Consider the following 72,089-nt stretch of genomic DNA (forward strand, 5'->3'; position numbering starts at 1 on the left):
TTCCATTTGTAAAACATAGCTTCAGCGATTCTGTGAAAAATAAATTGTAGCAGGCGGGGGAATGGAAATGTCTTGGTATAGTCTGCATTGCCCTGACCAGAGCTCCCATGTTCAAGAGAACTGGGTGGTGTTCTGTGCAGGGCAGCCCTGTTTGTGTCAGGATAGGTGCCTGACACACAAGCCGCATGACTACAGACTGACTGGCAGCCAATGATAAGGCTGAGATAAGGGGTCTTGCAACTGGACTGTGATCCTCTGAAATGCGGATGAAAGTAAGAGAAGAGAATTAATTACTAGTCAGTAGTGTGAGGACAGACCAAAGAGGTAGAGAAAAAAATGGAGATCTAAGAGGAAAGAAATAAGAGGACAGCTTCTAGAGGGGCCTTGGTTCCTAATAACTACTCATATATCCATATAAACACTTTTGCTTTCACCCTTTTAATGGAGGTGGTCTCTGGGTCTTTCTTACATGCAAAATTGTCTAATGAACACATTAATGTTCTCAAGATTTGATTCTTCTCATTTCCATCAGTCAGAAATGACAAAGATCTGTTCTGGTAACAAATAAACTCCTCAAATCTCAGTTGCCTAAAACAACCAGTGTTGACTTCTCATTCGGTTTAAATATCCATCATGAGGTGAATGCGACTCTTTTCTGCATCATCCTCCCTCTAAGACCAAGAATTACAGAGCATATATTCTCTGGAACATTGTTGATTGCCATGGCAAAGAGCAAAAAGAGTTCTGGAAGGTCTTGCATCAGCAATTAAGTGCTATGCTCACAATTCATGACAGAATGTGTCAGGAGGCTCATCCCAACTACAAGGAAGCCAGGAAATGCAATCCTACTTGTATCTGAGAAAGAACAGAAAGTATTTGATACACTCACCACCATTCACTCACCCATAACCATGGCTTTAACTGCTGCCTATACACCAATATCCAAATTTCTAACAGATGTCCCATTGTCACTTTTTATCCATATTTTCAACTACCTGCTGGAATGCCACAATTGGATTATATCATAGCTATTTCAAATCTCAAGTTATAAGACAGAATCCTTTATCTTTCCCAGAAACTTTCTCTGTTCTTTCTCTTGGTCAGTGGTCCCATAATTGAGCCATTGTACCAAATAAGAAACCAAGGGCACCTGGGTGGCTCAGTGGGTTAAGCCTCTGCCTTCAGCTCAGGTCATGATCTCAGGGTCCTGGGATCAAGCCCGGAATCAGGTTCTCTGCTCAGCAGGGAGCCCAGTTCACTTCCTCTCTCTCTGCCTGCTTCTCTGCCTACTTGTGATCTCTGTCAAATAAATAAAATCTTAAAAAAAAAAAAAAGAAACCCAGTTATTATCTTTGACTCTTCCTTCTCTTCCAACATTCAGTTAGTTGCCCAGCTTATAGCTGTTCCCCTTTAATTCATTCTCATCCTACTAACCTCATGACCATTACCTACTTCAGCCCTTCATAGATTCTTACCCAAACAATTGTGTTGGCCCCATCTGGTGTTTTTGCCTTAGTATCTTTTCTTATAAACTGTGATAAGTTATTCATTCCTCAAACATTTATAAAGTGCTTATACCGTCTTAGTGCTTAAGTAATGAGCCCACCTTGAAGAAATTCAGTCTAAAGACAGAGACAGTGATGTAGACTAAAAATTTCAACACAGTGGACAAACGTAATAATAATTATGTAGCAAACAGTGGAAAAATAGAAAAGAAACATCAAATTGATGTTTGATGCTGGTGGGAAGGTAGTTTCGAAAGTTTCTAGAAAGGAAGTAAAACTTTAGCTAAATGAGGATGCATTACGAGCTGCTCCTCCACGTGGGCCACAGCAGTTGGAAAAGATGAAGGAAGAAGCATGTGTCTGACATCACTGAGGTACTTTTCCTGACTCAGCCAAACCAAGGTGGATTAAGAGGAATGGCATGAAGCAGCAGGAACCTGATCAGTAAGGACCCAAAGTGTCCTGGTCAGTTATTGTGCAGGCAAGTGGTAGAAGGTCATCCATTGAAATAAGAAACTCAAAAGGAAGAGCAGGTCTTGTGGGGAAGATACTTTTAATTATAGAAACCTCCACATAGTTGAACACTGATTCCAGGCATACGGACAAGCATCTTACTTTATTACAGCTGACCCTTGAAAAATGAGGGGATCTGATCCCTACACAGTCAAAAATCCCTATATAACTTTTGACTGCCTCCCAAACTGCTGACTGGAAGCCTTACCAATGAAGAGTTGTTGGTTAACACACTTTGTATATGTATTACGCAGTATATACTGATAATAAAATAAGCTACAGAAAAGAGGTTATTAAGCACATCTTAAGGTAGAGAAAACTCATTTACAGTACTGTAGTATATAGAAAAAAATCTGAGTGTAAGTGGACTCACAGTTCAAACCACTGTTGTTCAAGGATCAGTTGTATTTTATTTAATCTTCACAAGTTTATGTCAAGTTGTTCTTTTATCTTCATATCTTCATATCTTGCGATTTAAACGCAAACCCTGAGATTCAGAGGCTAATGACTTGACCACTCCCACACTAAATGTTTTGCACTGGAGCCCAAGCTGCCATGGAGCAAGCCATGCTAAGTTTAAGGCGCCTACAGGAACTGCACCCGCATGTGTCCACAGGCTGGACAAAGGAAGGACGGGCTTGGGGGTCATCAGAACAAGGGAAATATGGTGGGATCAAAGTTATGGGTGTGGATGAGATGGTCTAACCAACCCTAAAAAAGAAGGAAAGAGGACCCGGGTTACAGTAAACTCAGAAAGAGGAAAGGTGGATAAGAAACCAGCAAGAGAGTCCGAGAAGCCTTTTGACAGCCTTTCCATGAATCTATTTGAGAAGTCCCTAGTCCAAGTGTCTAGCACTTGGTAAAGGACCTCTGGGTCAGAAAGGGCATTCTGTCAAGGGTGGGCCTTTCTACCTAATTACTCCATCTCGAGAAGGATCTCCAGAAGGATACCCGCATGGGGACTGGGGAGGTAACAATTAGCAAATTCTCCTCAAAGCAAATGAAGAACTCTTCTTCCTCCAGTGTCGCCTAAAGAGCTGTGGATGTGAGCGTCCCACAAGCTGTTCGCTTGAATCTGAGGTTACTGCAGAAACGACCAATGGGCAAGGATCCAAGCAGCCTGGCGGACTGGGACTGGGTCCGAGGATCGCGCGGCGGGAGAGCGCGCGCCCTGACACGCAGGCAAGCGCGCGCCCGCCAGGAAAGGTCGGGAGCGCGCCTGGTCCCAGCCCCTCACCGCACTCTCTACTTCTTCGCTGACACCTCTTTCCCTCTCCCGTACCTGCGTCCCCTCGGATCCTTCTCTCCTCCCACCAACTCCCCTCAGCAGCCCCAGCGCGAGACCGCCCCCGCGGCCGCCACCGGCCCCCTTCTCACCATCCCCGCCGCTTGCCCGACTGTGCGTCGGGGGGGCGGGGCCAGAATGCCGCTCACGCTAGGCCCCGCCCCCGCGCCGAGGCCCCCACCCTCTCTGGCCGAAAAGGGGCGGGCCCGGCCGGTGCTGGGTCCAGAGTTTTCTCACTCTCGGTCGGACCCGTCCCTCCGCCTCTGAGTCCTCGCCCTTACCCCGGGCCCTCTCCTGCCCCCCGAGCGGACGCAGGGAGTCGAGGCAGGGCGTACCGGGCGCCATGAAGGGCCGCTGCCTGATAGGCGCCGCGGCGGAGGGGCTGGCTGGCTGAGGGCCCGCGCCGGCCGAGGCATGTGGAGTCCTGGCGGGAGCCTGCTCCAGGCACTCCCCCGGCTCCTGCAGCACGCCGCCCTCCAGGGCCGAACCGAGCCGCCGGCCCGCTGGGCCCTGCCGCGGGCAGCGGGCGGGGACGACGCGGCCGATCGCCTCCCCCGCGGAGGCGGGGCGAGCGCGGCGGCGGCGGCGGCTGCTGCCTCGGGCGCCCTGCTCGGCGCCTATCTGGAGCGCCACGGTCCGCCAGCGGCCTCGGAGCTGCCGGCGCCGGGCGGGGCCTTGGCGGGCTGCCCCGGGAGCGGCGGCGGCGGCAGCGTGGTGGTCGGCGTGGCGGAGGTGAGAAACTGGCGCTGCTGCTGCCTCGGCAGCACCTGTTGGTGCCGGAGCCTCGTGCTGGTGTGTGTGCTGGCCGCGCTGTGCTTCGCTTCCCTGGCCCTGGTCCGCCGCTACCTACAGCACCTCCTGCTCTGGGTGGAGAGCCTCGACTCGCTGCTGGGAGTCCTGCTCTTCGTCGTGGGCTTCATCGTGGTTTCGTTCCCCTGCGGTTGGGGCTACATCGTGCTCAACGTGGCCGCCGGCTACCTGTACGGCTTCGTGCTGGGCATGGGACTGATGGTGGTGGGCGTCCTCATCGGCACCTTCATCGCCCATGTGGTCTGCAAGCGGCTGCTCACTGCCTGGGTGGCCGCCAGGATCCAGAGCAGCGAGAAACTGAGCGCCGTTATTCGCGTCGTGGAGGGAGGAAGCGGCCTGAAAGTGGTGGCGCTGGCCAGACTGACCCCCATACCTTTTGGGCTTCAGAATGCAGTGTTCTCGGTGAGTGGTGTCCCGCTGTCCCCCATCCCTTTCCAAGACTGTTTCTAGCGGTCTTGTGACGGCCCTGGGAGGGCGCTCCATCAGATAAATGCCAGCAGAGAAGTGACATTGACAACAGGAGTTAGAATCACTTTGTGTCGCACGCTGAGAAATCTCATACAAATAAAACAAATCTTAAATCGGGGCCTCAGACGTGGTAGAGAAAGAACTACTCTTTTTTGGCATATGAGTGTGACTAAAAATGAAGAGCCCTTTTAACTTCGAGGGGAGATGGATGAAAATGTCCGTTTTAAACATTTGTCATCTTATTTCTGTAGCAGCTTTGGCAACAGTCAGGGAGTGAAGGCTTCACATTCCTAGCTCTCTCGCCTGCAAAAATGCATCCAAGGTTTTAACTCAAGTTTTTAACGACGTGGGGCTGAAGGAAGTGTTTGGGTAAACAGTGGGAGGGGTAGCTTCCGACTCCATATTATAGTCTCCTAAAACTTTAATAGGCCTGTTCTTCACAAAGTAATTTGCTTTAATACAGTGCAAAAGGGGGAAATCCTCCTGTTTATTTTTCTTTGGAGGAACTGCAATTTGAAATCATTAGGTAGGGAATAAAACAAAATAGGACAGATAATCTTTTGCTTAGTAAGCATATATTTTTCTTTATACACACCTTCTACACTCTTTTTTGCCTTGTATTATTTATTTATTTAATTTTCTCTAGCTCGTTGCAACTGATTGAGGAGTAGAAATACTGCTAGTGGAAGAGACCATCTGCCTGGAAGAAGGGAATGAGGTCTTTACAAACTTCTTGTCTTGGACCACATCATTAACCCTATGTGTCCTTGCTTTCCTCTTTTCTAAGGCGAAGGCATTGAACTAGATGACTGAGTTCCCCAGAGTCAATGATTGTAAACTACAAAGGGTTCATACAGCGATTTTCAGGAACTCAGCCCTTCAGCTTGACTTAAATAAAACTGTGATATGGAAGTAAAGAGATGCAGCGCTCAAAACCATAGGTATAGGTATATAAGTATGTACATCTATATATGTATGTACATATACATATATAGGTGTATAAACATTTCATAATAGGTATGTTATGTTAGTGATTCTGATACATTGTATTGTTTTCAAAATATTGTTAGTCTTTAGAAACTTTCTCGTTTTGTTTTGTATTAAGAATAATTCCAACCACTGATTCCTAAAAGGTAAAGATTGGTATTTTAGGAGTGTGGTAATCCTTTTAAAGCCCAAATATCTCCTTATTCATTAGTTTGAATAATTTTTATCACCACGAATTGCTTTCAAACCAATATATAACTCTAACAAGCCGTAACCACCAGGATAAACAATTTGAATAAACTAGCAGTTTATCTAAAAAAAATAATAATAATTCTACCAACTTAACCATTTTTGTGATGAAATTAAGAATTTTTAATTTTTCTCTTTCTTTTAAGTGCCTTTTGCAAGTCTCATGTTGATATTAATCAACAGCAGCAACGACTAGAATGAGGCTTATGGAGGCATGGAAATAGGTAACTGTCTTTTTAGGTAGAGAGAAGTTTTGGTGTTTATGGTGGTTTGGTAGTTTTTTGCCTTAAATTTTTCCGTTTCACAACAACTTATAGTATTAAGTATAAACATGAACTTTGATCCAGCCTTGGGTAAAATAGATCAAGTTTTCTAAGACTTTGGAAGAGAGTTGGGACTAAGGAACCTGAATATTTGCTTTGTTCTCCAGTATAGCTTGTATCCTTGTGCCTTTTCTTGTTCACTTACTGTGTGCTTACTACCCTAAGCTCTTTCCAAATATTATTTCTAATCTTTAAACCAGCTCTGCAGAATGTATTTATGCATATAGTGTAGACTTGTTTAACAGCTTGGAGCATAGGACTAGTGCTCTACTCTCTGCATCGAATCTATTGACCTTGGTCAGGTTGCTTGTCCTCTCTGGTCAGCTCCTTATTTGCAAAATGGGAAGAGAAATGGTTCCTACTTCGTAGGATCATTCAGACAATTTCATAAGATAAATACCTGCAGTAGAGCCTGGCTTAGCAAATATGTGTTCTTTTTGGTCACCATTACCGTTGTTATTACCCAGGGTCACCTGGGTACTAAATAAATGATAAAGTAGAAGTCTGCACTATGGCTTGAGGATAGGGTCTCAACCCATGGCTCTATTTCTTCATTGTATATTTAAAGAAAAAAAATTTTTTTAAATAAACATATAATGTATTTTTATCCCCAGGGGTACAGGTCTGTGAATCGCCAGGTTTTCACACAGTTCGCAGCACTCACTATGGTCCACTGTATATTTAATAGCTGCTGTAGTCCTGGGTATATAGTAAGGACTCATTATATATGTTTAATTAAAAATAAGACAGTTTTGGAGAGCCTGGGTGGCTCATTCAGTTAAGTGTTCAGTTTTTGGGTTTTGGCTCAGGTCCTGATCTCAGGATCCTGGCCCCGAGCTCCATGTCCTGTTCCATACTCAGCAGGGAATCTGCTTGATTCTTGCTCCCTCACCCTCTTCCCCTCCTCTCTCTCTAAAATCAGTGAATAAAATCATGAAAAATAAGTGAGACAGTTTTTAAAAAATGTTTTTAACATATTAAATATGTGAATTAGAAGTTTTACTTTGTGCTTGGAAATAACTTAAGGTAATTATATAGTTGAAACCGCACTTGACAAGAGGCAACTCAAGTTGGTGCTGTGGGGTCAAGAGTAAAGAAAGAAAAAAAAAAAAGGAAAATGGTCTCATTATTAGTTAATTTTACTGAGGAAGAAACAGAGGCTTAGCCTTCCAGGGACTTGTTCGGGGTCACTTACCTAGCAAATGGAAGCTGCGGTTTGACAGCAGGATGGGTGATAATATGTGTCACACTAATACTCGTATTCATAGCTGTAAGTAGAGTGGCTTGTAGAGCCAGTAAACAGAGTCTGTTACATTTTATTTTTTTCTTCTTAACAATCTGCTTATTAGCTCTTTCAACCAAAACAGTTTACTAAATTCACCCAGGGTATGTGGGTGAAAAGAAAGTTTAGTTTCGTCTGATTTTTGTTTTAGTCTGACTTTCTCTTTTCTGCTCTAAAACTTCATTCTACCTCCACCCTTTCTATCCCCATACCCCTCTGACTGCCCACAGCTACTCACTTTCCAGGCATATTTATGTTTTCTTCTTTTCTTCCCATCTTTTAAAAGATCTCCCCGCCACCCCACTTCTATTCCATTAAGGAAATCATTTTCGGGGGCGCCTGGGTGGCTCAGTGGGTTAATCCTCTGTCTTCAGCTCAGGTCATGCTCTCAGGGTCCTGGGATGGAGCCCCGCATTGGGCTCTCTGCTCGGCAGGGGGCCTGCTTCCTCCTCTCTGCCTACTTTCTGCCTACTTGTGATCTCTTGTCTGTCAAATGAATGAATGAAATATTTAAAAAAAAAAAAAAGAAAAAAAAATCATTTTCGTAATGCCCTTGATTAAAGAAGTTTATCTGAGTTACCTTAAAGAGGAAGTGAGGTGTAGTGATCATGAGAGGCATAGGCTTTAGAAATAGTCCTTGATTAGTCCATGCTGAGTTATGAGAGTTAAATAAGCTGGTGTAGGGGCACCTGGGTGGCTCAGTGGGTTAAAGCCTCTGCTTTAGGCTGGGTCATGGGGATCGAGCCCCGCATTGGGCTCTCTGCTCAGCAGGGAGCCTGCTTCCCTTCCTCTCTCTGCCTGCCTCTCTGCCTACTTGTGATATCTCTCTCTCTGTCAAATAAATAAATAAAATCTTAAAAAAACCTGGTGTAGTGAAGACTTCAAGTATTGCCTGGCACATAGTCAATTCTGCCATTGTTAGCAGTCATTATCATTATTAGTGGTGCATGTAGTGGTATTTACATTTTAGAGACAGGAGATGACTGTAAAGGTTAAAATATAGAAGGAAAGGGGCTCTCCTTTGCTTTGTGTCTTTTATTAACCATATTTCTTTGCTTTTTCCATGTGCTCTAAAAAGGGATAGGCAAATGGACACTACCCAATTTTGAAACTGTTGAAATAAGAAAAAAGTCCATACATCTCATAGTATCAATTATTAGATCATAAGAAATATAATTTCCCCCAAGTACATATTTAAATTTTTTCCTTTAAAAAAAATGCACCTGTTTTTTTGGGCTGGGAAGTAGTTAAAGCTCGCTGTTTTTAATGTAATCTTGTACCTGTAGCTGCCTGTGAAGACATCTGCCTATGAAGACATCTGCCGATGAAGACAGATTTACAGACTTACAGTTTGTGCGTTTTTCTCAGTATTGTTCTTATCTGGACACTCGTCTAGGATGAGCATTTCTTACAGCTCCAGTCAGGACAGGTTAAGTTATGCTGTAGTAGAAACCCCTAAATCTCAGTGAGCTGGGAAGTAGAGGTTTGCTTACCTGTTGACACAGATTCAGGTCAGCGTGGTTTGGGGAAGGGGCAGGGAACCTTTGCGTTAGATCCCTTTTACCCTGGGATCCAGGCTGACAGAGCCACCGTCTTTTACTTGGTTACTGGGATGTGGTGAATTTTAAAGCTTTCATCTGGAAATCATCTCACTTTTTACTGGCCTGAACGAGTTACCCGGCCAGTGGTAACTTAAAAAGAGTCACGCAGATGCCTGGAAGGAGCTAGAACTGGGCTGTCTGGTAGCAGTCTTCATGACACTGTCATTTGATTACCTCCTTTCTCTCTCATCCCCCACAAGGAATCATCCACACCCTATGGATCCTGACTCCCGAACACGTCTGTGTGACCCCCTACCATCACTCTGGTTCAGGTGTCTCGGCCAGCCTCCCACCTGGTCTCCTTGCCTCTGAGCCAAGGAGTTCCATTTTTTTCTCTCTCCAGAAAGTTCTTTCTGATATGTAAATCTGATCTTGTTATTCCCCTGCAGGAAACTCTCAAATGGGTTTTCTTTTCCCCTCAGGATAAATTCCAAACCCTCACAGCATAGATACTTCTGTACCCTGCCTCTTGCCATTCCTCAATTACTAAATGCTCTTTGATGTGTTCACTTTAATCCTCAGCATTCTAGGAAACAGACACGATATTTCTGATTCAAACAGCAAATCTTGTCTGTAGCTTTGAAAATTCAGGTTTCCCTTTTTCCTTTCCTTTTTCAGAAACCCCATGGGCTGCAAAACTTAGGCTATGTCTTGCCTGGTACTATAGGAAAAGTTTGCATTAGGACTTCAGCAGTGACTCTAATAAAACAGCCATTAAGCCTAAAGCTGCTAAGCTCTCCTGTATAGCTTACTTACCTTTGTATTTAACAAAATTATCTTTTTGAAAACAAAAGCAGTAAGTACATGGGTACTGTGAGTAGAATGTACACAAAATAGAAATGAGTAAATTTGAAAGTGCAAGGCCTGTCCCTATCACCCTGGCTCTCTTTTCAGTGGAACCATTTTAAAGAATTATGTGTTAGCAAACTATTAATTACTTTAGCTATTTTTATGAGCCCACAATAGGTTAAAAAAAGCAACTGAAAGATTTTCTGTTGGTTTGGGGAGGGGCAGGGAGCTGTGAAACTGATATACTAACTAAATGACAGCAAAATGTGATTAAAGACGAACTTGGAGCTTATTTAAGGAATGAATTTTCCTCAGGTTTGCACTGAGTAATCAAGAGAAAGAAAAGTTTTAGTAGTTTAGTTCACAAACTGAAATTGATTTTACAGTTAAAGTTTTTGACAGGCTGGTGATCATAAGACCACAAGTATGGTAAAGCCTTAGCCTCATGGACTCGTTGGGGGCCTGTAGTTCTGTCTCCGCTCCTGTGTGACTTTGATGAAGTCATTTAATGATCTGCCCCCTCAGTCTTCTTATTTGTAAGGGGAGAGACAAGGTCTCATAGTTTGCTTTTCAGAAGGCAAATGTTCTGAGCAACAATTTAACATCCCCCCCCCCTGTTTTTTAATAGTTTGGTGATTGTATGTTTTATAAAAATGTTTTCTCATCCTAAACTCTTATTCTGTATTATAGCTCTAGACATCGAATCAGACATAGTTGATGGGTCATGGTGCTTATCACTGTGACAGCATACCTGACGGTCCTTCCTTCTCACTCTTAAGTGTCCTGATCCACTGCCACTGGTACGGTTTGGAGAGAATAGCAAGACAGAGATCAGTGTGTGTTTTGAAGGACCTTGGAGTCTTATCTCTGAAGGAGCAGATGTGATGGCCAAGTTAACAAATGTGATGCCACCTCAGCCCACACCCTTAGGCCTCACAGTGCCACTGAGTCCAACTGGCCATGACTTCTTCAAAACTTTACCCTTCTTTATGCACCTTCAGTTATCTCATTAGTTTCTGTGTTTTTCATGCCTCATCTGTGGGCTTACGATTCACAGATCAGTATTTTTAGCCTACTGTATCTTAATAATACATACAGTATGTCTTATTGTCCTTTATCCAGATTTTTAAAAAATTCTTTAAGAGCAAATCGGTTTTATTAAAACTTATTTCAACAGTATTTGTTTAGCAGTGCTCATTGTAAAAATGGAAAAATACAGTTAAGCACAAAGAAAAAACTATCATTAACATTTTAATGTTTATTTTTGTAGTCTTTACATTAATGAATTCTTGTGTTTTCCTTATATAACATTGTGAGTAAATGTTATAAATGATTCTTGTCACGTTTTACTGGCTGTAATGGGCATTTTGGTCATTACAAATGGTATAGAATGACATAAAACGGACACAGTCAACTATGGTTTTTCTGGTTTTTTATCTTTTTCCCTGCTGACAGCTGGGTCTATGTATAGAAGGCATTTGATAAATTCTTGGGGGGGTGAGTAAAAGTAATTAGCCTATAGTTTTTCAACTCTACAAATAAAATCTTTTTAATTTATGTTCCAGAAAGTATATTCAGTGAAGTGTATGTGTGTGTGTGTGTTTTCTGGGGAAAAGGGTTAGTGTGTGTGTGTGTATTAATCAGATTCTCAGATGGATCAGTGACCCCCTAAATATTAACCATCAAAAGCAGTTCCTAATTTAGGTACACTGAACTAATGAAAAGGTCTGTATATAAGAAAATGGCCTCTACTTTGTAGGTAGACTTACTGACCTAACCATCTTTGTCTGTAGAAGCCTATACATCGCAGGCATCTTCGGCTGTTGGAGTGGGTCTCTTCTCTCCGAGCCTCTGCCTTGTCTGCTCTCCCCAGTAGCAAGACTTTTCCTAGTACTTTCACAGTCGCCCCTTAGCCAGAGGGTCTCAACCTTGACATTAGGTTGACCTTAGAGGTTACTGGAAATGCTTTTAGTCTTCATTCAGTATTCACTTAGTAAGTAACTGGTAGTTACCGAATTTGTGCCCACTGGTGTTCTAAATGCTAGAGTTATAACCATGAACAAGGCAAAGTTCATCCCAGATTCTTTAAGGAGCTTACAGTCTAGTGGAAATAACATTCTAGGTATAGTATGGCATAAATTTTGCTGGTAATTTTCATTTCTAAGATTTTTTCCTTCTGGGGGGTGGGTGAAGGTGTTCTCAATATCTGAACAACTGATTACAAGTGGACTTGGCATCCTCACCTGTTTATAAACTGACAATTATTATAAGTCTCAACATTCATAAACAATTTTGTTGTTTATATCGTCAACATCCAATGAGCATGTATTTAGAACGTAATATATAGTAAGCATCATGCTAAAGACAATAAAGAACAAGAGAGGTCCTTTTCTTCACAGAATTTTTAGTCTGGGAAAGAGGTGAAGGGCAAACAGGTGGTGAAATCTTTAGTTACTCTCTAGTGTGAAGGGGATGGGGACGGCCTAGTGTCCTCTCAGACAACCTGAAAGCTGTTCTTAATGCAGACCTGGGAGCTCAGGGAAGCTTTGCTAGAGATGTCCATGACTGAGTAGTCAAAGAAAGTTTAGGACTTTTGCCCAAGGAAGAGGAGTGGGAGGAAGGATATGAGTTTCCTTGCCAGAAGGAACATTGTGCAAAGGCCCAGAAGGAAGAGAGCAAGGAGTGTTCTAAGAACAAGAGAATTTTGATGTGCCTGGAACGTAATGTGACATGAAGCATGAGGAAATCAGAGTTGGGGTCACGAAGCGCATTGCCTGTGGAAGTGAACCTGAACCGTATTCTGATGGCAGAAGTAAGAGTGAAGCAGGATTAGATCTAGATTTTTAAAAGATTTCTCCAGGATTTAGCATAGGTGGTGAGTGCAGGTAGGTCTCCTGTCCGTGTCCAGACTAGAGAGGAGAGACTGGGAACAGAATAGACAGTAGGTAGATTTCTTAGGTATTAGAAAGTGGCATTGAAAGACAGGGCAGATGAGTAGACGTGGGAATGAGGGAAGAATGAGCTGTGTGACTGACTTCTGAGGTGTCTAACTAGGGAAACTGAGATTGGGGACATGGGGAGAGGTATTTTGGGGAGGGAAGGAGAAGGAAGGGCAAATGGGCAGTTAATGTCTTTTCTTATACTGGTTTTGAAATTTTTGTATTTCTGGAAGTGACAACTATAGTTGACCCTCAGAACAATGCAGGGGTTGGGTACTGACCCCCCACCATACCCCTGCTCAGTCAGAAATCTACTCCCCAAAAAACTTTAGCCTAGTGTTGACCAGAAGCCTTACTGATAGCATAAGCAGTCAATACACAAATATTTTGTATGTTATTGTATACAAATAACATTACCTACTGTTTTCTTACAATAAACTAAGCTAGAGAAAAGACAATGCCATTAAGAAAATCATAAGAGAAATACATGTGCAGAGTGTACTGTCCATGTGTAAGTGGAATTGCATAGTTCAAACCCGTGGTGTTCAAGGGTCAGCTCTAGTTGCCATTTGCAACTGTTTCTGAAATATCAATAGTATTTTGAGGATATGTATATACACAGTTTATCAATAAGTAGTAATTAGATGAAAAGATTGAACTGTACTCATTTTCATTTCCTTTTGCCATTCCTTTCTTAAAAATTATTTTGGGGATTCATGATTTTTTTTCTATATAATATTATTAAATATATTTTTAATTGGAATTTACCTTAATTGCAACTTTGTCAATAAAACAGCATTGTTTTTGTATAAGCCAAGAAAATTTAGGAAAGTATAATTTGCTGAAACTAATATTAGATTCATAAAACTGTGGATAAAATCCGAGTTCTTTGTGTGTGTGTGTGTGTGTGTTTTGTTTTTTTTGTTTGTTTGTTTTTTGTTTTTTTAATCTGAGTTCTTTTAAACACAGATAGATCCTCTTTATATTCTTCATTAGGTCTATGTCAAGGTATTCTGTGTAAAAATTACATAGTTTCTTAGTGGATTAAATTAAATCCAGAAAATCCAGTAAAGCCATTATATAAGCAGCTGGAAACTCAGAAAGTGGAGGGGTTGCCTGGTGAGCTGAATTTTGTGCTGTGCAGTAGAGGACAACAGGCCTCGGGTTTCGGGAGCATCTGAGTGATCCGTCTGAAGATAGAAGTTCTCTTACTGTCTGCCCCAAAGATCAGTCAGCTCTAGGTCTTCTGAGTTAAGCATTTTTCCTTTTCTTTTTCTCTTCGTCGTCTTCTTCGTCTTCTTTTGTCGCCCCCCCCCCAGCCCCTTGAATGGGCTCTTTGTTTTCAGGATTTATTTGGTATAAGGTCATGTCCTACATTAACCCATACAAGCCCAGAGAAATGAATTCCATCTCCAAGGAAAGCACAGTACGTCTAGGACTGAGAATGTATATGCCTCTATGGTGCTTCTAGAGTATTAACAGCATGGGAGGATGGCAATCAAGGTAACACCATCCTTGAAACTCTTTCTCGAGTTCTATGATCACAGAGACTGAGCAACAAGACAGCAATGACATCGCAGGCTGAGATTTCTAGGAGTTCTTTGGAGTAGGAAAACAATCTTGAGCCAAGATCCCAGGACGTTGTAGGCAGAAACTCCAATGATAATATTCTGCGCTCACATTCAATGTCTTTGCAGCAAGAAGGACAAGCAGACAGATTTTTAAGAAGTTGATGGGTGAGAACTTATTGGGAAGAGAAGCTTGGATAGGTCTTTTGGGAATAAGTATTCTAAATTTATTACGTTTTTCAAAGAATGGAGCCAGGTACAGTTTCTGAATAGGACCTTAGCATGCAGGAAGTGGTGTATTGGAATAATTTGGAACTGTTTATCTTAATAAAGTTAGTACTAGCTGAAAAATGTGTGTGTATGTGATTGTGTTGCTGTACTGGTTAAATTACTGGACACTCCAGTGTAAGTGTTTAAAACAGTTAGCCAAAATTAGTTTTTTACTTTCTTTTGATACACAGCTTTTCAGAAAGGGTATATGTATAAACAGTAACACTTGCTTTTTCCCTAGGATGAGGTTCTGTCATAAAAGGTTTGGTGATATTTGATTTCTCCTTTGGACAAAGGTCTTGTTAAAGAGTTGAGTCGTAGAGTTATTTCACATTTATGAGATCAGTTCTTAATATCGCCATTTGGATATTCCTGATTTCCATGTGAATGTCAATTTTATGTTTTACTTGGAGAAATTTCATTACATTTAAAGACTATGGACTGAAGCTTTGCATTCTGACATTTTGGAAATGAAATATTTACTTTAAAGATTAACAGCCTCCAAAACCTGTAATGTTTTATTATTAACTGCAGTAATTTTTATAATTCATTTTTTGTCATATGTACTCATTTTATACTTTTGACATATTTATTCTAAAGAGTGGCCCCTTCTATAACTACCCCAAACTGACAGAGGAGCCTTTCTTCCTCTCATTGACCTCATTTCTTGACTAGACTCTCTAGTGCTTTTCTACTAGGTACAGACTTGTTTCCCTTTTCATCCCAGGCCCCTAACAAGTATCACCCTAAGGCCTTGTCCTGTATAGGATTCCCTTGCGTGTGCTCTAAACAATCCAGACCCCATTGCCAACCTCACTGGTACATCCTGTGCCCTATTGTCCCTGTTCAGTCTCTCCCTTCTTAGAACACCTTAGCTTCCTCATCCCACCTGTCTCTGCTTGCCAAACCCGTATTTGGCTTTCAGAGTCCATTTCAAATGCCTCTTTTTCCACATGGTTGCCCTTTGGCCCCTATTCCTGCAGCTAATATTAATCCCTGATTACTCTTTAACACTCTACACGTAGTCCTTCTCAAGAATCCCTTACTGCCTGTTTTTGAGGTAGTTGATGTGTCTTTGTCAGAGTGTAAACCCTTTGAGGTAGGAGTTGTATCTTACCTTCCGTCTCTTGCAGGCACCAACCAGAACATCTTGCATGGGCAGTCTGGAGCCAACAGTTGCTGAGTTAAACTGTTAACCATTCGCAGTAGTATTCTTTCCAAACCAGCAGTGCTGTATCTCGAGTTAATCATCTGTGAGTGGAGATGAATGTAGCTTTACTGAAAATAGGGCTTACATGATTAGATTAGAGTGTAGTTAGAATAACTGTAGGTTACTCTTAAAATACCAGATCTTAACATCAGCCCCCCCAAAAAGTTTAATAAAGTGTCCAATAATTTTCTTGCATACTAGTAAACCTAGATGGGGATATATAGAAAAGTTATTTTCCAAAATTAATAGCACTAGCAACAACAAAACCACAAATGCTTAAAGGTACATGAATAAGAAATGTATTATATAAATAAAACCATCAAACTTAGTAAGAGATGTAAAGATTTTGAGTAATTACAGATACATTCTGGATAAGAATATTGAATATTGTGGGGATTTCAGTTCTATCCAGATTAATTTATAAATTTACCATAGTCCCAATATAAAATGTACTGATTTTTTCTTTTGAGTGACAGAATGATCCTAAAACTTATCTCTAAAAACAAATAGGTATGAATAGTTATGGCAGTTTTATAAGAAGAGTAATGAAAGGATTTGCAGGATAGGGAATTCTTTGTCAGATATTAACTGATAGTCTTTGCAACAATTTGGTTTCAATACAAGATTTAAGATGTCAGTGGAGATTATTAGAGCCCCAGATAGACTCTTTATATATAATTACTTTATTTGTAACAAGTAAACATCGCAAATCATAGGAGAAGTTATTGATTATTCAGTAAGTATTGCTAGGGAAATTGGCTCTTGGAGAAGGGGAGGAATAGGCTATATCCTTACCTTTAATTCCAGAAGGGATAAGTGGTAAATGTTAAAAAGGAAAATAGAATCAGAAAAGAAATACACGTTAAAAAAAAAAAAAGGATCTGGGACACCTGGGTGGCTCAGTCGATCAAGTGGCTCCCTTCAGCTCCAGTTGTGATCCCAGGTCTTAGGTTTGAGTCCCACATCAGGGTTCCTTGCTCAGCAGGGAGCCCTTCTTCCTCTACCTCCACTCTGCCTGTTTGTGCTCTCTCTCTTTGTGACAAATAAATAAAATCTTAAAAAAAAAAACAAACAAACCTAAAAAGACCTAAAGCTAAAGAAAAAAACAAAGGAAAAGAATCAGAGGAAAAGATTGATAATATTTGATTATATAAAAATTTTGAAATGTGTATGTCAAAACATAAAATATAAGGGACATTAGTGGAAAATATTTGGAAAATATTTTAGTGGAATATATTTATACTATACTATAATATTATATTATATATTATATATATTATATTATTATTATTAGAGTAAATAGTGGGAAATATTTGCCAAGTATAATAGACAAAGGTTGCCCTTACTATTTATAGAACTCTTACGAATAAATTAAAAAATTTAACATTCCAATAAAAATGGACAAACATGAACAAGGAAAGCCATAAAGAAATGCAAATAAGAAAATGTATATTTAAAAGTAATATAAAAAATTAAAATGTGTAAGATAAACAATCATGAAATACCAATTTTGCTCCATCAGACTAGGAAAGATTGAAATTTAATACTTAGAGTTGGTAAGAGTATGACGAAACACACATTCATGGATTATGTATTGATAGATACATAAATCAGTGTGAACTTTTTGGAAAAACAGGCTTTACTATTGGATCCAATAATTCTATTCCTAGTGATCTGTCCTAAAATAATGGAGATACATAGTGCATTAGTCATTTCTTCCTGTGTTACACTCCAAAACTTGAGTGACTTTAAAAAATAAAATAAATAAATAAAATAAAAGCAAGCATTTATTAGCTCCCAGTTTCTGTGGAGCATAGCCAGGTGCTTCTGACTTAGGTTTTCTCAAAACCCTGCAATCAAGTGGTGGCCAGGACTATAGACAAGATGTGGATGAGGGATTATCTGCCTCCAGGTTTACTCACATGGCCACAGGTCTTGGCTAGCTGTAGGCTAAGACATTAGTTCCTTGCCACACGGCATTCTCCATCAAGCTACTTTAGGATATGGCCTGTCTGCTGTAGGGAAAGATGGAGTTCTACTCTTTTTGTAACCTGATACTGAAGGTAACATCTCCTCACTTCTGCTAGAGGCTGTTTGCTATTAAGTAAGCACCAGATCCAAACCACATTCTAGGGGAAAAGATCACATAAGGATATGAATAACAGAGGAGGAGTTTTGTTGGAATATTTTAGACACCCGTACACAGGTTAATATACAAAGGTTTTCATCAGTTTTTTAAAAATTTATAATAAAAATATAAATAAATAATCACAGATAGACAAACAATAAGCAATTTAAATATTCTATAGCGGAAGAATGGTTATATTGAGCTAGATCCACACAGTGGTAGTATAATTACATAATGATGATAATGTCTATCCTTTCTGAGTGTCAGTCATGTGCTATTCATTTGCTACACATTGTACAAATATTTCTGATCTCGACAACAACAGTGTAAGGTTGGTTATTACCCTCATTTTACAGATGAAAAAACTGATGCTCGGATGCACAGTAGTTCACTGAATTCTCAGAACTCACATGCCATCATGGGGTTATTTGGCTTCAAAGCCCGGTAACCACACTGCCACTGAAGTATGCTTATGAAGATTTATTAAATAACATAAGGAAGACTTACAAAACTGTTTTTACAAAATGATCTGTGTGTACACATTTTATTTACATTGAAGAAAAAAGATAGTCACAAATATTGTCTTTCAGTGGGAGAATCATAGAATATTAAATTTTTTCTTTACACTCGAATTTCATTCTAAATCTACATTGTGCATGTATTCCCTTTATAATCATTTAAGAAAATTGGAATGCTTTGTAAATGTTTCAGCTCCCTTGGAAAAACTACTAACAAGACTTGTACACACAGTTTTATGTAAAATTGAAATTTTACTTGATAATGAATCAGTTCCTTTAATCTGCTCTTCTAGATTACTGATCTCTCCTTACCCAACTATCTGATGGCATCTTCGGTTGGACTGCTTCCTACCCAGCTTCTGAATTCTTACTTGGGTACCACCCTGCGGACAATGGAAGATGTCATTGCAGAACAGAGTGTTAGTGGATATTTTGTTTTTTGTTTACAGGTGAGTTTAAGGCCAAGGGTTGTCTTTTTTTCTTTTTTTTTTTTTTTTTAATTTCCTTTTTCTATGGCATTACTGATTTAAAACAGATTTCACTGAAAATAATTTAGGAAGATTTTTCCTTTTTATGTCTTTCCTTGTTCTTTTGATTATACTTCGTATTTTGACATTTACATTTTAATTGTGTAGATATATGGAAGTTTATAGAACTGAATTGGTACTTCCTGAAAATTCTCTTTAAAAAGGGAATGACAAAAATAAGGTTCTTTTTGCAGTGATTTTCAAAGTCATCACTCTATTTTGGGTTTTGTGAAGTATTGTTAATACTATGCTTCTGAATATAATTTTAGTGAGATTTGATAGAGTTGGGTTTTTGTCTTATCTTCAGGTTATTAAACTCTCCAATTGGTATTTTTTGAGAGTATTATGCTGGCAATGTAAATTTTTTCCAGTACAATTTTATGTAGAACAAAATAATTTTTAGAAAGTATTGCTTTATAAAAATCATCTGAAGTATTCCATTATAAATTTACAAATTTGATTATTACAAATAAGATTACAAATTAATCTCATTACAAATAAGATTAGCGTAATGAATTGTTATTGCCATGCGAATTGTAATATAGTTTAGGGTACATATGATTACATATAAAAAAATGTTGATAAGAGAGAAAAATCCAGCTGTGTAGACATATTTATTCAATTCCTTTAAGTTGTAACAGGAAGAGTTAAAAAAACTCATTTATTTGGTTGTGCTACATGTCCTTCCTGAGATTTACCAATATATAAAATCACCATAATTTTTGATGGCTTAGTAAGATGCTGATAATAACTTAGAGATCTTTATATGCCATATATTTAAGCTCCTTTAATCCCTACCAAAGGGCTAGAAGGTATGTATTTTTATTATCTCCAGCCTATTGTGTATACATCTCTTCCCAACTTCGTGTTCAGTGACATCAGCAGTGGTAACTTGAAATTGATCGTGGCAAGGGTATTTATACCATGGAAAATGGCAGATGCTCCAAATCAAGATTCCTACCTCTGATCTCTGCGAGCTAGTTTATCAGCACACTAGTGGAGGGCGATTTGTGTAAAGTCATAGCTACAAGGGGTAGAACCATGATATAAACAACCAGAGTTGGCTCTGTGAACTATGCTCAAAACTAGGACCATAGTTTACTGAGCAGATAACACTGAGATAGCCGACATCTTATTGATCCCTTAACTTGTTAGTTTTAATTTATGTTATTAAATATATGATACCATATTAGAAATTTAGTGTATCATTCTCCACTTTTAAGGTACTATATTGTATTAAAAATATTATGATAAATAAAGCCAGAGTTGATTTTCTCTGTGCTTATGTAGTACAAGTTCAGTAAACAGAGTGAGCCCAGGAGTATTTATATTGAACTGTAAATAAAGCTATCAATTAAATGGCTTGCTTTATGAAAAATTTTGTAATATTTTTGATATTCAGGGAATTTTTTTTTTTTTACTTTTTTCTACAAAGTTATATACACACACACAGACATATTCTAAAGAACCCTAGGTTTAGGGTTTTTATTATAGTTGGTTTATTTTTATTGATGTAGTATGTTAATCACATATTAAACTTTTTATACATTATGGTTACGTGATAATGTATGTTTTTAATTACCTTGCGGTACTATAAGATTCTAACATACCCTGCATTCTCAGATTTTTTTAAGTATAAATTTAAGTATATTTTATGTTTTTCTAGTTTCCTGAAAATGAATAATCCATTTGAAATATATTTCTCCCCCCTTATATTATGCTTGAGTCATTAGAATTTATCATTATTAGTAGGTTTCCTAATATTTTCACTATTTGATACTTTATATTTCTGAGCATCTTAGTAAATCATTGAACTATAATTGGTAGAGTTATAATAGAACAAAATAGTTCATGTATTTGTCAGTTGTGCTTCTAAAAATGTAGGATCTTCTTTTTAATCCAGTGATTTCATACCCCTTTTTTGAGCTGACAAATTTAAGTTTAGCATACAAGACAGGAGAAAAGGGCAAATAGTTCTTAACCCAGACATTTATGAAAACAAGAATAACCATCACAACAAAGAAAGTAAAGACATATTTATGCCTCAGTTTTATTTACTGATGTTACTTTATAGCGTAGTATATTTCAGAAAGGATTTAATTCAGCTTGCAGAAGATTTACAGGAGAATAAAACAAGAGGAAAAAGAAGTCATCCTGAAGGGGGAAGTCCGTAGCAAAAAAGGATGAAGCTTAAGTGAAAGTAGAGTGAGTGTGTTCACGAGACTTCTCATATTTGCTAGAAATAAGCCATGAATCTGCGTCTGAACTTTATAGCCACCTAAATAGAACCCAGTGTCTATACAATTAAAACAATACAAAATAGATGTTCAGAGGAAGGCACAACTATTTCTTGTACAAAAATCCAACTTGGATTCTGTGGATTCGCAATTCAGTTACTCTTTTCCATGCCCTGTATTTTTCTGTGTACCCAGTAACCAAAACCCTGGATGAGTCCAAGTTTTGATATGCTTTGCACCTGTTGTTTTCAGGAAGTCATACAGCCAGATTGGTAATATTTAATTCATCGTTGCAAACCTTCTGCTGGTTTCTCAACATTGCCCCGTAGCCCAACTGTTTCCTTTGTCTTCCTACTCCCCCGTTGCCTCAATGTCTATTGCAAACCTATCTCAGCTCCTCACAATTTTGATTCCTAACCCCATGTTCCTCTTCAGTGTCAACAGATTATCTCTTTTGCTTAACAGAAAAATCAGAAGCCTTCAAATGGGAACCCCTCAATTTCCATCTAAGAAATCGACTAAACACTCTGTTCAGCTCACACTCTCAGCTTGTTGTCCAGTGGATAGTGGAAGAGATGCCTTTTGTCTTTGATTCTTTTTTTTAATAGGGAAACTTTCTAAAACAGGTTTTTGTTTCTTTTTTTGTTGTTGTTTGTTTTGTTTTTTGTTTTTACATTTACACCAAGGTGGTGTGTTGGAAAAAGACTCTGTACAAATTGCCAGGCCCTGGGTCTAGAAGGGCCTCTGGGGAAAGTCCCATGTAGAGATGTAGCTAGTTCACCCTCAGTGGGAACCTGAGAAGTTTTTCTGCTAGATCTAAGCCTACTTTCTATGACTGTCATCACCAACTTTGTTGAAATCAGATGCACCTTCCAGTTCTCATCTAGCTCGATTTCTTAGCAACTTAAGATTCTGCTAACCATGCCTTTTTAAAACATTTTTTTCCCTTACCATTTTGATTGTTTTTTTTTTTTTTTTCTGCTTGCCTGGTTCATTTATCAGTATCTCTTCCTCTTTTCACCCCAGAATTGATGTTCCTCATGATTCTAGCCTAAGCTTTCTGGTCTTACTCTGAAAACTTTTCTCCTTAGCAAATCTTATTCCTGAGTTGGCTGCTGTTAGGTTTATTTGTGTAAGGACTCCCTGATACACATCTTGAGCCCAGCCTTCTTTCCATAGCTTTGGACCTATTCCCTGCATTGCTTTGGATCTCTGTTCGGCACCTCAAATTCAACATGTCTGAGGCAGAGTTTAGCATCTCATCCAAGTTAGTTCTAAGGTACTTTCCATGACTTCACATGGTGTCATCACAACACTGATAAGTATCAGACTGAGAGTTTTCAGTGAGTAGATCTTGTTTGTTTGGTTGTTTTTTAAAGAGAGCTCACATAGTTATAGAACCAACACAAGATTTGAAGGCCCACCTTTAAAATACCTAATTTGTTCAGAATTCTATGGCATAATGAATACCCATTTACTAGTGCCTCCCTTTCACAAGTTCCAAATTCCCCTCTCTAATCCACCCCCGGCACGACATGTCTGCCTCTGCCCTTCCCCCACTACCCTCAATGCTTATATTTAGAATATTTTTCCCACAAAACTGCTAAAATTATGCATAGGCTTAATTGAAACAGTATTATATCTTAGGGTCACTGTGGATAGATCAGCCTTTGAAACTTACTGAGACATTAAAGGTCACCTGTTCTAACCTTGTTGCACTGAGACTATTTGCTCCAAACTCTGAAGAACTGATTTACAAATGAAGTTAGAAGATGTGTACCGCCTAGACATTTTAATGAACTGTATATAGAATGTTAAAGCATCTTAACACATAAAGAGGGGCCACAGCTTCCTATTGGAGAGTAGCAGAAGCCCCACATAACAATGTGAAATCACATGACTAGTTGAGTGGCTAAACCAAGACTAGCACCTGACTTTCATGTCAGTGCTTTTTCTAGCATCTCTTTGATGGGCATTTTTTTTCTCAATCACCATGTTTTCCTTTGTTTTGTTTTTCCCTAAGCACAAACAATTTCATGTTCATGGTCTCTTGTTAATTTATTTTGAAGTTTATTGGCATTTCATTTTTTAAGTGGTTCTTGATATTTTACATTTTAGCTGCACCAGATAGTTCATTTGCAAATGGTAGTGCTTCTCTCTAAGCGGACTTAGGAATACCTATAGACATTTATGGTCATGCAAAGATATACTACATTAATTAAATTAAGATTTAGTTGTCAGACCTCTGTTGTAGACTTTTTTTTTTAAATCCTTGAAGGAAGCTTTTCGGTACAGAGACAAGTTTGACTTGTATCAAGTAAACATCATGTTTATGGACTAAAAGGGATGTATGCTTGCCTTGTGTTAACCTGATATCCTGTGTTGATGACTTACAGATTTTAGCCCTCTACTCTCAATAGACGAAGCCAAGGAAAGAATGGATGGCAACTGTGTATAATCTATTTAAAATTCTTATCTGACCATATCTGAGAAACATCCTATTTGAGATATTTCTAAGCTAAATATTTACCGGGTTTATTTCTCCCTTTTTCCCCCATGTAAAATATTGTTAACTGTAATGTTTTATTTTTATTCACAGATTATTATAAGTATAGGCCTCATGTTTTATGTAGTTCATCGAGCTCAAGTGGAATTGAATGCAGCTATTGTAGCTTGTGAAATGGAACTGAAAACCTCTCTGGTTAAAGGCAATCAACCAAATACCAGTGGCTCTTCATTCTACAACAAGAGGACCCTAACGTTTTCTGGAGGTGGAATCAATATTGTATGACTGATGAAATGTATGATTGTCAAGAGCTAGTGTGCTGTCCAAGGTCTAGTGGTCACCTTACCAGTGGGCAGAGACAAGTTCTAATTGTATACGGCACAAACAAAACTGACTAGTTTTTAAATTGCACAATTTTTTTAAAGGAAGAATTGTTTTCTGGATATGTAAGTGTACATGTAGATGCAAATTTGGGCTGCACCTCTTTATCATTTACTATGCCCTCTGTGGCCTATAGGTCTGCACTTTAGTGTTTTTTAATTGTTTTCTTTCTGGGTACTTATGAACAGAGAAATAACCCAAATATTTTTCTGCTTAGTGTCTTTATTTATAAAGTCCATGAAAAGTTGTAAGCATCTTCCCTACTTATAATGATGAGTAAGAGTATGTAATTTTAAATGTATGATATTATTTAGATGTTCTTTATCCTTTTCAGAAAAGATAGTGTTTCTTTGTTTTTTAAGTAGGACCACTTTGCTTCCCTTTTCCTTATGAGTTAAAATATAGACATTAACTTTCAGTTGAATGTATTTTTGCAAGCATCATTGCAGGGCCATTTACACCTGTTCACACAAGCTTAAATCCTACATTGTGGGACTGAAGTGCTCTTAAGATACCTTTTTATTTTCACTGTGGAATATGCAAAGTAAAAGGGAAATTATTGGGCAGTGGCTCAAATTAGAACCCATGCTCTAATTCCATTACATTGGCTTTACTCTCCTCAGATCTTTCATCAAAGGGCTGTCCCATTGCAGTCTTACTAAAAAGTTTTAGTAAAATAAACTTCTTTTTCCTTTTATATTCATCATTAGGCTTTGAGATAAAAGATCTAATCCTTTAAAATGATGGATTTACCATCATTGAAGATGTCACTCAGGTGGCCTTGTTTGATCAAATCGCCTTTTAAAAAAACTAAGCTTTAAAATCATGTTTATCAGTCCACTGAGTTACAAATATATTTGTCCCCATAGTCTTCAGCTTTAAAACTAGAAATACACTGTTAATGCCCAAATTTGTATTATTTACCCTACTATAAAGTGGGTTTATTTTGTTTGTTTTTTGGTACTTGTTTTTCTCTGATAAGACTCAGGAATTCTGAAATGTGAAATTAAGTCTCAATTCTTTCTCTTGTAGCATGAATTGAGTATATTTATTAATAGCACTTAGGAGTATATCATACAATAATTTGGCATATGATTCATATGACATATGTATTATGCATCTATCACCTTATGATTTTTAAAATGGTTTAGTTGTGAACTTGATGACTAATTTTTTTTTACAACCCAGATTATAGATACGAATGCAAATTTTCTGGTTGGTATCTCTTTTTTGGCTATGAAGATTCCACCTTATCAGAGAACTCCCATTTGCCCTTTCATGAGGGTAAAACCTTTGCCCTGATTCACTAAAGTGCAAAAGAATTCTTTGGGAGCAGATTATTCTAGTCCTATGTTAAAGACACATTGCATTTGATTTTAATGCATAAGTTTTTTCCCTTATTGGAGTTATAATCGATTTCCTTACTTTTATCATGTCTGTTTTCTCACCTTTGGATAATAGAAAAGTTCATTTACATGTCTATACCAAGACTTCAGTGCAAATGATCCAAGAAGCAGCTGGGTCTGCAGTACTTAATTGGCCTCCAAATCCTTCTTTCTTTCCTTGGTAGAAAAAAAATACAGTACTAGAATATTCTTATTCTTTTTTTATCCTAATTACTTGTTTTTATTTTTAAAATAATTTTAATTTAATAATCCCAATGAACAATATGCTTGATTTATTCTTTTCTATCTAACTTGACAATATTTTTCTTGTGTTTCTTGTTTTTGATAAGTTTTTGTTAAAGGGATCATTTAAGATCACTACTTTCAGACTTGTGTTACACTTCATGTCTATTGAAGTGCATTTATTTACTTAGCATTTTGTAACTTGAATAATTTCACCAAATGAATAAATACCTTTTAGTAGTTTGTAATGAGTTCTTCCAATTGTTGCATTTTACTTCATACTTAAAATAAATATGTAAAGGTAGAAGAGAAATAATTTTTCTGTATTCTGCCAATCATAATTTTATATAATAAAATCATCCATTTTTACTTAAAATAGTATGGGTTTGCTATTTCTAAAATACTAATCTAAAGCTGCAATTTTCCTTTGCTTCATTATTTCCCAGCCTCCCAAGTAAACAACAATCCATTATATTCATGCTGTTTGATAGCTGAATTTGGTTACTGGATTTTGGATGTGTTCTCTATAAACTGTATGAAGCATTGCCATGCCTTATTCACTCCATCTTTAAGCTTGCATCCCAGATTTATGGCAGCAGCAAATTTAACAAGATCCTTGTATGTTGCCCAAATAATGCCTCCAGTTCTAGAGTGTATATTTTTAAAATAAAATGTTTTGATTTTTCAAACAGCAGTATAAAGTTGCTTTATGAACATTTTAAAAATCATACAACGTACCTAATTTCTCAATATGATGAAAGATTCTGTTTTTAATTCTTTGGGCCTTTCTTTTAGTTTTCCGTACTTTTTTGGTTTATTGTTAATGATTTGTTTACTCTTTGCCAAATTTTATCACGTAAATTATTTTTAAACAGCACATCATTTTAAAAATGTGTACATAATAATTTACTAAGTGCTTTCACGTCCATTTTCATTTGATCATCTGATTTGTGAAATAACTTGAAATCTGTACTCGTTGGTTTATGAAAATAATAGAACCAAATCTCTGTCATTAGAACACGTGTTTTTACTTTGTGTTCAAAAGGGACTGGGTAGATTTGTTCCGAGCCTGCCATAGTCTTGTTTTATGTACTTTATAACCAACTGCAAACCTGTCTAAGATGACTTTCCTTTGGTAGGGTCAAATGTATGACTCCTTAAGACATTTCCCTCCTTGAGAAGTTCAGTTCAGTAGTTACTCTTACTTACCTTGCTGTAACTGAGCTCAATGGTCTCACCACCAGCATGTCCCAGCATTTCTGTGTGTGTTAATGTGCAATGCTGATTTGGACTGTTCTTGGGGAAGGTGCTATGGCTTACTTACGTCCGTATTTGTGGGACTAGCTTGAGAAAGGGGATAGGTATGTGTTAGGATGATACAGGTCAGTCCTTAAATGCATGGTAAATGCACGTTATTCAAATCCAAGTGGTGTTTGCAGAGAAAAAGAAAGGTTCAGGAGGACCTCAGGGACAGTGAGACCGATCTGGGTTGATGACTTTGGTGATAAATTTTGTTTCAGAACAATGGTCAAAATAACAGGATTTGGTGTTTAGGTTGGACATTGCTGATTTCTGTTGTAATCAGCTATTTAGGATATATTTTTTTAAAGGTCATCTCTTTAAGTTTAAAAGCCTTTAAAGAAGGGAGAGGAATCACCCGTTCCACAGGATATTTGAAACTCAGGAGTTCTGGTAACTGTGCATATTGAACATTAACTGTTAATTTATTTCACAACTAAATTATAACTTGGTACTTTGGAATTGCTAAGTGATTGCTGCAAACTATTTTCTATGGTAGCTGAAGATTTAAAATAGATAACTCAAAGGGTGAATCAGTAAAATCTCTTGATATTTGACATCCCAGATCACTTGTGTGCCTGAGAAAATAAAAGGTGATATTTTTATTTTCCTTCTTTCTTCTCTTTCTTTCCCTCAATAATTTGAGGGATATAGAGACGTGTGACATGGGAGGGAGCATAGGAGGAAGGGAAGACATGCTTCTAAGATGGAATGGGGGTGACACCAGATGAGGGTGATCGTGGTTACGGTTATAGCAGAGGCCCTCTGGAGAGATGATTCTGATGTCTAACATTGCCACTTCCCCTTCCATTTTTTTCCCCCCTTATACCGCTAAATCATGAAATGCCACCTATCTGTCAAAAAATCTTGTCATTTGCCCCAGGCTGCAGTAATGTTTACAATGCCTTCATAATAATGAAAGTCTTTCACCAATGTGATTTCCTGTTGATCTCTACCCTTGTTCCATGACTGTTGCTTTGAGGACATACTCTGCTGTCATACACTTTCATCTCAGCACCTAAAATAATGCTTGTCCTTGTTTATTTGTAGCAGTTACCATACTGTCAATGTACATCTTTTTTGGTCAGAATTGCTTGCTGGAACATAACATGGGCCAAAAGGGGGATACCCCATGTTGACAGACTGCTCTAAGTAGAGAGGTGCAGTGGAGTGCCCATTGGATAAGCGTGCCTGGCAGCGCATGTGCTCATTACCCAAGATGGCACAGTACTCTCTGCCATGCTCACCGTCCCTGGTTGAGGGGCCTGTCAGCACCCATTGTGAATACACAGTAGTAGTATCCTGTATTATGAGATCAATATTGAACATTTTTAGGGATAGCATTAAATGTACAGTGGTATTAAAATAGCATATGTGTATATGGTAAATTTGACCATTCTGCTGTGTTTCAACAAAGTTGGTTAACCAAAGAGTAATGACTAACTGATATTACCGTCCTAAAAATGACTAGTGTTCTGTAGGGTAATCTGCTGGGTGAAAGGCTTAAAAATCACAAAATATGCAGAGAAGTGGCATAGAAAAGAAAGAGTAGAATATGCATTATTAAAAGAATAATTTGAAAATTGCAAAATTCTTACAGTAGGTATACAATTAGAGTGGCATTTTTTTTTAATATTTTATTTATTCGCTATAGAGATAGATGGAGAGAGAGAGTGTGAGCAGGGGGAGGAGCAGAGGAAGAGGGACAAGCAGACTCCATGCTGAGCACAGAGCCCCATGCAGGGCTCCATCTGAGGACCCTAAGATCATGACCTGAGCTGAAACCAAGAGTTGGACACTTAACTGACTGCGCCACTCAGGTGCCCCTAGAGTGGTATGTTTTAATGTGTGTTTATCCTAGGATGCCTAAAATTCGTGACCACCATATAGTAGAAGCCGCTAAGGGGTAATTCTTTGATTCTGTCCTTATTAGTTACAAAGCGCTTCTCAGTTGAAATGTTTGGAAGCACAGCCCGTTTCATACTCATTTTCTCTCCCAGCCCTGCACTAAGTTGACCTCAGTAAGGAAGGCAGGGAGCTGAATGGTTTTCCATTAAGTTTTTTCAGTTCATTACACCAGATTTTAAGTTAATTTGGTTTTGTGTCAGTTTTTAACTGGTTTTGTGTCATCACATTTCTACTTTAAATTGACAAAAGAACAGTTTTGCTTGGAATCTACATTCTAGGTAGTTTTCCTAGGAGTGCATTACGCTATTAGATGGACTTGGAACAGATTCTGGAAACATGGAGCCTGAGATTGTCTTTCCTCCACTTGGCCGCTAGGATCTACAGACTGCTGGGCACAGGTGAGGTTTGCTTTCTGTGGGGGTCTTCGCGGAGAAAGCCCTCCATTGGTTTTCTCTGGTTTCCCAGAGAGCAGGGCTTTCTCTTTTGGGAGATAAGACTGGAGAACTGCAGATCGTGGGGAGGTTCTTACTTTGAGATTCCTGAGCCTCTCAGTGGAGGTTTGGGTTTGGTATGGGCCCCACCAAAATATGTCCGCTCTCCCTGGCCTCCAGTGGGCTGAGAGCAGCTGAGTGGCCTGAACGTTTCCTGCTCCTAGAGAAGGAGAAAATTCAGGAAGACCACATACAAAGAAGCTTCCTGCAAACTTCCTCCAAGGAATTCACAGCCTGCCTGCTTCACATTCCATCCTTGGCATTTCTGATGTCTCCTATTAATTGCAGCATTGTTCTTAGTGTCAAACAACTGGAAGCAAAGTGAACGTAGCTTGGAGGGGGATGGCTGCACAAATTTGTGTGGCACATCCACACCCTGGGAGATGAGCAGCCACTTCAGGGAAAGGAAGAACTAGGTGCATGTCCGTGAGTGCTGACACCCACTCTCCTAGGCCAGTCACTGGGCAAGGTGGGGGTGCTTGAGCTTGTCCATTCCTGCCTGATGTGGGAGTCCTCTAACAGGAAACATTACCTTAGGGACACTCCATCAGTTGAACTGAGGTTTTCTCAGGATTGAACTGCAATCTGAGGTTCATCTTTCGTTCTCACAGTTATTAGTCCCAAGTCTTGGTCAAAAGGCCCTCTCTGCAAACGCCTGCTTCTTTACCTTTATTCTTCACAGGCATTTTCCCCAGTGAGTCTCTTGTGTTTAGTTCAACTTGCATCTGTTTCTTGGAGGACCTGAACTGATAAAATCTGCTGTGATGCAATGAGGGGGAAAAATCACTTCTATGATATTTCTGCCAAAAAATACATGATCTGAATCTCTTCATGAGGAAACACCAGACAAATCCAACCGAGGTACCTTGTAAAAACAAATGGCCTCTAGTCCCCAAAACTGTCAAGATATGATTTAAAAAAGACTGAAAACTGTTCCAGGTTGAAGGAGATGAGATAGCTAAATGCATATGTGATCCTGTATTGAATTGTTACAAAGGACATCATTAAGATAAGTGGAAAACTGGTTCTTTTTATTAGATGGTGATCACCATCTTGATGGCACAAGACGAAATGCTCACCGGGGAATTCGGGGATAATGAATGGATCATCACGTTTGAGACTGGGTTCAGAAGATAAAGGTCTTTGCACTATTTCTGCAACTTGCCTATAGATTTGAAATTCTTATCTTTCAAGAAATAAATGTGGAATATGGAGAATGGACTCAGGAGCTAAGAAGGAAAGTCACAAATTGGAAGGCTGTTGAAGATGTCCAGCTAACCATGAGTGGGCCAGCAGGTTTGGTAAGCAAAGAGAGACTCAAGATAGATTTAAATGATCAAATTCACCAAAATTCACCAGACTCACTGATGAATTGGATATGGAGGGTAAGAAAAAGGGTTATTGAAGATAATTTTTTTGTTTCTGGCTTTAGCAACTGAGTGGAGGCTAGCCACTCAGTGTAGCAAGGAAGATGGAGGGGATAATAGGTTTGGGAAGAATTTCAAGAGTTATAATTGAGTAGGGAGTTGGTTATATGGAACTCAACCTTAGAGTAGAAGTCTGGGATAGAGGTGTAAATTTAAGAATTAATAGCATATAGAGCCATTGAAATAGATGGGAACCCCTGCCAGGAAAAAGTAGACATTAAAAGAAGTCCCTCAATTAAACCCTGATGACCTCCACCATTTATGGGTCAGTTAGAAGAGATACAGCTAAGGAGACCAAATTTGATGGAACAATTTACTAATTACTCATCTGTCCCAGACTTTTAAAATGGAATGTAGGCAGGATACTGCTTGCTTACCCAAGAGGAAGCCATGCCACTGTGCTGGATTTGTGAGCTCCTGCCTCAGAAAACATTTCTCCATTGTAATCTTCCCTCGGCTGCAAAGGGCTGAACCATTGCTGCTTCCAGCATCACCCCCTATTGTGATAGTGACTGAAAACAGGATGAACTCTAAATATGCTTTTAAATTTGCACTTGCATTAGGCTGACTCCTCATAAGAACTTTGGGAATTACTTTCTCTCCTGGGGCTCATTAGAAGCTTCCTCAGTTTTACAAACAGGTAACTAGGTGCCTTATTACATATGTAATAGGGGGAAGACTACTCTCATTTTCAATTCACTGTCATTGTTACCATCAAAGGGAATTGTAAATGAGAGCTTTCTTAAATACAATTAGCTTAAGGCTACTTAAGTATTCTTTCAGAAAACATTCTTACTTAAAAATGTTTAACTCTGGTCTGTGTCTGAAAGATATACAACACATCTAGACTGATTTTATTTATTTTATACGTTTGCTGTTATAAAATTTGATAAAGATAGTCCACATTCTTTAGATAAAGATGGGTGGTAATTCTTTTTGGGATGCCCCAGTAACAGGTGAGTAGGAAAAGCAAAAACAAAACTAAGTACGCAGGAAAACAATTCTTCAGGAGTGAAAAAAGTTGGGGAGGTCAGTCATCGCAACATTTCAGTGAGGGGATTTCTGGGAAGATGTCGCAAATATACATATGGACCAAGAAATCTGTTCCAGTGTCCCATAAGATGTGTATTTTGTACGACCCCTACTCCAGATTGTCTCAAGAGGTCTTGAGAAAGCTGATGTTGAAAGACTGAAAGCGTTTTACTTATCTGTCAGTTCAACAGTAAGACTTCTGTCTCAACTCTGCCATTCACTAGGGAAAAGCTTCACCAAATGGAGTTTGGCTCTGCCTTTTCCCCAGGTTCCTGTTCTCTGCCCTCATATTAATAAACAATCGAGCTAGAGTTCTTGGCTTCTAACCCTCCAAAATGTTAATAGTGAAATCAGTGGTAGTGTATTGAATTATTTGAGTGGTTGCAGAGAGCAAAAGGAGAAACCAGCTGAACAGGCTGTCTTCGGTATCACCAGTCAGCACACAATTGCTTTTCTTCTTTTCCCCAGAGTTTACCAAAGACCCTTAATAGGGCTCAGCTGAAGTGTACACATGGAAATAATGTATTTCATGGAGCCTTAGAGATGCCTACTAATGTGCACTATTCTCTTACTTCACCCTTGCTCTCTCAGAGGCGTTTTGTCTTGTTCTCTCTCTTGTTCATCACTGCCTTGCCGGCGCACAGAATAGTGCCCAGCACCTAGGAGATGCATTTGAATATTTGTTGACTTACTGGATAGTAAAATTAGCATAACCTTTTAGACATGAGATATGGCTTGCTTACATTACTGGATCTAACAAATATTCCCAAAATACTGGCTCTAAATCATTTGTCAATTTTTCATACTTTATATGTCCTATAAAACCAGGGGATATAATTTAATACAATTATGCTACACCAGAGGATCTTTGTTTTTTTGGACTACTGCAAACATGTTCCCTTTTCTCAATTTCTCCCACTGGTAGCATCTTATGGAAATATAGGACAGTATCCCAACTGGGGTAGTCACATGGATATAGTCAGGTAGACTAGTCCTATCACAAGGGCTCCTCATTTTGCCCTTTTACAGCAACACGTACTCTCTTGCCCCTACCCTGTTCCCAGCCCTGGCAAGCATTAATCTGGTCTCCAATACTACAACTTTGTCATTGCCAAAATACTAACATAAATATATAGTATGTAATCTCTTGGAACTGGTTTTTTTTCCCTCAGCATAATTCCCCGACGATTAATCCAGATTGCCAATAATTAGAAAGAATTCAGCTTTACTGGTAATTAAGGAAACATAAATGAAGATGATGATGATGATACTGTTCTGTTAAACCAACAAAGCTTAAAAAGCACAAAAAGAAAAACATCCAATGTATGCAAAATTGGAAGAAAATGGATGCTTTCATAAAAACAGTAACAGCTAATATTGATTGCCTATTACGTGCTTTGCAAGATTCTAAGCATTTTACCTATGTCAATTTAAGCACAACTCTGTGAGGTAAGTGGTACTATTATCTCCATTTTATAGATGAGCAAGCCAAGCTTTGAGAGGTTAAAGTAATTTGTCCAGTCATAGAATACGAGTAAATGGCAGGGATAAGACTCAAAGGTTTATTTCCTAGTTTGTTTTTTAATAACAGACATGCATTATTTGTAACATCAAAAATCCATTCGTCCACAATTAAAATGATGCTCCCCTAAGGTAGCAACCAAATATTCTGGCATCATAATTATCTCAGTACTCCCATGTCATCTCCCAACCAATCCAAATTGGTGTTATAGCTACTTAAAATTGTGTGTAAGTTATTTCTATATTATCTATAATTAAAAAAAATTTTCCTTTTGATCATGTCCAAAGCCCTGAAAACATGACTATCAGTATCTAATAAAATTTATAAAGTAAAATATATTATCATCTTACTGTATTTCCTAAGTTCCATGCTATCTGAGGCATCTTACAGTAAAACCAAGTTTATAAAACTTATTTTTTGAAAAGCAGTCATTTATTTTAGATCTATAGATTCAGATTTTTTTAAGTGAGAAAATAAGTCAACTGTCCTGAAGGTATCATCCTCCCAAAAGTGTTTTGAAATGGCAGCGTTTTTTCTGGAACCAGAATCCGTATTAACTACAAATAGTTTCTAAACTATTAAAAGTATTACAATTATCTACATGATTTCTGAGGATGGCAAATGACAGATAGATTATGTTAATGAACTAAATATCTGCCTACATTTGAAATAAAATTGCTATTAAATTTGTTATTTTCCTCCGATAACAGAAATTAGTGAAAGACTACGTTCTTCACTGAGCTTCTGCCGTTATGGTTCATTTGTTTCATTCTAAAAGCGTTATTTTCTTTCCAGTTTTAAAACTTTTAGGTATATATATTTATCAGGGAAGGAAGAAAATTACATACATGAATGACTTAACATTACTCAGTTAAAAAGAAATTCTTAAAAAAAAAAAAAGAAAAATTCCTTATTTTCCTAAACTTAAAAATACTATTTCATGATTATTGTGGCTTGTCTTTAAGTTGTGATTAAAATTATGACAAAACATTTTGTTTCCAGGTAAAAATGTTGCAGATACGAGCTGAATATTACTGTCATCATTAACCATATAACTGGGCAGTTATACTGACAATGCAGCCCATATGAACCCATCAAAAAAAAAAAAAAGCCACTGAAATGTTTGTGACTCAGAGCACATTTGAACAATTCCTATTTAACATGTCATGTGACACACCTCTTCAGAGAGTAACTTATTACTGTTACTCAAAATAATGACAATAAATGTATCCTAGTATTTTGACCCTAGTGCCATTATGAATTAATGTTGAATATCTGTTCATCTTGGATTTTCTTTTTTGTGCTTCTTGGGATTTTGATTATCCCACAGTAGAATCCTTATGTAATTTTGTAAAAAGATTTCTTTGTAGCAAATTCTTCATAGAGAAAATACAGAGGACTCAAAATAATTCTCAACAGATTTCAGATATGGATTATATGTTCTAATTTTACCTAGTGGGAAATAGAGTACTAACTAAATTTGCCCTTCACCCACAGAACATATGAATTGACTAAATGAGATGCTAATTACATGAATAAGGTAGAGACAAAGTCTGAGAATAAATTCCTATTTAAGTACTATATTGACAAGTATCTGTTCATATATTACAGCCCTTTTCAAGATAAGTAAATTTACTTCTCGACTTCATTAAATTCACATTCGAATTTATAAATTTCTCACATTATTATATTGCAAAGCCCAAATTATCTTAGATTCTTAATAAGAAAATAGGGGTATGGCGAAAAGAACTAATTTAAATGATTATTTGCTTTTATGTAGTGAATAGATTCAATTCTGAAATAGGGACCTGTGCTGTAAATCCTATAAATTAAATCCTGTTTGCTCATTGAACTCTAGTCTGTATGTGGAATTATTCTTTGGGAAAATGTATGCCACAATCTAGTTTAGCTCTGATACTGCTCTTTGGAGCAGAGCAGGGACATTTTCATAATAACAATGTAGCCTTTTCTCCAGTGACCCACCCAGCTCCTGGGAAGTTCCTGTACTTTATTCGTGTGACCTGGCTTCCTCCTATTTGGATAGTCCAAGGGTCTGAGTAGAAAATAACGGCTGACAGGTTTTGAGCTCCTACTGTCAGGCATGATTCTAATAAGCACTTTACAGGGATAATGGAAACCTGTGAGGTAGAATTTATTAGCTCTTTTGTAGATGGTGAAACTGACGAACACAGAGCTCTCCCGGGGAAGGGCTTGAGAACATGGTTTGATTCCAGAGCTGTGATCAGGGCCAACAATATACTATATTGCCTTCTTATTTTCTAGACTAGAGCTTCTCAGTCATGGATGGGTTCTAGGTGAGCTCAGGCATGGATCCTCTCAGCCCATGGGCTTGCCAGATGGGAGCAGTAGCCCAACTCACCTGTCTCTTCCCATGGTTGTGAGCAGCTTCATTCACTTAGAAGTGGAGGGTCTCCACCAAGATGATTGTTTTCTTTATATGCCATGGTGTGAAAGTATCTGACAAACACATTGCCCTAGAACAAAGTACACATTTAGAGGTAAATATATGAACTGTGTTTCCTAACTTGCAACTGACTTTAAAATAAATGTTCAGATTCTGTTATCTTTTGACAGGAAATAACATGTATACCTTACATAATTCTACTTTATGTTACTTCTTAATCAACTATTACAAATGAAAAAAGGATTGAGAACAAAAGCTGATCATTTTTCTCATTGATATTTTGTTACAATTCATATTAATTGTTCTTCCCTGTACATTAGGCAACATTGACCCTGACTAGTTACCATGAAGTCTTAACATCATTAGAACTGCCATTATTTAATTATTATTGGTAAATCATTTTTGACTGTTTATTTGGGCTGCCTGCTTCCCAATTAATTGAATTGGCAAATATTTCACCTTGAATTTCAATGTACCACAAAGCACATCAGAGTACATAAGGTTAATAAGGGAGTGCTCTCTGAAGAGGGACATCTGCAGGTTTAAAATATATATATATATGATGGAGGAACTAGGTATACTCTTGAATATCAGCTCTTGTGCAGCACTGAAGTGACTTTGGAGACTTCACATCTTCAGTACCAGAACGAAATAAAGACAAAACAGTTGAGAGTTCCTGGGCATCTTAGAAAGAGCTCAGAATGAACCCACTGGTAACCCAGCTGGCTTCAATAAAAGTGTAGACACAAACACTTGCACTCATATGCGTTCATTGTGTTTAAAGTGATTTGTTCACAATCCATTAATCATGGAAGCTCATCTGGAAGTATGGTTTGTAGACCAGAAACCCGATTTTACCTCAATAGAAGTTTTCAGGTAAAGATAAACATGTTGCAGATAAGTCAAAGAGGGGAAAAAAATAATCTTTTTTTGACTGCAATAAGCCAGAGAATGATGGCCCACTTATAACACATCCAGTCCTGTTTAGTTTCTTGGTGGGGTCCATCTTTGGATCTTGGACCATTTGCATCTGGTCTGGATAACAGATTCCATATGAAATACCAGGGAGGAAAAAGCAAAGGTGACTTTGAAGTTCTAAGCCTCACTAACTCAGTGACAATGGGCCACTGGAAAGTATCACCAAGAAGAGGAGCTGGTTGGGTGTGTATGGGCTGGAGAAGATGATGAATTCTTTGGAGCACGTAGATCTGAAGGAACCAGGAGGAGATTCAAGTGGCAATTTCATGAAAGCAATTGAAAATGTTTGCCTGGGATCATGTGGAAAGATTAGGAGTAGAACTTTTGAGCTGGGAGACATCTACTCATAATCTTAGGGGTGAAAGAGACCTTTTCTCCAAGAAAGAAAGGATAATGAGCTAAAGAGCTTCATCCCATTGCTGGGATAACCAGTTTCTCAGGAGGAGAAAGGCTGAAGGCGAAGGCTGACAAGGCCACACTGGCCGCCTTGATTTTCCCCACCCCACCAAACGTAGGCCCCTTTCAACCTCAGCCTGGAACGCTCTTTGTTCCCACAGAGTTAGAAGTGCTTTCTTTGTGCTCCCAGAATACTCTGTTTCTGATGCTACATTCAACCACAGACTATGACAGTTAACTGTTCAGCTTCCTGTCTCACCTGTGACACAGGAAATATTCATTGAATGAATGAACCGGTTATATGGAATGGAGACTGGGCTCAGGCCACATTTCAGTACTCGAGATCTTGGCATTCTCATAAATTGGTCAGATGGTGTGTTATTTCAAGGAAAATAAAACTGAATGCTCATTGTGTGTCAGCCATTCCCAAAATAAAGGCCAGACATTTAAAAACAACATCAAACAGGACTCTCCATTTCTTGGCTCTGGTTTTTTAGGTACTTATCCTCAGTCAGGCTTTCCCTAAGTAACAGCAAAGTCAATATTCACTCCTCTGAAATCACTCTGGCCCTCTTGAGGTCACTTGCATACCCCTGTGAGTCTAGAGCAAGTGGAGCCCTTGATGGACCTCCCAGGGGAGGGGTGGGGCAGTTTTGAAAGCAGGGTCTGATATGGGGGCAGAAACAATACAACGTAACAGAAGTCCGTGGTAGAAACCATACAAAGGCCATCAAGTGAAACAACAATAGGGGAGCAGAAGGGAAAGGAAGTAAATACATTCTCCTCCCTTCCTCTGTCTTACTGTCAAAATTACAGTCTGTCAGGAGAAGGACCCTGAGCCCCCAGGACTGCCTTTGCCTTGTAGATGAAGGAGAGTTAGAAAAGCACCAGCTGTCAATAAAGCCACTTGTTGGCATTAGAACATTGAGCCTTAGTGTTTGTTTTTATTTAAATCTTGCCTTTGGTTTGATGTGAAAAATATAAATATGAAAATCTCACATAAACTTTAAAACGACCTCTCAAGTTCTAAATATATATTATATAAAAACTAATATATTTATAATGTTAGAGAAGGATGATGTAAACTTTTGTATTTCATTCTCTTTGGTACTTTCCTTAGAGGTTAAATGGGAGAATGCACATGAAAAACACTGAGCACTTGCCCAGCACAAGTCAAAACTGGTAGGTATTCTTGACATGATTGTTGTGGCTTAAGGATTTTTTTTTTTTTTTTGTGGTAAAACATGTATAACATGAAATGTGCCACTTTACCCACTTTCTAAGCACGCAGTTAAGTGGCAGTAAATATAGTCACTCTGCTGGGCAACTGTTATCACCCTCCATCTTGAAACCTTCTTAATCTTCCCACACCGAAATTGTACCCATTAAACAATAACTTCCCGTTTCTCTCTCTCCTCCAGACTTTGATCACCACCGCCCTCCTCCCTCTCCAAATTTGCCTATCCTACGTACATCATGTAAATGGAATCATGCATCTGTCCTTCTGTGTCTGGCTTATTAAAAAAAATAGTAAAAGCTAAATCCACACTTTTTAGTCATTGATTCCTGGGGTTCCTGTACTCTACGGGTCACATTCAAAAGGCCTCAATTCCATCACCCTCCTGCTAGTATTTACTAATTACTGGCATCATCTCAGTAGGAGAAAAACAATCTCTACAGTGCATTGTTAATGTCCCATCTATTCCCCCCAGCATCACAGAAGCAGGGCTTGCTTCAGGAATCTGGAACTATCTCTGGCAGGGAGCTCTAATGCTTTGGTGCCTTAATTGTAGCTGAGCTGAAAAGTTTCCAGCCTACGTATTGCAGCTTCCTCGCCATCAACCTCCCGGCTCCTCTCCCGAAGTGACTGTGATTTTGCAGTCAGTAAGCAAAGTCGATGGTAATGAGACATAAATATTCATTACTAAAAAATGAGGGCCTAAATCAAGAGATAAGATTAATTATTCAGAAAAAGCTCTATTTTAAAAGTTTCTCTCACAGATGTGTAGCAATTATGCAACCTGTTTCTTTTTTATCAGGCATATGAGTTCGTGGAGCATTTCCCAGCCTGGCAAGTCTGCATTCCTTACTGCACGATGATGCCAGTTCCTAATTCCTGGACAAAAAATAAGAACTGCTAAGCCTGTAACCGTCAAATACCAAGCGGGCTGCTTCTGTAGCGACCAGTTACCCACGTGAAATCTCTTAGGGTACACTCTTTACTCCAAGGACTTGTCCATGCAAATGTGGTTTTATCAGTCAGTGGAACTTGCTAAAACTGCTCTCCGCTCCGGGAGCAGACCGTTTCTCCGTACCTCCGTGCCTTCACGCTGGGTCTTTCCGATGCCCGTGACCCAGATTACCACAACCACTACTACAAACAACAAATGACACCTCGGAATGCAATTTCTGCCCAGTGATCCTGGGCAAGGAATTATCTCTGGACATTGGCTGTTTCCTCTGTAAAATAAGTGAATATAGCCTGTGAGGCCCGAGAGCCCAGTGGCCGGTAATCAGGAATGCAGGTAAATACTGGATTTAGGAAAGATGCACGCACGTCTGTGTTGTACTTTTCCAGCACTCTTTCTCCTTGAGACTGTTCCTCATTTCTCTGCCAACAACCATCTCACAGCTTCTCACTCCTGTATTTGGGAACTGAAATTTCCACCCCATTTGCCCTTTGGCTAGCAAGGCCTGTCCAACCTCAGGCTCTCTGCCTAGCATAAGCTAAGACTGCAGGCTGGAAATCAGCACCCTTGTGATTTAATTACCTTTATCTCATCCGTACCCTTGGCAATCAGGACTCCCAATTGCGGCTTTGCAGAGCAAATTTGACAGCCTCCTATCTCTAGCTTTTAATCTAAACAAAATGCCAGTGACTCAGACAGACATATGAAAGGACACCGTGATAATCAAGAGAGAGGAAAATTCTATAAGAACAACAACAACAAACCCCCCCCCAAAAAACCAAACAAACAAAAAAACCCGTGTTCTTATTTTATGTTAACTCTAGGCTCTGTTAGGAAAGGTGACACTATGTTTGGCATATAATTCTGCACTTTGAACAAATATGCTGGTATTTATTAGGTGCTCACTATAGCCTAGGCACTGGGCTACAGAACTCCCGTATATTATTTCATTTAAACCACCCAGTAATCCTAGAAGGTAGGTGCCATGCATACCCATTCATAGGTATGAAAACACAAAGGCTTAGGTTAAGTACCTTGCCTAAGTTCAGACAGTAAGTGGCGAGGCTGGATCAAACCAGGCCAACCTCCGAACCAATGGTCTGGCCACTAGGCTAGAATATTCAGTGATACGTTCAAGGGCAGGTCCTCACTCCGGATAAGGTAATACTGAGTTACTCCTTTAAATCCAGAAGCCTCTGGAAGGCTTAAATGATGGATTACTGTATCTAAATAATTTACTCCACTTTCTCCCCACCCCTTATCTGTTTTTTTTCTATTGAGGTCCTTAGGTTTAATTTTTTTTTTTTTTAAACTAAAAGCCATCTGTTCTCTGTTCCTTGCAGTAGGAAACATAAAGCTTCAAGAGGGCCATACAACCATACATGTTTGAAATTCCTTGTCGATATAACATTCTGAATTCATCCAATGGTACATTGTGACCTCAGGGACTCTTGTGGCTGGAATTTTTCTTTTTTAATCAAAATAGTAAGAACATTTGAATACTTTCCGGTGAAGGTGTCCCTGTAAACTAAGAATTAGGAATACTCTTTATCCAAGTAGGAAATAAATAGTCCCACTTATAGAATTTATTGTCTATATAAAAAAATATTACTTAGAAATATAGGTAAAAAATTAATTAGGAGATTTTATGTGGGTGAGTTATAACGTTGTCCCCAGAGTGGGTCCAGAAGATAGTCCCTTAGGAAAGGTTCTATTTCTTCTATTAGAATTTCTACTTTTATTCTTTCTTTTTTGTTTATTATTTTTTAGTTTCTATTTTTGTATATATTTTATAATGTATAATATATACTTTATATGAAATCATGTATTATTATGTACATTATATATTCAAATATATCCATATATTTTTATTATATATACGTGTGTGTGTGTGTGTGTGTGTGTGTATGTTCCATATCTATCTTCCAACCCTGAATTTGTGAGACTCACCTCACATTTATGTCAGACTGGACTATCTAGTCTCATTTCCCTGGGCCCATTGTCTACGTGGAGAAATAACGGGGCGCGACAGAAGCCTTCGTCCTTGCCCGACACAGTAGTTTTTCCTGCCCTGAAGGGGCCCTGCACATACTCCCTCATCAGCCCCCTTGTACTTTGTGGGTGCTTTATTAGATCTTTGATCTCATCACTTAGTTATTTCCCACTCTTTTTTTCTTTTCTCCTTCTTGTCCTTTCTTCTTTCTTCTTCTTTTTTTTTTTTTTTTGTCCTTTCTTCTTTCTTAACCTGTTAGACTGACAGATCCATCTGCTGATATTTCTGTTCATACACTTACAGTCTATAGGAAATTAACCGTGGTCTTCCAGGTAGTTCAGCAAAAACTTGGGCGCTGATCCAAATAGTGGTCAGCTGGGAAATGCGGCCAAACAGGGGTGAGAGGATGCACTAGCAGCATAGGGAAGGATCAGACTGATTTTAGAGGAGACTAGATTTAGTATGCCATGTGACCCTTCATCCACAATCAGTCTCTTAATGCAAAATATCCCTAATATGGAAAAAGAAGTTATATGTTTCTTTCTCAGTTCCTAGTCTTCTTTTTTTTTTTTTTTATCAAGAAATGCTTTTTCTTTATCTTTAAGTCCACTTGTCTCTAGGACAAGGATGTTAGAAATTATGCTGTCAGCAAAACTGTGTTTGATTATGAAAGCAAAAACATTGCTGAATTACTTGATATTCTGTATTGTTTATGTCCTAATTCAAATATGACATTGACACTATTTAACTGTAATAGACGGTGTGTTATAACCATCCCTCAGCTGTTTTTCTGGATCATGAGTTCAGATTTATGTTATATGTCCGTTAGTTGATTTGAAAAGTATTTTACTTAAGTTTTCATTGTGTTGAATATTTCTTTTGTGGGTCCGAATTACGGATTTGCTCAACAACCCCCTCTCTCCCAAGGCTAACTTAAGCAAAATAGACAGATGGTCCTCAAACAGCCCCCATTCTCAAGACTGATTTCTACAGTAATTTTTTGTTGCCTCTAGTGATATTGTTTACTTTAATGTCTTCTCAAGATTGTGCCTTACAAAGAACAGCAAATTAATTTGTCAGTTGCTTAGTGTACAAAGCTTTCTTTTCGCTCTCCAATAAATGGGGAAAATTATTTTAAGTAGCTAGAAGTTAAAGTGTGAGATTCTTGTTTCAGGATATTATTTGCCTTTTCATGGTTGACTACATGATGAAGTAAACACCCTAAGACTCCCAGTATTATGGTTATCACAGTAATTATCAATCATATTAACGTACTGTTATGTTCATTAAGCCATCTTTTATCTTTGTTAAAGACCTTATACCTTAAAAAGAGGACATATAAGAATGAGTTAAGTGACCAAGCTTAGGGCACATGGCATGCTGAATTCTGCTTTGCAAATTTTGCCACCAGCATAACCCTAAAGTGGAGGAACATGAGGACTATGTGGGGGAAGGGGCCCAAGCCCAAACTCTGAAGCAGTCTATCGCTCATGAAATTTCATGTTCTATCATAAAAATGGAAGCTGAATTTTGCATTCCCCATAATAAAACTGTTTCAATGTAAAAAAAAAAAAAGTACAACTAAAAGTAACAACTAAAAGTACAAATGATTGATGAGGAGACCATGTATATGTAGAAACATGGTCTGTTACTAATCATAAACTAAGAACAGCCTGAACTGGATTTATGTGTCAGGTTTATCTTTTCAAAAATATAGTGACTTAGTTATCTGGTTTGTTTGAGGAGTGAGGTCACAAAATCATTTAAAAAAAAAAAATTGAACTAGTTCCTTTTTAAAAATATTATACTCTTAAAGATCTTTTTTTCTTGAGGCAAGATTTAGAGAATCGAGAAAATTCAGATAAGAGCATAATTACCCATAATCCTACTACCCAGAGATAACTACTGTTGATGTTTTAATATTAATCCCTTTTGTCATTTTTTATTTTAATTTAAAACTTTGCATAAACTTAAGTGAAGATAATAGTGTAAAAATAGAATATATAGAATGCTTATCTGTGAAGAATGATAGAAAAAGGCAGGCAAAGTTTCCTTAGTTCATGGTTGTTATGGTGGTTGTTTTTGTTTTTGTTTTTTTGATAGAATACATCTTGATTTTAGGCATCTTACTAAAAAGTATATATCTCAATACAACACCTCTTAGCCATTTTTTTTTTTTAAGATTTTGTTTATTTATTTGACACACAGAGAAAGATCACAAGTAGGTGGAGAGGCAGGCAGAGAGAGAGGGAAAGCAGGCTCCCTGCTGAGCAGAGAGCCCGATGCGGGGCTCGATCCCAGGACCCTGAGATCATGACCTGAGCCAAAGGCAGAAGCTCAACCCACTGAGTTACCCAGGTGCCGCTAGCCACTTTTTAATAGAGAAAAAAATTATTTATGTCCACTACACTTAATACAACATTTTGAACAAAATGATGCTTGGAAAGACCTCCAATAATAGTCCAGGCACAATTGGTAGGTTGCAAATCAAATGTACACTTTTTGGGGAGCTCACAGGTTTAACAAAGGTCATCTACTTTCCTGGGGTTGGTGCCTAAAGATGCCCTATTCATCTATACAAGGAAAAGTTTGTTGATAATTCTGTTAATTGGTGATTAGGAAGCAAAGCTTAAAGCGATTTATATTTTTATATGATAGTTTGCTATATAACTAAGCATTCTACTGTGGTTAATATATGGTTTGGGAAATTGGAGGTTGGGAGTTGACATGATAATATAATTCATGCACTAGAATGATAAAACTGTTTATTAGCATTTTCCTGCATATTTTCAGTACTGTGTTATTAGTGTTAATATATTACAGGTGTTACCATTAATTCTGCAGGCACGTGAGGTGCCTACATATGTCACTGTGAGTCCATAAATAATTTCTGGAGGCATATACAAGAAATAGTTATTATTGTTTGCTTCGTGGCTGGGGACAGGAATGCCAATTTTGAACCATGTGTATATGTTAGCTATCAAAAATGGAATTATAAAAACACAATGAAATCTAATGTGAAAAATATACTGGTAGGTCCTTAAACATGGCCAGTTTTATCTATTTATAGGAAAAGCAAACATGATTTTATCTCAGTGACTCAAGGTCTCCTTCAGTATTAATCATGTAATAATTTACTCAGAGGCTACAGAGACAAAAGGAGCTTTTTACCTCTGTGGTGGACTCAGACTGGTGGTGCTGGAGTTGCAGTCAGGAGTCCAGTGGTCCTTTTAAGGAGCCACTGGGCAGGAGATGGCATGCTCTTTATTGGGTGTCTCCTTAGGGAAGAGGAGACAGAGAGAGAGGGTGGGGGAGAGACAGAGACAGAGACAGAGACAAAGACAGAGGGATAGAGAAAGAGAAAGAGAGAAGAAGGAGGTGGAGGAGGAGAGGGAGAGAGAGGAGCGAGGGAGAAAGAGAAAAGAAAATGGCCCTCAGAGCTTCCCATATTTCTGCTTCTTATTTGCTGGCTCTTTCTGATTCATAATCCATTGCTAGCAACTAGCTTTCCCCCATCAGCTCTAGGCATTTCTTAATGACCTCCCAAATGTTGCTTAAGCTGCCAAGTGAAATCCTATCTCTGGAAGCAAAGATTGAACTTCTTTCGTGTTCAATGACTTTTGGAAGTGCCCTAGTAACCCTAGTCCTGGCTTTTTCCACCTCCAGCTCAATGGAGGGCCAGGATCTTACTTTGCTACCGAAGGGTGGAAAGTCTCAGAGTCCCTCTCCATCTGTAGATTGTTGCAGGCGTGTGTTCTAATTGCTCTGACTTGTTTCAGAGAAGTCCAAAGTCAGACTTCTATTCTCATGCGGGAGAAGAGTAATGACTAATAGGACTCCTGGCTGCCTTTCATCCCGCTCACTCTACCACTGCCAACCTTTCGTCCTCCAAACTTTTCCACCGATGCCTAGTTGAACTTTTTTTTTCTTTTGAGTTTTTATTCATTTGTCAGAGAGTGAGACTTCAAGCAAGGAAACACAAGCAGAGGGACTGGGAGAGGGAGAAGCAAGCCTCCTACTGAGCAGGGAGCCTGATGCAGGGCTTGATCCCAGGACCCCGGGACCCTGACCTGAACCGAAGACAGACGCCCAATGATTGAGCCACCCAGACGTCCCTATTTGAATTTTTCCCTTTTGCTTTAAAATACCCTCTTGAGCTTTGGTAAGCAGGCACCCACTTTTTGCCACATGCCATATGTACTGGTCTATTCCGGAAATCTAGTAGTAACTGAAATAAACTACATGCCTTAGTAGATGGGTTTGAACTAGTTTCATACAGGAAATTTAGCTACCTGATCTACACATCTGTCACAGCCATGAGAAGTTCTGATGACTACGTACTTTTATCAAGTCTTGGTGTCCCTTCCTCTTGAGGACTCAGGACAGTCAAGGCTGATTACTTCCACATAATTCATTGCCAAGCCACCAGCAGCTCTTTGAATGACAGTTGTTGCCCGACACTGTCCTGGAAGATTTACCTGACTTTCCTGGGAACACTATCTCTTAAGCAATTCTCCACTTGAGAGTTTTGAAGCAAGCCACTCCCAGGCCACACCAAAGCAGCTTGTCCCAGATCCTTCGTTGACATCAGCTGGAACATCTGTTTTTTACAGGGAAGAGGTTCCATTCTCGCCATCATGTCAAGGAAGTATCAGGCTCATGTGTTACAAGTGCAATGACACACGCCTCTCATCATCACAGAGGCTCTCTGATGCCACCTGAATTCCTAGGAATCATCCGTACCAGGTCTGCTAGATTACCTCCCCCAACACTGTTACCTTTGTTGTATTTCTGCCTGACATCAGCTTGCACATCTCTTGACTTTTCAACTGGGCTTTTTTTTGAGCATGTTAGAGAAATTCAGCATTATTAACCATCAAATGGCCTTTCTAGTCTTTAACACTATGCAAAGCTCCATGCTTGCAGACTATAATCTTTGCTCTTAAGGAACTTACATCTAGAAGGAGAGAAAAGACATATGCCTAAATTACCACGATGCAAATCAGTTGATAGTGTACTCTATTAGGAATCCTAGCAAACCATGACAGTCATTTACAGGAATAGGTCTCTGAAGGGAGTGGAGGAAAATTTCCTGCAGGAGCTAGCATTCTGTGCTAAGGGTTTGGAACTGCAAGTAGAAGGTGGAGTTGGCATTCCAGGTGGAAGAAATAGTCAAGCAAATGCAAGAAGGTCTGAAATTACATTGTTTAGAAAGCAACCAGCAGTTCAGTTTTGACTGAAAAAGAGAGGACATGAAAAACAGTACATGCAAGTCAAGTCTGAAAAGACATTTTGGGGTCAAATTGTGGCATGCTTTGATTTTTCTAAAGTAAGGAATTTAATTAATTATAGTAATTAATTGAAGTAAAATTACTTTTAAAAATAATAAAATTATAATTAAAGTATTAATTGAAGTAATAAAGGGGACATGAGAGGATTAGAGCTTTAGAGATCAACGTGATAGTGGGATGCAGAATTGATTAGTCAGGAAAGATGGAAAAATAGTAAAAAGGTTATTGAAATAGTAGTAAATCTCTTATAGTGTTATAACTGGGGAGGTAAACAAGTGAGTGTAAAAGTAGAGTATAAGTTCTATGAGGAATACAAAGAAAAATTATTTTTTTAAGATTTTTAAAATTTTGGACAGACAGAGATCACAAGTAGGCAGAAAGGCAGGCAGAGATATCAGAAGGGGAAGCAGGCTCCCTGCCGAGCAGAGAGCCCAATGCGGGGCTTGATCCCAGACCCCTATATCATGACCTGAGCCAAAGGCAGAGGCTTTAACCCACTGAGCCACCCAGGCACCCCATATGAAAAAATATTTTAACGCAGAGCAACCAGCTAGATGTTAATAAATTTGACAGTGACTTAGAAGGAAAAGAAATCGTGTCTTACTCCTTTTTTGTATCCTGTGTGGCCTCTATTTTGCTTTGCACATGGAAGAATTTGATGAATGTGGAACCAAGAGGCTCTAAATGATAGGCCAAGAGCTGTACCTTTCGTCCCTGCACCTGTGAATATCTGATTTCACTATTTAGGGTGTTTCTGGGTTAGCTAGACTCAACTTTTTTGCAGCTAATTGAAAATACTGGGTTTATAGCTCCTGGGAATTGACCTGTACTGCAATGCTCTTGATACGTTATCACTGATTCTTCTGTACTTCATTCCACACAGAGTATGCCATCAATATTTGCAATCTATTTCTTATTTACAAAAGTAAAGCTTACTTATAAGAAATTCATAGACTCCAAGAGCATATGGAAGAAGGAAACAAATTCTAATGGCCCTGGAAAGTTGGCAGGTGACATCACAAGTCAAGTTTGACACTGAGAGAGGGCACATACCTTTTAAAAGGGACAGCATTCCTCAGGTTTAGCTGGTAGTTGCCAAGCAGGAATACAAGGCCTGGGGTTTTAAATCTTCTCATTTTTGGTTTTGTTTTTGTTGTTTTGTTGTTGTTGTTGTTGTTGTTGTTTTTAATGAGATCAGGAAATCCAGATTTTCTCAGGAATTCTTTTGATTTTTAAAACATTGGCTTTCGATCTCCCTCAGTCTCTCTCTTTGTGTGTGTGTGTACAAAATATATCTGCTGGTTAAATCTAGGTTGATAAGTCACTAGTTTGTAGTCTCTGATAAGAAGTTAAAAAAGTGAAAATCCTTCTGCCCTCAAATGTCATTTCCTAAAGATGTATATGGCTAACAATATGATATATGTCTCCAGTAACTTTACATCTATTTTCTGGAAATTGCTTTTTAAAGTTAACAATAGTTTGCATGTATATCATGTGCTAGCACATGTAGACATTCTTCTCCTGCATCTCTTCCTTCATCATCATCATCTTCAGGTTCAGAGTTTTTCATTGTTAGGATTACATCATCAAATTACCTATTCATCTCCTCTTAAGATAAATGTATATTATTTCCCCCTTTTCCCATTTCAATTGCCAATAAATGGATATTCTCACAGATGTATATTTTATCTCTTGTGCTAACATAAATTTTATGATGTGATGTTGCTGGGCAGGTAAAAGGCATGGCATTCGAAGTTTTTAATAGGTAATTCTAAATTGTATTCCAAAAAGGTATATTATGTTAGAGAGTGCTAGATTGCTCATCTTCTTCTTCTTCTTCTTTTTTTAAGATTTTATTTGCTTATTTGAGACAGAGAGAGAGAGATTGAGCACAAGCAGGGGGAATAGCAGGCAGAAGGAGAGAGAGAAGCAGACTCAGCACTGAGCAGGGAGCCCTATGCCGGACTCTATCCCAGGACCCTGGGATCATGACCCAAGCCAAAGGCAGACGCCTAACTGACTGAGCCACCCAGGTGCCCCTAGATCTCTCAACTTTTTAAAATACCAGATATAATCATAAATCTTTTTTTCAGATTACAAATGTATTTGATTATTTTGTTGTTTTAGATTTTTTTTTGGGGGGGGGTGAGGTTGAACATCTTTCCCTATGTTAGTTGGCCGCTGTATTCATCAATAAATTGCCTGCTCATGGCTTTTTGTCTTTTGCCTACTAGATTGTTTTGTTATTGATTTGTAGGAGCTTAATATTTTCTCCCTTACTGTTTGCTTTTGGCTATAGTTCATGTAGTTTACTTGTGTGCTGTCTTTTCACTGCATGGAAATATTAATTTTTTGGGTGTTCAGATGGGTAAATCACCAAACATTTCCTATGCGGCTTCTGAGTTTGGGGTCCCACTTGGAGAAGACATTTTCTCTTCAGGATTATAAAAGTACTGGCCCATATATTTTTTTTTTCTGGTACAGTTTTATATCGAGAGCTATATAGATATTCAATCCATATGAAATTGATTTTTCTAAATGATTGGAGTGGGGATCTACTGATCTCAGACTATCCGTTTGTCCAAATAAATGCCATTTGGACAACTGGACCACTGTTTTGAAGTGTCATCTTTGCTGTGTATGATAATTGGGGTTGCAGATGAGACCTTTTAACTCATTTTATTACTTGGGTACATTTGTCATATAGGAAAGCTATTATTATCTATACTGTTTCATCTAACAATTATTTCTAAGCAGATGATTTTAGTTCCCTGTTGCGGAGGAAGCAAGCAGCAGGCTGAGCTGCTACAGAAGGTTCTTGAGGTTTGGGCAGCCTCGTGTGTGTCTCTGAAAGTTTGCTCTGAGAAGGCTGTGGTTTTGTGTGACCTAGTAATGCTTCACAAAAGGGAAATGAGGTGGGTTCCCAATACTCTGGAACTCTCAGGACTAGGCAGTGTTGATAACTTACATTTTAAAGCAAATTAACTACTAATTGAAAATAAATTAGGATGTTGGCATGCATTCTCCAAGGGCCAGCAGCACTCAATTTAAAGTTCTGAAGAAATGGTTATGAATGATTGTATTAGGAGGCCTCGGATGGAAATGTTTGTGATGATTCAGCACTTTGTTGAGGTAGCGTTTTTAAAAATTAATTGACCACATATGTTTTATATGTGGCAACGGGATTACACTGAAGGGTGAAAACCACCGAGTCCTTTACACCTGAACTGTATCAAATATTTCCTGTAGCAATTGTAACCATTACAATTCTACAGAGCTGTACAGTTTACATTGTTCTTTTATATATTAGAGGCATTTAATCTTCGTAAAAGACCGTGAGATGGAAAACAAGGCTCTGGCCTTATCCTTATTTTTCCCGTGAAGTAAGTGAGATTTCATGAGGTTAAAGGAGCTCTCCAAATTCCTACCACTTTAAAGTGGTAAGGTCAGGGTTTAGATGCATGTCCTCTAGGGCTTCTGCCAAAGTGCCCCGCAGTCCACGTTGCTGCCTCCCAAAGGATCTTGTGTATTGTAAAAGCGAGATGAAATCTCCTGACTGTTTTATCTCAGATCTTTGGTTTCAGGGTTGCGTGCCATGTCTGCCATTAACGTGGCTCGCGGACACGAACCTGCTCCACGTCAGAATATGGCTTTTCTGCCGTGGCCAGTGGAAGATGTCATTAAATTCCTCCAACATATTTAGTTTATTTTCAATACTGACATTATGCTAAACTATTGTGTGTCCTCTTTGATCAATTGCAACATAATTCCAAAAGAGAAAGTTCAGTTTTTCCTCCACTCAATGAGCTCTCTACCCTGCTACTGGAATGGCTATTCAAAGCTCATAAAGATTTGACATTTTTGTGAGTCTTAGAATCTAGAATATTTTAAAAAGCCTTTCTTAACTTTTCATAACAATCATTTTTTAAAAACTGTGAGGCTGTAGATCTCTTTGACTATTATCTTTCCTGTCCCAAATACCCCTTTTCTGGTAGAGAGAGGTGAGGATAAAAGAGGGTAGATAATAATGGATTAAGTGTATCTAAAATAGTCAGTACTTTTTTTTTTCTCCTCTCAAAAGTCTCTAATGGAGGTATTATTGATGGCTAGAGAACATACTTTAAAAAAAAAAATTAGGTCAATCTTTTCTTCCAAATTCTTAAAATCTTCTGAGTAGGACAGTCCTGCCTTTTCCTGTATGCATTTATTTAGTTAATTATATATTGACCCTTTCCAAAAATATCCAGGATCTTGGTATGATCCTTCCTTCTAAAGCACTCATTTCCTGCCTTCTTTTCCACTCTTATTTTGCCCCGCTCTTGTCTTATCACTTCTTTCCCAAATTCTTCACCAGATCCACAAAGCTAACTCATTCCTTCTAAGCCATCTCCTACCCAGCCAAAGTGCTGGATTATAGGTATGAGGAAACAAGTGTAATCTTTCAAGTTGAGGAATAGCATAGAGGATGGAAGAAGACCTCATCAAGATTACCTTTAGGGTTCTGTTTTGTGCTGGCTGCTGTCAAACTTCAGGAATCTGAACTGTGAATAAGGAGAGCATATGACCTAAAAATTAGTAATCAAAGTGTACTAAAAAAAATACTCTTTCTGTGAAACTCTCAGAAAGTTTTACTTACATAAGGAAAAGTCAAAATGCCATACACTGTGTTCATCACCCGACTACATGGGTCTAACATGGGTTTGACAGAGCCAGCTGCCGATCCAAATTATGGATGAGAAACCTCTGTCTAGACCAGCAACTGTAGGAAAGACAAGGAATGAATGTCACACTGAAACGTTTTCTTTTAAATAAAGGAAATCCATGCATTGGGTCTCCTAACCAAAGCCATCTTTGTTTCCAGCTTACGTCTGAACTTCTTATAAAATGGGGGATACATTTTCATGGCATTACATCCCAAACACCTCAAGGAAGATAGTGTCTTAATGTACTAAGCTTCCTACTGGGAATATATGATATAGCCACAAGTCTTCTTATGCAATATTGTAGCATCTGTGGAACTTTTTCCTTATTTCTGTGAGTTGTTTACTATTTACTTGGCTAAAGAGCATGATATTACCATAAGGAGTCTGAATGGTGTATTCCCTTGTTACCAAGAGAGAATCCTCTAAAGATTCTGGTTTCTTAGCATTACTTTTTGCCTGGTAATTAATGTTAGCAAGGATGCTGTGGGGTGCTTGAGTATGAGTGATGTTAGAAATGTACCATCACAGGCTTCAGTTAAACATTACTTTTGATCTGAACACATACCTCGTTTATTTCTCCACCAATAAAATATGGCAAGCAGCCTCTATATCAATTAGTATTGAATTACAAGATTGCCTTTACTTTACAAAAGAGGAGGTTGCTCAAAATAATTATTCCTAAACTATATTGGAACTTACTATGTAGCAGGAACCATACTAAAAATCGAATGGGATAGAAAGTGGTTATTTATGACCATTTTTCAGCTAAGAAGACTATAGTTGTGCAAGGTCACAAAACTAGTAAACAATGGGGACAGGATTCAGTCCAGGTCTATTTTAATCTAGAACTTGATGTTTAGCCAGGCATATAGCTACAGAGGAGGAAAGGGAATGTTTGGCTTCCTCTGAACACATCCTTCAAAAGATGCATTTTTTAACAAGAAAATTAGCAGCAGTGTGAAAATAATGTTCAAGCCTGGCAATAACCCTTTGTGTGATCACCACCCTGTTGTGCTTCTCAGGACCCTGAGTACTTCATCATGAAGAGTTTCTGTTTGTTCATCTTTCTATCTTCCCATTATCTGGTGATTTGTTTATTATTTGATATTGATTATGTATTACCCAGTTATACATATGTTTTATATTTGTTTTATAGTTTTAGAAGTGTCACAGAAGTCAGACATTACTTTTTTTTTTAATCTTCTCACATTCAGAGAAGGAATATGTGGTCTTCCTACAATCTCTGGAAGGACTAGATACCTCCCCACCCAATAATAATCCTGCCTTCATATGAAGATAATGTCAGGAGGTCACAGCATGGGGTTACTTTTCCTACTAGTGATGGTGACTGTGCCTAGATACAGTCCTACTCTTATTCACCCTAGTGAAAGATATTCTTAGGTCACCTGGTAAGATCCTGCAAATGATCTTGAAGTTTTGAATTACAGCTTTAATGGAAAGAGTCTGGATGTAGCCACACAATCAACAGTGTTGGAAAAAGACTGCAGAGTGTTCCTCATACTTAGAATTTCATTCATTTGGTTATCAATAGCAAGGATTTTCCGCAAACAAGCAGATGATTAAGAGCTTGGTCAGGAATTACATACAATGTCTTACTGAAGCTTTTGTCAAGTCCTTAGTTGTATGGTCCAATTCAAAGAAGTGCCCCTGAATTTGTGTTGGGGCAGCTCATTTGTAGCTAAAAGATTTATCCCATATCATCTTGGTCTATTATGGGTTGAGTTGTGTCCCCCCACAATTTCATATATTGAAATTCTAACCTTAGAATGTAACCTTATTTGGAAGTAGAGTTACTGCAAATGTAAAAGATGTAAAAAAGATGAGGTCTTGTTGTAGGAAGGTAGGTTCTTAATCCAGTATGAGGATTGTTTCTATAAAAGGGAGCACCTGGGGCGCCTGGGTGGCTCAGTGGGTTAAGCCTCTGCCTTTGGCTCAGGTAATGATCTCAGGGTCCTGGGATCGAGCTCCATATCAGGCTCTCTGCTCAGAAGGGAACCTGCTTCCCCCCCCCTCTCTCTGCCTGCCTCTCTGCCTACTTGTGATCTCTGTCTATCAAATAAATAAATAAAATCTTAAAAAAAAAAGGTTGGGGGAAACCTAGGCACAGAGATATGTACACAGAGAGACTGCCATGTGGACATAAAGGCAGAGATAGAGGTAATGCATGCATAAACCAAGAAATGCCAGATTTCCAGCAAATCACCAGATGCTAGGAGAGGAACCTGGAGCAGATTATCTCTCACAGCCTTCAGAAGTAATCAATCCTGCTGACACCTTGATCTCAGACTTCTGACAATAAATTTCTGTGGTTTGAATAACCTAGTTTGTGATACTTTGTTATGGCAATTCTAGCAAACTAATACATGGTCTTCGCAGGAAGATCTTTATTGATATAGGATTAAATACATTTATTTTTGCCTTCAGATTGATCCAAATAGTGTTCTGTTTATAGAAATAATCCTTTATAGTGTATAAAGCTATTATTAAAGATGTCAAAATGCTATGATAAAGACCATTACAAGAAATTCCCATGTGAGTTTAGTTGTGAGAAAAGTCTTGTCTTAGTATGCTAATATTTATGCTTTCCTTCTTAAAAGCTTATCTTAAGGTGCTTTTTAGTCAGGCACCCAGCAACCAAGTGCATCACCCAAAAACTATAACTCAAGTGTATAGTCCAGAAGCTGAACTTGTGTACCTCAAAACATCTACTCTGCTTACTTCTTTTAGATGTTTTCTCTTGTATCCTTATTTACCTCATCTTGATTTAATTAATAAGTAGTTTAAAGCCTTTGAGAAGTGAAAGAAACAGCCATTTCATGTTTAAACAAACAATAATACATGTCCTCTAGAAATTAGTCATGATTTGTGATAATTCCAGAGAAATCAGAATCATTAGCTGGAGAACCTTGAATGCTGGACTGCTTTTAATTCAGGGGGAAAAAATGGAGGAAGGAATCATACCTTTGGGATCCAGGAAAACTCTTGGGCAAGCACTAATAAAAAGCGTGAAAGACCGAAGATTTTTCCCATTGGTATTTGGTCAGTTCACCAATAGTATCCCCATATATGATTGGCACATGGTATCTATGCAAGGTTCATCTTTTTTTGTGTTAATTTTGAAATGAGTAGAGAGAGCGTGAGCTAAAGTCTCTACGAGGAAACAAGAAGCAAGCTGTCCGAGAGGAGGGGTCATGTGGGCCAAAGCTTAAGCAAGGGGAGCTCAGCGGCGATTCTGGTAGTGGCGCCGCCAGTAAGCAAACATCTTGAGGTCAAAATCAAGTGAGTCAATGAGTTCATACTGAGTATCAGTGAGGTCTTCAGGCTGGTGATACAAACTGTAGCTCTCATCCTTGCGCCAAAGCCCATTAAGCCAGAGATTAAAGAATTCCAGAAATATAGAGCTTTGGTACTCATGCCATGGAGCATTTGTGCCGGGAGGATATAACGGGATTCAAGAACCATGTGAACCTTAGCAACTCTCCCGATGACCACTGGCCCATACGTAGCAATGTACAGAGTCCATAAGCCAGTACAACCCAGCATCTGTCAGTGGAAGGGGAGGTTTCTCGCCACTGCCTACAGTTTCATGTCCTTACACTGCACCACAGTCTTTCTCAGACCCTCCCCACCCTTCAGCTGTTACTGCACCTGCATTTAAGGCTATATGAACAGGCATGAGTTCCAGGCACTCAGGTCATATATAATCTCATGTAACCCTCATAATAACCCTGTAAAATGCATTTTATTTAACCTTACTCTAAAGGTAAGGAAACAGGCTCAGAATAGTTAATTGCTTTGTCTAAGGTGAGTGGCAGAGCTGGAATTCAAATTTAGGTCTGTTAGAATTTAAAGTATTCCCATCCAGGGGCACCTGCGTGGCTCAGTTTGGTTAAGTGTCCGCCTTCTGCTGGGGTCATGATCCTGGGGCCCCGGGGCTCCAGGGTCCTGGGATTGAGCTCCTGCATCATGTTCTCTCTTCAGCGGAGATCCTGATTTTTCCCTCTCCCTCTGCCACTCCCCTTGCTTGTGCTCTCTTGCACACTCTCCCTCTGTCAAATAAATAGATAAAATCTTAAATAAATAAATAAAGTATTCCCATCCAGACCTTCCAGGGAAGGATCATTGCTATTCACAATGCTAACTCAGTCATTGTCATTACCCAATTTGGAAATGTCCAGATTCAATATTGCCTAATACATTTTTATTCTTCAGAAATAAAAGCTATTTACAGCTTTCCAGAACATTTCCTGCCCTTCCCCATCCCCCTTTCCAGCCATCCTTGTCATTTCGTTAATGTTGCTTATTCTGTCTCTCCATACTGCTGCTGACTGTAGGTTGGATCTGGGTACAAGGCCTTTTAGAAAGGTCAGATAATTATGTCTACTTGGAATCAGCAGTAAGTGTGCCTTTTGATTTCTACGCGGTGTCTCAGGATGATTGGTTTTGTCTCCACTGTGACCTAGTTGCCTTGCCCTTTTGCAAAACTGGGGATCTGGAATCACAGCTATTTCAGTCTGAATTTGTTTTATGCAGGAACTTCAACAACTCTAGGCTCACACAAAGGCCAATGACAAGATGGGTCTTAGCGTCCCAGGGTGTGTGGATCTAGCCACCACACTGTTCCTGCTTTCTTTTACTTTACGTTATAACATTTAAGTGAACTGTGTTGACACTCACGCTGGCAGCTTGATTAATGGCCAATATATCCACGTCCTAATCTATGAATGTCACCTTGTATTGCAAAAGGGACTTTGTAGTTGTGATTAAATTATAAATTTTGAGATGGAGAGATTCTCTTGGATTGTCTGGGTGGGCCCAAAATGTAATGACAAATGTCTTTACAGGAGGAGGATTAGGAAGATTTGATGGCAGAGGAAAGGTGATGTGACGGAAGCAGAGAGATTCGAAGATACTATGCTGTTGGCTTTGAAGGTGGAGGAAGGGACCACGAGCCAAGGAATGCCGGGAATCTAGCTCTAGACGCTGGAGAAGGCGAAGCGAGGGATTTTCCCTAAGAGCCTCCAAGAGGGGTGCAGCCTTGCCAACACCTTAACAACAGCCTAATATCAGACTTTTGACCTCCAGACTTGTAAGAAAATGAATTTATTGTGTTAAGTCCCAAGTTGTTGATAGCAGCCATAGGAAACGAATGCACTCATATTTCGATTTTTAAATAGAATAGGCCTCGTGTCTTTGAAACGTTACCATTTTTTTTTTTTATCAAGAACTTTTCAGAAAACAATAACCACCTTTAGAACATTCCACTCCGTTTTGCTAATAAGGGGCTGGAAGTTCAGGAATGGAATTTGAAAAATATGCAGTGCCCCTTTCCAGGAAATGTGTTAGTTAATGCGGGTCACAAACTTGGCTTTTTGTTTGTTTGTTTGTTTTTTAAATACTCTTTGCTCATTTGGCACGAGATAGCTTGGTTTTGTTTGGCTGTGTTTACAAGGAATAGCAGTGAGGACTCCAGAGTAGCCTTGACTCTATCCCCTCACTGATCTTTTAGCGCTGAGGCTCTGGCTGCAAAATGGAAATTTATTCCTTTTGCACATTTCATCTTTTTCTCTTCAGTATGCCAGGTCTGTACTAGCCACTTATTTCTGGCATCTGTGTGAAATTGTAGGTCTGGAAAAAGGCCCTGTTGCCCTGTGCAAAGGTGAAACAGATGAAAGGTTATTAAAGAATGCCAGATCAATATGCAAACTTATCATAGCATCTTTGTGTTTTCCAGGTAAAACAGAACATTACTGCTCTTTCCCCAGTGCCTTCTCTATAGGAGTTTATATTCAAAACCCCTTATTTCAATTAGACTTCACAAAAGACCTTTGGATTCAGCTTCTTTCCTTTTCAAATTCCACTCTCAAGAGAGTGCGACTGATGATAGTGGGCTGGTGTGGTGAATATTTGAGAGAGGTTCTTAGGCTCCTGACCCACTTCTCCTGCTGCTCGGATTTCTGAATGCTGCTTGGATCTCTGCCAAAGCACCTTGAAGCCGCTTTCCACTTAGCTGTGGTGATTTCAGGGCCCCGTGGCACGGGCTCATCTCAGCTTGTAACTTACCAAAGAATATACTCAGAAAAAGGAAATGTGAAGATGATTCTGGCTTTACTGAAAATGACTTAGAACAAGATGCCACTTTGTTCTCGGTGGTAATGTCCCTGGTTTAAAAAATACTGGCAGCCTTCCAGTTTTGACCAGGAGCTGCTTCTTGTGATTCAGAAATTAAGGACTGAGAAATCCTTTAAAGCGTTTTTTCTCAGTAAAGACTCAGGGAAGATTTGCTGTTATCTGAAAACTTCCTAACAGAAACAATGGAGTCAGATGGAATTTGGGTCATATTTAGAAATGAGGAAGCTGCTTTATAGTTCTTCTACACTTGGATGCTGTTTTTATTCTGTGAATTGAAAAACAATTACTCACCATAGACAGGAAGTTGCATACTCTGGGTGGCCAATGAGTCCTTTTCATAATTCACTGTACACACCTCAACTCTCACTGGAAATCTAAAAAACACTACCTAATAACAGGAAGATAAGAGGCTTGGATAGTGGGCAGTTTTTGGAAAAATTGGGGCACATGCTTTTGGTTCAGAGGGAAAGGTATAACTCAGAGAAGAGACTGAAAAAACAAAAAGGGATAAAAACACAAGGTCAGAAGAGGCACGAGGCAGGTTGGTCATGGACTTAGAAGAAAAAAGGGAGGGGTGAGAATAAGTGTTCTTTTGTTAAATTTAGGGATGGACATTGAGGGATGTCACAATGATTTCAGTGAGTAAGGTACAAGTGACACCAGAGTTTGAAGTCCAGAAATGTTCATGATAATATCTATGAATATTGTGATAGAAAGTCAATGAAATGAGTGAAAAAACTTTTGAGTAGGATGAGAGCTGGGGTAGAGTTGTCACAAGTCTAGAACAGAACAATCAGCGATGCTCTGCTTTCTGAATTCAGGGATCTGTACGCTGGGCTCTGTCAGCCGTGTGCCCAGGAAGCACATGGTACAGGAACACAGCACGTCTTCCTCTAGTGTCAATTTTACTCAAAACATTTTGGAAAAAAATTTTAATTGCTTCACTGACTATTTAAAAAATAATTTTCATATAGATAGAATGAAAATCAGGGTCCATAGTTTTAAGGTATATGAGAAATTTCAAATAAAATAAATGCTTGTGGTAAGCAGCTCTTGATTACAATCCCCAAACACGCCCAAGAACCTGCAGGTTTCTGCTCATTTTCGACCACCATTAGAGCAATGTCTGCGGACAGGTTTGAGACAGGAGGGTGCTGATCTACCTGAAGGGTAGACAACATGAGTAGGTAGAAAGCAAGGAAAGAATAGGTTTCTCCTGGGGATTGTCAAAGGCTGTAGGTTGACAAGGTGAGGGATTCCAGGGTGCTATAGGTGGCCTTTCGCTCTGGAAGATAAAATGATTCTCATGACCTTCTGGCCTAGATGTTCTATTATCCCTGTTTTAGAGATTTAGCTGAACCTCAGAGTGGTCAACCATTTGCCTGAGACACACAGTGGATCAGGAACAAGGTGAGCTTGGAAAGGCTCTGTTGGTTTATGACACCAAGAGGGAGTGGAGGCACTCCCGGCCTAGATGAAGGCAAAGGCAAGGCCAGCAGGGGGCAGGGTGCAGGCAACAGAAAGATAGCAAAGGGAGGCATTGTGATTTATTGGTTATGTGATACTCTCAAGTCATGGCTTAGAATAACAAGATTCTGTAAGCACCATTCCCAAATGTCAAATTGGGCCTTAGACCTACACCAGGCTGTTCATGGTGGTCTATCCTCTGCCTTGCCATTCTTCTCTCCCAATGACCGAAGCCATGACAAGGCTGAGATTCCCGTCCTTGTAGGCACATGGATCACGAGTTCTACAGATTCAAGTAGTAGAGGAATCTACTTTGGAATAGTTCTAAGGTGCTCAGTTTTTTCCCCATACCATCTATTTGAAGAAAAGAATGAACTCTAGTAGATTGTATCATCCTGCTTCTCCTTAATAACATAGAGTGTGCCAAAGACCTGGAGACTGATGAGAGCTTCTGTTCCTCCCAGTTACACATCACTGAGCTCAGGCTTCTTTGCTACTTTAAAAGACTTTCCATGTCAATGTTAAGAACAAACTTTTTGATCTCTTTGGGATTTACAGTTACTATTGTTGTTCATTTAATACCTATTTCTTGAGCTCAAACTACATTTTCAACTTTTTTTTTTTTTTTTTTTTTTTGAAAGTCACCAAGAGACTTACTTTCAACCCAGGGATCATCTTTAGCAGCTACCTGATTTTCCTTTGACCATTTCCGAACTCATTTGTTTCCGGATAGATGAGAATTCTAAATTGTTAAGGTGAAAGACAGGAGGAGCTTGTAGTAAGCATGGTTGGTCGAGTTTAGAACCTGGTGTTTTGAGAGAAACATGATCCAGGTGAGTGTGGGAGTCTGGCAGAGAATTTGGGACTCTAGGTACAAGGTGAAATCATTTTGTGCAGCAGAGCTGGGAGGCGACAGGAAAACTCACAAATTAGGGAGGTCAAAGATACAAGGGGCAGGCTGTAAAATACGTTCATGGGGTGCATGCCGAACAGGTAGAAATCTGCCAGGGCAACTCCATCCTTACACAGGATTCTCTACCACGGTCCAACCCATCAGCAGGAGCAGCTGTAGACTGAAAACAGCCATATTAGCTCTGAGTCCTACCCTATCTGCCCCAGCCCAAAGAGGCTGCTGTGTTTAATGTATTGAATGCTTTTGTCAACAATGTCCCTCTTCCATGATGTAAGCCTGGTAAAGGGAGAGGCAAATGCTAGCTGGTAGACTTGACTTTCATGAGGTCAGTAGATTTCTTAAGAATAAGGTGCTATCTTAGTGCTTTGTGTGGGAACAAATATCTCTAGATTCTTTTGACATCTTTTGTCCAAACAGCAGAAGCTGATTAATGATGCTGATTTTCAGATAGGCAAGTTAATTGTTAACCTAATACAGAATTCACTGACCTAATACTTGTGCATTTGAGTTGACCAAGAGAAACTTACCCCATACAAATCGGTTTCCAAATCAAAAGAATTTTTGATATCATATCACTTTGTTAAAGGCACATGGACTGGCTTTTAATGGACAACCCTAAAAGCCTAAATAAGGTTAAGACACATGAACAACCCATGACTGTATTTTGAATGTCAAGTCGGTAAAAATCTGAATGTTATTTCGGCATTCAAAAGCAATAAAGCAGAAATGTCATGAAAAACATAAATGTTGAATTGATAAAGTACCATCTGACAGACATTTCAGGGGAATGATAGCACTATGATTTCAACAATAAAAACAGTAATAAAACCTAGAGGGTCCTCCTGTCTTTTCCATTAGACATCTATGGGACAAGTCTGAGAATGTCTTGACAGGGAATTTGGAGGTTTTATCAGGATGACTTTCTCCTTCATGGATTCTAAGGAACGAGACAGGTACAAGTGTGTGCCATTAATTGAGATTAAATGTCCTCCATAAAGGTTTGTAACATTTCAGCATGTAAATGGGGTTTCAAGCCCTGGGCCAACTCTGAAAAATCTACTTATGCTATTTTTTAATCATTAAATGGAAAGAAGGGGTCTGGAGAGAGAGGCAGGGTGAAAACAGCTCGAAGAGGGATATGCTGAGAACGTAGTAGAAAATCAAAAGGTTTCCTAACACCTGGGCAAATGTCCGTATGTTTAGGAGAGGCAATTTAGAAATCTTGAGTATAACATGGCCTGAAAATTAGAAATCAGAATTCACTTTTTTTTTAAAGATTTTTTTCTTTTTTTTTTTTTTTTTTGATAGAGATCACAAGTAGGCAGAGAGGCAGGCAGAGAGAGGAGGAAGCAGGCTCCCTGCTGAGCAGAGAGCCCATATGGGGCTCCATCCCAGGACTCTGGGATCATGACCTGAGCCGAAGGCAGCGGCTTAACCCGCTGAGCCACCTAGGCGCCCCCAGAATTCACTTTTAAGGCTTTTAAGAGAAATAAGTGGGATTTAATATTTGAACTTGTGTTCATACTTTTTACTAAGCAAAACCAAGAACATCATGTTTTTATTAAAAGAAAAAAACACGGAGAATGATCTTCCCTTGTTGAGGGAGTCTTGTTTGAGTAATTACTTTCCTTATTCCCAGACTGTTTGAACAGTGGCTGTGTCACAAATGGTTTTTTGAAAGGTGAATTCACAGGGCCCTGGTTTTTGTCTTTTCCTTTTGGAGAGGACCACATGGTAGAATACTTAGGGAGAGCAACATTTGATTGAAAGGCAATGGGTAACGGAAAGTCAGGGGTAAGGGAAGTGTCACTGAGCCCTCACAGACTCCTCCGGAAGGCCTCCTGCAGCCCGGTGAAAACCACAAGCACCAAGAATCATGGACACAGGGTACCTCTTAAATCAATCCCTCTTCGGATCCTGCCCCACTTTAAAGCAAAAAGCAATGCATCCCTTGTCCTCACTGAGGAACTGACCTTTAATGTAACAATTTACTCTAAATTTAGACTCCTGCCAACTTTACACTGGAGACCAGAGATTGTGTTATAATAGCAACTATTTAACTTGTGTTACTCTCTGGCCATTCGAAAAGAGAGGTCACCTCCCCCGAGCAATTTGTCATCTGAAACCAAAAAGGGGAATTTAAATGGGAAGGGCATTTCAACATTTCTACTAAAAAAATATTTTTAAATGGATAACATTTACTTATAATGATGATGATAATGAGAAGGAGGAGGAGGAGGAAAAGAAGGAGGTGCTGACCCTATCTTCTTGCTGTGAGCCAGATGCTATAGAAGGCACTTTCAGGGGTCGTGATTTTTCATCTTAAAAATTAACCTCATGAGGTTTGTCCTGCTGTTTTAACTTCTAGATGGGGAACCCGAGATTTAGGATGACATCCTTGCCCAAAGTCACACAGCAAGGGTGAGGCTCCGGCCCAGGTGCACTCAACTGTAGATTTCACTGTTCCTGCTTTTCACTTCACTCTTTGGGGGTGAACAGAAAAGGGAGGCCTGGGTATTGTCGTGATAAATATAGAAAAAGTATCTAGAAACAGGAAAAAAGTCAAGAGATGACAGGAAGAAAGACAGACTAAAAAAAAAATCGAGTTGACAGAAAAACAAGAGGAGGGGTCTATTGCCAGAAGGGGAAACTGAGGCCGTAAGTCTTTGGACAGTGTGTGTATATTCTGGGGTGCTGCTGGAACAACAGGGAGGTCGAGGTTCAGATCCTAGACCCTCTCTGACAAGTGTTTGCCTGAGTTTGTTTCCTCCTGGGCAGGGAGATGAGCTGAGTGAGGCTCGGGTGGCCATTTGGGGCCACAAACACAGGCTCTGTTGCAAGTTCTCTAACCTTCCTCACTAGTGCAGTTTTCTCATTCATAAGATGGGCCTAAAAGCAGTGCTTAGCTCACAAGGCTACATGTAAAATGCCCAGAACACACATGGTATGTTTCAATAAATATTCATGTTCTTATATGAGAAATTGGAGCCTCATTAACCCTGATCATCATTTAGGAGGATTAGATGCTAAGTACAGAGTATCAAGACAAGACTCAATCAACTATTGTCATTTCTATACTGAGGTTTAATTCCTTTCTTTTCTTTCTTTGTCTCTCTTGCTTCCCTTCCTTCCCTCCTTTCCTTTCTTCCTTTTCTTTCTCTCTCTCTTTCTCTTTTTTAAAGATTTTATCTACTTGACAGAGAGAGAGCACACGCAGGGGAGTGGCAGGCAGAGGGAGTAAGCGAAGCAGACTCCTCACTAAGCAGGCAGCCTGACGTGGGACTCCATCCCAGAACCCTGGGATCATGACCAGAGCCCAAGGCAGATGCTTAACTGACACCCAGTGCCCTCCCTTTCTTGTCTTGTCTTGTCTTTTGTTGTCTTTTCTTTTCTTTTCTTTTTTCTTTCCTTTTGTTTTCTTTTCCTTTCTTTTTCTCTTCTCTTCTCTCCTCTCCTCTTCCTTTTTTATTTCTCTTTCTTCCCTCTCTCCTCTCCTTTCTTGCACTTGAGAGCTTTCTATTTCCAACCCTAAATCAATGTTAGCAGCCTTTCTGAGTTGAATACTTTTTTTTTTTTAAAAGGTTTTATTTATTTATTTGACAGAGAGAGATCACAGGTAGACAGAGAGGCAGGCAGACAGAGAGAGGGAAGCAGACTCCCTGCTGAGCAGAGAGCCCGATGCGGGACTCGATCCCAGGACCCCGTCCGAGATCATGACCTGAGCAGAAAGCAGCGGCTTAACCCACTGAGCCACCCAGGCGCCCCTGAGTTGAATACTTTTAAAATCTGGCTTTACCAGCATTCATTCTAATCTCTGGACATGATTCTTCCCAAGGCTCTTGCCCTCAGTAAACCAGTTTAACAATGTAGCTTCAAAAATTCGGATCAACCCCAACTAGCTTGTTCCTACCATAGAACCAATATTGAGGGAAACAGATTGAAGATCTGAGCTGGTTTCTGCAAATGTGTGGTGAATTTAACCATGCCTCACACTGGGATCTTTCATTTATATTTTATGTCCTAGAAGGGGGCAACTGAGAGAAACAGCTCCAACCAAAAGCAGGGAGGGAAGAAGAGTTAGAGAGCTATGAAATGGATACACAATCTGGGATAAGAGTAAATGGATACAGAAGGAAATCAGAAAAGCTATCTTTTTTAAGTCTTACAATGTGCGTATTGGCACATGATGGCTTGCTTACAGCTGGGTCAGAGCAAACTGCTGTAATCTCTTGAGATATTTCCAAACATCCAATGTTTGACTTGTAAGAACCTAGTGCTGAGATTTTTCACTGAGTCATTGCTTCTTAAACATCGCAGGTGAGAACACAAAGATTATTGTAGAGGTAGGTTCTGGTTCTTGGTCCATCATTGGCAATGGGCCATTCTAGTTGCTTGGCCCCAAAGGCAGCTTATTACTGTATTTGAGGAAGGTGTGGGGAGTGAAATAGTATTAAGTACAACTTAGAAAAGCCATCCTGGTCCTTCAGTCTTTTACAGACACTTTATTTATGAAGTATAACGAAATGTGGGGTCCTTGCATGAAATTTGTATTCTAAAAATAAAAATCTGCTGTGTGCATCTAGACTAAGTCAGGCAGAGGAAGAGGTGGAGGACTAATGAGCAACTCTCCTTCCCTTTAAACTTAAGAGCTACTCCCAGAAATTTCCAGATTCAGCTAAAACATCAAACTCATCTTTTTAGTTAAAAGTCAGTGCTATCCTTAGAATAGGAAAACTAGAACTGTTTTATCTTTTATCTAATAAGACATTTCTGTTTATTACAATGGAAAATGTTTAGCCTATTAAGATATCACTCTTAGAGTCTAATGACTGAAGAAGTATCTGTCAAAAAATTTAAATCAATACATAGTGTATGTGCAGGGACAACACTGGCTTTTCAGGGGCCTACCTCAGTTGGAAGTTTTTATTTTAGGGTCATGTGAATTTGTAGATCCCTTAGAAGAATTCCCTATGTTCTGAGAGCTTTTAAAAGTTACTTCATTCGTTTGTTCTACTTAGCAGTAGGACTTGATATTTTCGACTTTGGAGGAACTGAGAGATAAATAAACTGTGGGATTTTTTTTCTTGTTTTTTAAAAAAAAGTTCCTTCATTAATGTTGACTGTCTTTCTGATATTTTGGGGGATACTCATACAGATAGTCCAAGTTAGATAGCACTGTAGTACTGATCACAACCACAGGATGGCAGGATGCTAACACTTTTGACTGTATTTCAGAAAAACTTCCTTTACCTTCGGAAGTTCTCTTCACAATCTTTTTTGGATGGGGCAGAAGAGTGTTTAAACAACCAGTGTTCTCTCTCTCTCTCTCCCTCTCTCTTTCTTTCTGTATGTGCGTAATTTTACTTTATTTTATATATTTGTGTGTGATAAGTGGGTAAGTGTGATGTCAATCAAATATTTCATTTGCAAGAATCAACATAAACAATAATTATATTTGTCATAAAATAATTGTGCTTTTCTGGACCAAATAGACCCTCATTCTAAAACTCTAACTACTGGCTTATTGGAAATCATTAGTGTGTCAGTTAATTAGTGGAGGATATAACTCCATTTCTCAGGTAAGCTAGAAGAAACAATAAACCTATTTCTGGATTCTCAATTTTAGTGTTTCCCTAAGGAAGAGAGTCAGAATTTGCACTACTTTCATTTCCAAGAGGTGTAGAGAAAGAATATGACTGATTCTATGCTCCTGAGTGATTGAGGATCACCATATCAATTTCAGAAATAAGTATCTCAACTGGGCTTTTCAAAGTTCAGGATGAAAAGCTTAGATAAACTTAAACAGGACATTAAAATATGCTGGGTAAGACTAGCATTAAGTTGGGTCAGTTTTAGGAAACATCTCCTTTATACTGAGAGTTTTTGCACTTTTCTGGGTTTTTATACTTAGCACAATTAAATACTTTTATAATTTTAATTATGATTAAGTACTTGAAAAAAGAAGGCTTAGTTTAGGAAAAAAAAAAAAAAAGGAATGAAATTTTAGAGTGTAAAGACCTAAATTGCCTGGACATGGTAACATTAGAAGACTTTCTTTTTGTCACTGAATTTTTTTAAAGTGAACTTCGAAGTTTTAATTTGAATTTGATTGTTTCTGTTTAGTGGTCTTTCTTTACATAAATAAGTGTTGTTTTTAGCTATTTAAATAATTTGTTTTCTCTCTGAAAGACATATTATCTAACTAATGTGAATCTAACTTCTTTATTTATAGACTTTTAGGTCAGGGAAATTAAAGTGTATTATTACATTCTCTAAAGCTACCAAACAGAGACCAAAAAAAAAAAAAAAAAAAGAATCCGTTTATTAAATTCATGTGAATGGATGAAATCTTGAATTAGTTAACAGGTGATAACTATTTTTACAATTAGTGTACATTTATATTTATGTAATTAGATAGTAAATATATGATTTGATAGTGTCTTGTATATGTTATATGTATTGAATGTTGGAAATTCATCATGTATAGTGAATCTGGGGTTTTGTGGTTATGTCTTTTCATATAACAAATATAACACATATTTCACTCATTTATTCATTTTTAAAAGGAAGTGTTTAAAGAGGGGAAAATTGACTTCTGGAAATGATTATGTGGTATTTTCAAGATATTACTCTTTAAAAATGAAACGCTCTTCCTTTTATAATAACTAATAAGTTTTGAACTATGGAGTAAGTTTCATTCTCTTACTCTTATCACACGACTGGCATTATGTATAATTGGCAATGATTTGAAAATATGAGAGATTTTTTATATTTCCTACTTCTTCCTCTTTAGTTTTGAGTATTTTCTGTGTCTATCCTATGATATAGAACTACTTCATCAAAGTGGGAAAGAGTGAGTGTATCTACCTGATATATACCCTCAGATACCTACAACTATTCAGTCACTCCATACTATGTAATAATAGTTTTGCCTGTGTGGTCTGTCTGTCTCCCTTACTTAGTTGTAAGCTCCATGAGGCCAAGACCACATCTGCTTTGCTCACCGTTGCATTCTCAGTGCCTAAAATAGTACCTGGAACGTTATGAATGTCTTGTGGCTATTGGCTTGTGACTAGTTAGTGTTGCATGAGACTGATGTGACACAATCAGAACCCAGAGATCTGGGCAGTCCTTGCTGTCTGTTCACTATTTCACTGATTCCATTCAAAAATCTCTCCCAGGTACATCCCTCCATGAGAAGAACAAGTGGGTTATTGGTCTTTTCACTGGGCAAGAAAGTGTTCTCCAGGAAATGAAAAATCACTTGCTTGGTCCAACTCAGTGCCCACAATTTGATAACAGCTTGGGGTGATCAGCCTTTCCCTAGGACACTTTTCCTTGGAGAAGGCATAAGGGATATGAGAAAAGCGGAAGGAGAAATAAAGAGAAGGTATATGCTTCTGCTTCCGCCTTGTCTATTCTGTTTCCCTTCTCACTGGACTGTCTGGACACTGCCCCTGTGAACGCCTGACCGTGGGCTCGCTCTTGAGCCCTCTCTCTGCTTCACATCCCACATTTGATCCATCAGCACATTATGTAGGCTCCTCCATTGCTACAATCCTGGTTGAAGCCACCGCTGTCTCGCACTTAAATTACTGTAATAACCTCTTGATTGATCCTCCTGATTCTGTCATTGGTCTTTTCACTCCGTTATCAACACACTGGTCAGAGTGATACTTTAAAACTAAAAACAGAGCATGTCAGTTTTCTGCTCAAAAACTTCTGCTGGCTTCCCATTTTACATGCAAAGCCCAAATCCTTACAACCGCCTATCAGATCTGGTCCCCTGTATTTCTCTGTAATCAACGTCTATGGCTCTTCCCCTAAGATAATTCACTTCAGCCACACACACCTTCCCACCAATCCTGAATCCACAAGACTCACTCTTGTTTCAGGGCCTTTGAACTACCTAGGCCTACAGCCAGGAATCATTTTCTCCCGAGATATCCTCATTCCCTTACCTCCTCTAAGTCCTGGCCCGAATATTTCACTCCAGTGAGAGCTTTTCTGAGCACTGCACTTAAAATCACCACCCACCGTCTTCCTGCCCCCAACAATCCTTAATTTCTCCCTAAAGCAAGTAATACCATCTGATGGCTTATTTATTTGTTCACTACCTGCCCTGGCATCTTAACACGTGAATCCACTCACCAGCCAAGTACTACAGGTGCTTGCCAAGGTCCCTGGGGTAAGGAATTTTGTTTGCTTGTCTCACTGCCTATCACGACTATCTGTTAGAGTCCATGACACATGTAGGTACTAAATAAACACCGTTGAATAAACTACTCACTGAAGGACAAATCCAAATCCTCTGGTAAAGCTTCATGTGTCACTGACTAGGCAGCAGCCTTGGTAGGAGGGCTTGAATTTCCGCTGTGGTCAATGTTTTGAAGGTCAAAAGAAAGATACTTGCTGCCTGAACTTTACCCTCCCTTTGGTTCCAGAAGTGCATCCCCTGTCCGCCTCAAGCTGTGTGGGGTGAGGTGCCAGGTCATGAGGGTGGGGGCATTAGTAGGAACCTGAGAATTTGTATCAGGATTTCAGAAGGGAAGCTGGGGAGTCATGTGCTTTATACCCAGTGAAAAGTAACAATATAAGACAGAATAAATGTATACCTTGGGAACCAGAGGAGAGACATCGTTTCTGGCTGATGTGAGATCATTAACTCAGGGTGAATGGGACAATTTTGTTGGCAGAGAATAGGAAAGAGAGTTCTCATGAATGTGTGCTCTGGGAGTGAATGGCGTAAGACACAGATTGAGTCAGTAAAGTGCATGGAATTTTGAGGGTAAAAAGCAAACATATGTTGTCAAGTAAACCTACAAGCCTAGTGAAGGGAAAAGGGTTCTAGTCCTAGTTTTGCTAAGCATCCCAAGTAGCATCATAAGTTGTGTAGAACCCTCAGAATTCTCATTTGGGAATCAGGAGAGGCAAGTGTGCGTTCTAGTCCTTAAAAAGACACAGAAGACAGGATCAGATCCTGGAGAATTTTTGACTTTCAAATGTTCAGGTTCAAGTTCTTCTCCAAATTAACTTGACCTGGAATCTCAAGAAAGGAACCCACTTGCTAACAAAACATTATAGATGACAGTGATTCAGACAAGAAATCTAAGTGATAAGGGTAAATAAGTAATCAAGGAATTGACCAGGCCTACACTGACCATGCTGTCCTTCTCTAACAAGGTCACATAGGGCTGGTGACTAACAGAGAGCCCATGATATCAGATGCCTGTAATTGGAAGATTTACCTTCAGGAGAAACACACCCATGTTCATCGTTAACATCGGACGCATTACTAATGGCTAGTTCAGGCCCAGGGAAATAAAAAGGGTATTCCAGAGGAAGGAAAAGTGGCAACATCACCAACTGACCCTTCTAAACACTACCTATAGTTACCATAGTTTGTCACAAGAAACAGGTACATTCTTTCGTGTTTGATTGAGGAGGATGACCTAAAGAGCAAAGGAAAGTTCTGAGCATCCCGGTGTGCGTGAGATGTGCAGAAGAGGGTAAAACTCCCAGTGACCAGGAAGGAAAAGACAAACTTAGGCACAGCTTCACGACTTCACCACACAGGGTCCCATGGAATGTCACAGGGATTAGATCATCCGGTTCACACAGGCTTCATTAATTTTTCATAGCTTCCTGGAGCACAGTCTGGAAGAAATAAAGGCCTTAGCCATGTGGGTGAGAAAGAGTCTAGATCACCTGTAATGTCTTCCTGGGAGGGGAGAAGGAAGGTTCATGCATTTGCCAACCGTTGGTGGAGATTTATTGTCATAAATGAATTTGAAGTTCAATTTACAAATTTTTTCTTTTTTTTTTTTTTAAGTATTGTACACGGACAACTTATTTTTTTTCCTCAGAGATCTCACTGCTCATTGTGCATGAAATCCCAAAGTCTTGGCAAAGCAAATACAACATTCTTGCTTTTACCCTCTGACTTGATAAGGTCAAAGAAGTAGGAAACCCTGCAAAAATGTCCTGGGTGAAAGAGGGGATTTTGTGCCTAGAACTGACTGAGGTAATGAATGCATTTTTTTTTTTTTTTCAACACACAAGGGAAACCCACTATTTGGTGGGAACTGTGATGGGCATATGCCTGAAAGCTAGGATGTGCCAATGGGCCAACAAGGTTAGGACCTTCAGCACCAGTAGAGGATGTGCTGATCCTCTGGTTTCCTGTGAAGGTCCCCGTATGGAGCCTTCTCTCAAGTCCTCCTACTCTAGAAGTTTCTGATCATGCCCACTCTCCTTCTGGTATTGCCCCTTCACTTCCTCACTCCACACTCCTGGTACCAGCACTATCATGGGACCCCTGGGTTACCTCAATGTACTCAATATTCCACCAACTCTCTTTGCTTCCTCAGCAAGCCTTGTCCAGTCTGCTCCCATTCCTGTCAGTACCCTCTTTCAGAACTACCCACAAAGAGAGACTTCCAATACACATACTCACTCCAAGGCACTAGTAACTGAAAACAACTTAAACTGATATCCCTTCATCCTAACAGGGAAACCAAGAGTTAGACAGTGCCTGGCCCAATGTCAAGTGATGGAAGGAGGGATATTTTCACTGAGAGTGTGCTGACAAGGCCTCCACTGATGCATAAAAACAGCCCATCCTACAACAGTTCGTACTGATGGTTCAGGATCCTAAGTTCTTACAGCCAAACATTGATGAGCAAAATGTTCTATTTTTTTTTTTTTCTTAGAACGATGTGTCAATATAAGCTGGAAGTAGAAACAAAATCTCTTTGATTTTTTTTTATTTTCCTTTTTTATATTTTCTTTTGCATTATAGCAGGAAATTTTTGTAAGCTACTGACACATAAATTTTAAAGCTTTCCCTGTGTCTTGGTTCCCTTACTACAGAAAAATCTTTAAAACCTTTCGGAAAAAAGGCAAGTCGCCTATGAAGAAAGAATTTAAAAAAACTAAAGAAACCATGTTCGAAGGATGGAAAGAGAGTACCAGTGGAAGAAATGGGAAGACTTGATTTGGAAAGCAAAGTAAAAAATACATGTAAACAACTAGAAAATATGAGAATAAGGAAGTTGAACATTAAGGTACTCTTCTGAAGAACCGAAATAAAGGGCAAATCTGTATATTGTGAAAAGAAGTGAAAGGAAGAATGAAAAGGAACGAAAGGAAGGGAGACATCCAAAGAAAAGCAAGTTATGAATATTCTGGATATTTATTTTCTCTAAAATTATTTTTTAATATATGATGTCATACTGAGACTTGACTGGGCTTATTTTATTGCGTCATTTTAAATCTCTATTGAAAAGCCAGTTTCTGCTCAAAGCACCCTTCATGAAGAGAAAGCAGCCCTAGGAGAGAAATGATTAAATGGAGACAAATAGAAAACAAGGACAGTGAAAAAAAGGAAAAAAAGAACACAATACCATAGTTATAAAGGTTGGTTTACAAACTCTGAGAGGAAGCATGGGTAGTAGCTAGCCTGCTTGTAGTTAGATAGATCTGGACTTAAGTTCTGACACTGGGCAAGTTGCCTATGAAGAAAGACTTTGCTGACTTTGATGGTGGTGTGGATGGGCCTTGGCCAGTTTTCTTAAGCTCATCTGTCTGATTCAGCTCCAAACCCTTGAGCCTGCAACAGGCCTGGCACACAGAAGGGATACACTTAGTGTCTGTTGAATGAATGGTTGAATGACTCCCCCAACATGAATAATAATTCTTATCCAATGGGGTTGTGGTAAGATTCAAGTTAGATTGTATCTATTCTCTTAGTATTAGAATATTGTCCGGATTGAAAGTGGAATGTATTTTGGGTAATGTGGAATTACACATGCAAGGGCCAGCTTTTCACAAGCTCCTGACACATCATTTAGGATCCAAATTTGTGCTTAGGTATATGTGGTCCCAGAGTTTCTGCTGTGTCATCATGTTACAGAAAGCTCTTCTATGTCCCACAACCTCTAATACCCCTGTGCTATACGTTATTATATACCTGCCCCATAAGACAGTACACAGGTAAAGAGTATATAGTTCTACACACAGTACATGTATTAGCTGAACATATTAGGCATTTGGTAAATGATTTCTAAATGAATGAATGAGAGAAAGTTGGCAGACAGTGTAAGAGAGCTTTAGGCACCACTGCCAAGGATCCCCTTGCACACATACAGTCTTCACCACCACATCCTTTTGTGGCCAG

The 72,089-nt window shown here is 39.0% G+C and overlaps 1 protein-coding gene and 1 long non-coding RNA gene across 4 annotated transcripts; both read left to right on the forward strand.

The window, feature by feature from the left end:
• Nucleotides 1–3,536: 3,536 nt before the first annotated feature.
• On the forward strand, nt 3,537–27,628 carry TMEM64 (transmembrane protein 64). Its single transcript, XM_004766988.3, has 3 exons — nt 3,537–4,515; nt 18,739–18,894; nt 23,809–27,628. The coding sequence occupies exons 1-3, from the start codon at nt 3,718–3,720 to the stop codon at nt 23,998–24,000; spliced, it is 1,146 nt and encodes a 381-aa protein (XP_004767045.3). The 5' UTR covers nt 3,537–3,717; the 3' UTR covers nt 24,001–27,628.
• A 1,103-nt stretch (nt 27,629–28,731) lies between these two features.
• On the forward strand, nt 28,732–41,041 carry LOC101688238. 3 transcript variants are annotated; one of them, XR_001181969.2, is made up of 5 exons: nt 28,732–29,329; nt 30,105–30,723; nt 33,054–33,330; nt 38,323–38,384; nt 39,242–41,041. It is a non-coding gene; the product is annotated as an uncharacterized LOC101688238 (long non-coding RNA). The 3 variants fall into 3 exon arrangements; XR_006601497.1 differs by having other exon boundaries at nt 30,105–33,330; XR_006601498.1 differs by lacking the exon at nt 38,323–38,384 and having other exon boundaries at nt 30,105–33,330.
• Nucleotides 41,042–72,089: the final 31,048 nt, after the last annotated feature.

The sequence above is a fragment of the Mustela putorius genome, unplaced genomic scaffold, assembly GCF_011764305.1.
Source record: "Mustela putorius furo isolate JIRA1106 unplaced genomic scaffold, ASM1176430v1.1 tig00003846_pilon_pilon_pilon, whole genome shotgun sequence".
In the NCBI taxonomy this organism is placed as follows: domain Eukaryota; kingdom Metazoa; phylum Chordata; class Mammalia; order Carnivora; family Mustelidae; genus Mustela; species Mustela putorius.

Coding starts and splice junctions, on each gene's coding strand:
- TMEM64 (XM_004766988.3), top strand. CDS start 3,718: ATGTGGAGTCCTGGCGGGAGCCTGCTCCAGGCACTCCCCCGGCTCCTG. Junction 4,516..18,738: donor TTCAGAATGCAGTGTTCTCG/GTGAGTGGTGTC, acceptor CTGCTCTTCTAG/ATTACTGATCTCTCCTTACC. Junction 18,895..23,808: donor ATTTTGTTTTTTGTTTACAG/GTGAGTTTAAGG, acceptor TTTTATTCACAG/ATTATTATAAGTATAGGCCT.